Source organism: Notechis scutatus, chromosome 2, assembly GCF_049901735.1.
Source record: "Notechis scutatus isolate UNSWTSFEM ecotype Mainland chromosome 2, rNotScu1.2, whole genome shotgun sequence".
In the NCBI taxonomy this organism is placed as follows: Eukaryota; Metazoa; Chordata; class Lepidosauria; order Squamata; family Elapidae; genus Notechis; species Notechis scutatus.
The window spans coordinates 251,869,723-251,941,811 of NC_142010.1; the positions used below are offsets into that span (position 1 = coordinate 251,869,723).

General features: G+C 40.5%; 1 protein-coding gene and 1 long non-coding RNA gene across 2 annotated transcripts; one reads left to right on the top strand and one right to left on the bottom strand.

Annotated features, from left to right (window-relative positions):
* The first annotated feature begins 983 nt into the window (after window positions 1-983).
* Window positions 984-3,456, top strand: LOC148132602 (uncharacterized). The gene is made up of 2 exons (XR_015748271.1): window positions 984-2,926; window positions 2,969-3,456. It is a non-coding gene; the product is annotated as an uncharacterized LOC148132602 (long non-coding RNA).
* ST8SIA3 (ST8 alpha-N-acetyl-neuraminide alpha-2,8-sialyltransferase 3) lies at window positions 2,925-31,130 on the bottom strand. Its single transcript, XM_087958588.1, has 4 exons — window positions 30,842-31,130; window positions 26,751-26,873; window positions 8,362-8,919; window positions 2,925-6,078 (listed from the first exon to the last, which is right to left on the bottom strand). Exons 1-4 carry the CDS (start codon window positions 31,018-31,020, stop codon window positions 5,796-5,798), a joined length of 1,143 nt encoding a protein of 380 aa, XP_087814714.1. The 5' UTR covers window positions 31,021-31,130; the 3' UTR covers window positions 2,925-5,795.
* Window positions 31,131-72,089: the final 40,959 nt, after the last annotated feature.

Genomic DNA, 72,089 nt, shown 5'->3' on the forward strand with positions numbered 1-72,089 from the left:
ACCACGACCTGGATGACTGAGAATCTCAACAGACATTTACCCAGCTAGGTAACATCTTCAGTATAGCCTGAAGTGTAGCATCTTCTTCATAGCGTGCTAGTAGTGCTGAAGATCCAACCTAATTGGGCAATGAAATGTCTGCAAGAAAACAACCAAGCTCAGAAAGTACCAAAGTCTCCACTGTTCAGCCCTGAGCTACAAATATTCTTTTCTATTGGTACTTTTAATTCCATCAGAGAAGCATCTGTAGCATATTCAGTGAAGCAGTGATATGGCATCTGGATACTTAGGGTTGATGTAATGACCAGGGGATGTGCACCAAGTCTTACTAGTTCATTATTTCTTAGAAAATAATTCTTCAATAGGAACAATGATAAAAATGATAAAGCATCAAGGAGCAAAAGGGCTACCAGATATAGGCTGCAGAAAACAAGACAGTCACTAGATGGCAGAAGAGTAATGCAGAACTACTGCTTCTCTGCTGCCATCTAGAGTCATCTGAATTTTTTGCAGCTTAAATTTGACAGCCCTATTCAATTTCAGCAGTCACTTTATCTTAATGGAAAATTGCAGAAGTGCCCAACGTCTCACTGTAAGATAAAGCAAAATTCTGAAATATGGAGCATAATGGACATCTTGAAAATCACCCAAGTGGCTTAGGGATTGGATCATCACTTCTTTGTAATTCACACTCATGGCCTCATCCATTGAAGAAATGGAAGGGGTTTGTCCCAGGAAGTTTTTCCCCCCTTCTTTGTAAACAGTGTTTGAGGAAAGACCAGATTACCCCAACTTCTACCTTGCTATGTACAGAGAACCATAGAGATGGCCTTGGATAAGGAATTTAACAACGTTAAACAAAGATGAATTAAACTCAGGAAAAGAAAAATGCTTTAGAAAGAACTTTAAAATGACTCTGCCTTGACACTGTTTAGTATAAGGAAGGAAGGAAAATACTGTTAGGCTTTTAAGGATCTTCCAAGCTTTTTGAGGTATGCCAGGACAGAAAACAGATTTAACAGGAACTACTACTAGAACTGCACATAGATACAATTTGGGAGCAGGCAACCACTAATCACCACTACCACCACCATCATCGTAGTTAAACATCTGACTAACTGTCCTAGAGCTGCTTTTTCAAAAAGCAAATGGGCTTTCTTGGTTTTCCTTGAAGACATTTCGCTTCTCATCCCAGAAGCTTCTTCAGTTCTGAACTTCAGAACTCAAGAAGCTTCTTGGATGAGAAGCGAAATGTCTTTAAGGAAAACTAAGAAAGTCCAGTTGCCTTTTGGAAAAAAACAGCTATGGGACATCTATGACTTGGTTGACTGAGAATCTCCATAGACATCTGACAGTGTGTGTCCAACAATAATAATGCCACCTGATTGAGAACTGTCACCTAGAGACAAGGAAGATCAAGGAAGCACTGGAAATAATAAAGCAGCAAATAAGCAAGAAGGTCAGTAAATATGAAGCTTGAATTGCACATTATAGGCAGAATTTCCAATTTCAGTTGAATCAGAAGCACTTCTATCAATCCATCAATGGAGAAAGCGAGCAATGAACCAATGAAGACCTGACAAAGAAGAAACAGTGCAATTCTGGGTGCAAATACGGCCCACCCAAAGAAATCCAAGAATAATGTAGCTTCAATAAAGGACAAGAAGAAAAAAGAAGCTAAAATGAATTAACTTGCAATAAAAACAGAAACAGTGGACAAAAGGTCAAGGAAGATCAAGGATTGGTCAGCACCAGGTGAAGATGAACAGCATGGTTTTTGGTTGAAACATCTGGCTGGTCTACACCTACTCATTGGCAAGCAGTTTAACAATTAACTACAGCAAGGTAAAATTGAAGCTTGGTTAACACCTGGCAAAAACTATCTGATAAGATCTAGCAAATGAGGCATCACAGGCAATTACAGGCCAATTACCTGCTTACCAACAACTTTCAGGTTGCTAACGGATGTGGTAGTGAATGCAATCCAACACTGTTTAGTTGAAAACCAGCTCTTTCCACCTGAGCAAAAAAGAAACTGTTCAAACAGCAGAGGAACAAAAGATCAGTTCCTAAATTATAAGACGATTCTGGGAAATTGCATGAGAAGGAAGACCAACCTGGATGTAGCTTGGATTGCAAGAAGGCATTAGACTCCCTGCGACATGATTCAATAATCAAATGCCTAGAAATAACATGAGACAATAGAAAACATCAGCAGCTTTGGGCAAAGATCAATGGAACAATGGAAGCCAATGTTGCTGATCAATGGTGATAGATTGGAAGAGGTTAATATCAAGAGAGGAATCTTTTAAGGAGACTCACTCTCACCAGTAAAGTTTGTCATTTTCATTTGATTGATTCCTCTGTCAACAATACTGAACCAGTCAGACTATGACTATCAAACATCTGTCAAGTTATTTTACTTCTTTACATGGATGGTCTGAAGCTGTATGGAAAAAATGCCATCTGAAATAGAATCACTGTCTAACCCAAGCTATATTGTAAATATTGTCCAATAGAGTTTGGACTGGACAAATATGCCACCCTTACTATCAACAGGGAAAAAAATAGTGACAACTGAAGATATCAAGATACCCTATAGAAATAACATCAAGAGTGAGGATGAAGTAGATCACTACCAATACCTGGGCATCCTTCACACTGTCAATATCAAGCACACTGAAGTTAAGAAGGAAGTAATGAATCCATCAGAAGAGTGAAGAAGATCTTAAAGACCAAACTCAGATGCAGAAATGCTATGAAAGCGATTAATATCTGGGCAATTCCAATCATTAGATACACAACTGGAATAGTGGAGTGGATGCAAACTGAGCTAGAAACTTGGGTAGGGAGACCTGAAAAATAATGGCAATGAATCTCGCCTTCATTTACATAAGGATGATGACACACTCGATTTACCAAGTAGGTGCATACATAAGGATGATGACACACTCGATTTACCAAGTAGGTGCATATGAAATGTTGCAAGGTCACAAGGTAGCTGAAAAAGAAAACAGGGCATTGGAAGAAAGAAAGAAAGTTTTAAAAAGATGCACTGAAGCTAATATACCACGGAGGCTTACTGAATCTCAAAGAAATCAAATTAGCCTATTAAGAATGAGCCAACAAAGAACAGAATAGAAACATGAGGAGGCAAATTAATATATTGCCAGTGCATAAAAAAACTTAACAAGTCAAGCAGATAACAATAAGACGTTATAATAACTAAGAACAGGAAAGTTGAAAAAAGCATCAGAGGGGCTAAATCTGGCTGCACAAAACCACATCTTAAGAATGATTGCATATAAAACCAGAACTGAAAAGACAGCAATAGACACCAACCCTTCCTCTGCAAAGAATCTGAAGAAACAGTGGATTACTTGGTTACTTGCTGCAAGAGGATCGAACAGTCAGACTACAAACAACAGCCTGACAATTAGCAACAATGGGGCATTGGGATAGCTGCAAGAGATATCACTTGCCTGCAAACAGGAACTGTTGGAACCACAAAATAGACAAAATAATAGAAAACCAAGAAGCTAATGTGCTCTGGGAAATTGTCTAAAATTCAAATAGACAAGCATGCCCCAGGTTTAATAGTTGTGGATAAGAAAAACAAAAGAAAGTCTGGTTAGTGGACAGGAAGAGCAGCCGAATAAGAGAAACAACTGGAAAGAAGCACAAACTACAAAGACCTGCAAATAGAAGTAGAACAACTGTGGCAAAAGAAAGCAACAGTAGTACCCATAGTAATAAGCCCCTTGGGTCCAATTCTAAAACATCTGGAGCATCAACACCATCGGCATTGACAAAATCACCACCAGTCAATTCCAGAGGGCAACTTTACACTTTACATCCATGACAATATCTTAAATTATTAAACAACTGCCTATTCCAGGTCCTTGGGAAGGACTCGTTGTTGTTAGTTGCGAAGTCGTGTCCGACCCATTGCGACCCCATGGACAATGTTCCTCCAGGCCTTCCTGTCCTCTACCATCCCCCAGAGTCCATTTAAACTCACACCGACTGCTTCAGTGACTCCATCCAGCCACCTCATTCTCTGCCGTCCCCTTTGTTAGGAATGAAAGTAACCTAACAGGTATTTGGGTTAGAAATATATAAACCAGGATATACATTTTAATACTGTCTCTTTAAGAGCATGCTAAAAACTGCAATTGGGTGTGGTTACTTAAACGGCCATAAGATGGAGCCAGAAACCTGGGTTGTTTTAGTCTTAGTCTTAATCTCTGAAGAGAGTGTGCCTCAGTCTCTGTTTCCTTCTGTTGGAAAGTATTGCTGTTCCTCCATTTCTTCTAATTGACTGATATTCCTGGATTTAATGTAAGTCTGATACTGAACTGTTTTTGACACTGGACTTTGATATTTGGATTATCCCTGGATTGAAAACTGACTGATTTAACTTGTGAATGACTTTGGATTGCTTGTTTGGACTTTGCTTAACGTTTCTAGAAGTAAAAACCTACATTTACTGTACAGTGTATCTGTGTGCTCTGTGTGTATTATTCCTACACTACTCTCTATACGTCTCCCTGTATGCGCTCATTCTCCTAACGGGGAATTACCTCAACACCCTTCTTCTTCTTTTGTCCTCAATTGTTCCCAGCACTCAAGGATTCATTAGGTGGACAAAAATGCCAAATCCAGTCTAAACATCTGGCTGACTGTGCAAGCCATCACAATAATACCATAATCGATTCATGTTTTGCTAAATGCTGCCATGTTCTTTCTCCAAGACCATCTCTGTAGTTCTCTACCTATGGAATCATGCAAGGGAAAGGGATGTTTGTTTGTTTTTAATTTGCAAGAGATAATTGGCAGATCAGAAACATGCTGTTTTTATTTAAGCAAACACACGGTGTGCAAAACGATGGTCTTCTTGCACAGATACCACGTGCACAGAATTATTTTTATACCGATAGTGCCACAGAACCACATTAGCTGTTTAGTCTGAATTGCACTGATAGTAGCTTCAGCAAACACTTTCAACAGGAGATCTAAAAAGAAGAAACGGCTTTGAAAATTGGGTCAAGGCCAGGCCAAATTGCCATTTGGGTATTCTGCCAATCATCCCTGCCATATATAGATGCTTAAATGCATGGAAAATATCCTCCCCTTTTCCTTGATTTTGACCTCCAAAGAGAAAAAAGTAGACTTTGGGAACAGTTCAATAGTCTCTTCATCAGGAGATGTTCTTGCTGATCTAAATAGGCCTACTGCCTATTCACACTGCCCTAAACCATCATTCAGTCCAAACAGTCAGGAAAATTTTTTCTCAGGCTGATCATGACTAAACACAGGCATATTCATCCACTATGAATAGTGATAGCATAAATTGACCCCAAAGAAATCCAGAAACAACAATAAGCTAGTCTGAATAAGCAAACACCGAAGTTCTAACCATTGATAATGTCCACCCCTTTTTTTTTCCTTTCGCAGAATGTGAAAAATATATGACTATGAAAATACTTTAATATTCTTGGCAGCATAGCTAAGACATTCAAAACTTTTCTGCTATGAACAGCCTTGGATTTTCCTACTTCAGGAAGATAAGAAATACTTCTGTCTTGCAAAACTGGCAAAGCCGCCCTCCCCCCGGGCTTTGAAAATTGGTAATTATAAACACGAGCCCAGAATTAAACATTTCCCCACCTTATTCCCACCTTTCCCTTTTTTGAATTCTGCTTCGAAGAATTTGCAAATTCGGTGGGGGCACTTCCCCCTCCCTTTTAAAAAAATGACAGCAACAATCTTTTGGCACTTCAAGTATGAAATCCTTAGGCACAGTGGGATAAAGTCAGTTTTGCAAGTCCTTCGCCATGCATTCGAAAGAGCTGCTGGAATTCGGCGGGCAGCTGGTGGGATTCTTGCCATTTCGTGGTAAACTTGGTTCCTTTCTTGTCAAAATAGTGGTAGGGAAGATCCTCTCTATTGTTTGGGTTGAAGCCAAAGGGCCAGAACCCATACAGGTGGATTTCATCACAAATAGCGGACGCAAGGGTGTACATCAAGATACCTGTGCTGAGACGCTTGGGGGCCAAATGCTTGTTTTTCCAGTACCTGTAAAATAAGAATCAATACAGTATCATTATTTTGGGGGAAATACTATTTCACATTCATATTATTATTTTTTTAGATTCTTGGATGCTTTGGCGGAGCAGGGCCTTTTTGGTGGTGGCAATTCTCAAAGTTCCTCCACAGAAATATCCACCTATCTCCTAGCTTGTAGTTATTTATTAAATTTATATGCTGCCTGTATCACTATCCCAAGTGACTGGGTAGCTTACAGTAGTATAAAAGATATAAAAACATTAAATATAGATATAAAAACATTAAAAGTGTTAACATTAACAACAAATTATTATTTAATAATAATATTAATTAATATTTAATTAGTATCCTAGTATGGTTTATGTTGATGGCTTATTTAGTATTCATGACTATCACTAAGTGTTGTATCTAATGTTTTATGATGAGTGTATTTTTACAATGACTATGATAATGACCTATCACTATTATTGTATGTACACCGAGAGCTTATGCACCGGAGACAAATTCCTTGTCCAATCACACTTGACCAAACAAAGATATTGTATTGTGTTGTGTTGTCTTCTGTTGTGTTCTGTTCTGTTCTGTTCTGTTCTCTTCCGTTCCACTCCACTCCACTCCACTCCACTCCACTCTGTTCTACCCTACCCTACCCTACCCTACCCTACCCTACTCTATTATGAATATAACATATTTTCAATTACTGGTATGTTGTCAAGATAGTCATGGTGGAAATATGTATGCTGTTATCAACCATTTTTATAGTTTGTCTATTTTGACTGTTTTACTTGATCTTGTTAGACATCGTATTGTGTTGTGTTGTGTTGTATTGTATTGTGTTGTGTTGTGTTGTGTTGTGTTCTGTTCCGTTCTACTCTACTCTATCTACTCTACTCTACTCTACCTTACCCTACCCTACCCTACTCTATTATGAATATAACATATTTTCAATTACCAGTATGTTGTCAAGATAGTCATGGTGGAAATATGTATGCTGTTATCAACCATTTTTATAGTTTGTCTATTTTGACTGTTTTACTTGATCTTGTTAGACATCGTTATGTACTTCTTGTTTTCAATTGTAAAAGTAAATATTAGAATCAGTTCAGTGATTGTTGAACTGAAGAAGTTTCTTGGATGAGAAGCGAAATGCTTTCAAAGGAAAACCCAAGAAAGTCCAGTTGCTGTTTGGCAAAAAGCACCTTTGGGATTATAGTGGTCATCTTTGTTGATCAACATGGATGATCATGGATGATGATCATAACACAGTGGATTCCTCCTTAGTTATTAGCCGATAAGCTATCTGAACAAATCAAAAATTTTCACCTCCGTACTGCACTGGGATGAGCTTTGGGAATTTCATTGCTTCCTAGTCTTTTCAATTTGGAAAGCAGATGTATCAAATTAGTCGATTTTTTCCAATGCTTCTTCATGGTATTCTTTATTGTTGGATGTATTAAAAATGAAGCATTTAATTTTTTAAATTAGTTCCTTCTTGTGTGACACTTTCTATGAGTTGCCTCAGAGGCCCTTTTTCATATGAAGAAGCACAGAATCAATCCAATAAACATAACAAGGCAGAAAGTCAGATGCCATTGGCTTTTTCTGCATTTTTTAAAAAAATTACACACCTACCCTACTTTTTTGGGGCTTATTTACGATGGTTGTTTCTTCTCCAATCTGTTCAGATCCTTCGTAGCTATTTCAGGTAGCCAATGTAAGCCAGAAGCTGTCTTCTACCTGAGTTCACAAACTTCCCACCCTCCCTCTTACAATTGCCATAATTTGAATATCCTTTAGTTACACCAAAAACAATCTAAGCCAGATCAGCACGTAATTTTCTATGGGCTGGCTTGGGGGGAAGGGAGGGGGGAAACAGAATGGATGCCTCGTGTAGCACTCTTCTGGCCAAAACAGGGCATGGGGGGGCCATGTGTGCCCCCCTGTGCCCTATTTTCAGCCTGGACACTTTGCCTACAGCACTTTGCCACACAAAACGGGGCACGGGGGGCTGTGCACGGTCCCCCCGTCCCCGTTTTGGTTGGCAAAGTGCTGCAGAGGGCCATCCAGGCCAAAGAGGGGGAACAGGGGAGCCAGACGCGATCCTCCCTGCGTGGCCCTCCCATGCTCCATTTTGGCTGCCAGAGGCATGGTCCTTTGCTATTTCCAGGCTGGCCCTGTGGGCCAGATTTAAGCACCTCGCGGGCTGGATCTGGCCCGTGGGCATTGAGTTTGACACTCCTGATCTAAGCAAACAGCACCAAAAAGTGAATGATGCACAACAGCAAATCGCACCTGTTAACATGTTGCATTATATTTCCTGGCCAAGCCAGCTGGACTTTTAATTGTCCTCGATGCTCAATAAAGAAATCTACCAAAGTTCTGGTAATAGTGGCTGACGTATGGAAGAAAAAAGCTGGAATCCAGAGAATAGCTCCATCCAGCTTCTTCAAGCTTAGAAAAAAGTTATTGCGATCTTGAATGGTCAACAGGTTGTTGTAATACTTCTCCAGAATGCTCGGGTTAAAAGTGGTGATGTTGGTTTTCCTTCCCACGTCTTTCTGGAATGCTTCGGTGGGTGCAAAATTGCAACGAAAAACAAAATCGTACTTGTCTATTTCCTGCCCACACTGGCTGCCAAGAAGAATCCCGCTGTTGCCCACGACAGCGCAAATGTTGTAGTGCTTGTTCTGAATCGGAGAGACATCCGGAAGCAAAAAACGGAAGCTATTGCTAATGGAAAAGACGTACTTATGGCTGGAATAGTCGTAATGCATCAGCTGTCCAATCCGTACCATGTTCTTTGTCAAAGAAAAGTTTCTGATCACGTCAACATGCTGAAGGATTTCTCGTCTAAAAATAATAACAGAGAAACAATGACAATGAATGGTCTCAAACATCCGGTTGTTGGCCTTGTTTTAATTTTAAAAAAAGACACAGGGATCTCAAACCTTTCATATACAGGCAGTCCTTGGCTTAGACCACAACTGAGCCCAAAATTTCTGTTGCTAAGGGAGACAGTTTTTAAGTGAATTTTGCCCCATTTTATGACCTTTCTTGCCACAGTTGTTAAGTGAATCACTGCAGTTGTTAAATTAATTACATAATTGTTAAGTGCATCTGTGATGCCCCAAAGGGGCATGGCACAAAGGCAACACAATCAGATAATCAGTAGGAATCCCTTTATTAGCTCCAACTTTGCCCCCAGTGTCCTGGTTACCTTCTGGCTGGAGAAAAACTCTCCCTTTGGCTGCAGAGAATCAAGTCCAAAATGTGGTCAACAAAAACTGTAACTATAAGTCCAATCAAGGCAAGATGAGATAATTAGTCTGGCAAGGCAGGAGAAGAAATTCCAGACGTGAAGGCACGGAAATAACTCAACACGGTTGGGAGGATGCCAGGAACGCAGATGAGCAAAGTCAGTACAAGATAAACTCACGTTTGTTCCCAGCAGACGCTGCACTCAGCATGCATTTCTTTTAAACTCTGTTCCCAGTTGTGGCTAATGAAAGGAATCAGGGCCCTTTCCTCCCCCATTAACCACACAACCCACATTGCTCCCTTCTCCGTTTCTCCCTGTGTGCCCTAGGATGAAGACGGGGTGAGCCTGCATCTTCCTCTGAACTCCCTCTCCATTGTTCTACCTCTTCCCTGCTCTACCCAGGCAGACTTTGCCCTTCCCCAGCCTCCTCCATAGCCAACGGAGCCACACTCCCACTCCCTGTCAGTTGTTCGTCTTCCTCCTCGGATTCAGACTCCAACAGGGGCATGACAGAATCTGGCTTCCCCATTGACTTTTGCTTGTCTAAAGATTGAAAAAGGAGATCACATGACCCCAGAACATTGCAATTGTCATAAATATGAGTCAATTACCATGCACCTGAATTTTGATCATGTGACCATGGGGATACTTCAATGGTTGTAAGTGTGAAAAATGGTCATGTCACTTTTTCAGTGCTGTTGTAAGTTTGAACTGTCACTAAACAAACTTTTGTAAATCAAGGATTACTTGCATTACATCCAATGGATGGGTGGATGTGGTTGTTCTTTTTGAAAATGCATAAACTTTTAACATAACGTGTATTTGTATTTTTTTAATACATGAATCAATCATTGATAGGAAGGACTCAAAGTTGGGGACCTTGGTTTTGTGTTTAATTACATTTCAGCTTGATTCTAATTATTCCATTTTATTCTCTCCTGATGAAACAAATAAAACCTGTTCATTCAACTTGGGGTATCCATTCTAATTCCTTGAATAGAGGGCCAGACCCCCCAAACCCTCACCCCTCTCTCTGTATATGTGTGTGTGTGTGTGTGTGTGTATTGTGTCCGTCTGGACAAATCAATGTATCAATATATATTCATAGATTTCATAGGCTTTGCTCACACAAGATGAAGCCAAAAGCACTAGCCTGAAGATGGTGTGGGACCTCGTCGAAACATGTGTGTGTGTGTCAACAACTGTACAGTCAATCCAAATTCCTACAGCAAATCTGAAAATGTCATTTATTTAGTATTGCTTGTATAATTTCAATTAAAAATTAAAAATAAATATTATTGATACAAATGCACATTTAAAGACATTGAGAAAAATTAGCAAGGAGGACTCCTCCCCACCAAGAAGCTATCAAGAAGCTACGCAGATGGATAACTAACAAGTCTAAAATAACCAGCAGATCTAAAATCTAAAATGGTGAATATATTTTAATATATCTAGAGCGGCACAATGGCAAAGTGGTTAGAATGCAGTACTACAGGCTACTTCTGCTGATTGCCAGCTGCCTGCAATTTGGCAGTTTGAATTTCACCAGGCTCAAGATTGTCTCAGCTTTCCCTCCTTCCGAGGTGGGTAAAAAGAGGAGCCAGATTGTTGGGGGCAATAGGCTGACTCTGTAAACTGCTTAGAGAGGGCTGTAAAGTCTAAGGTTATTGCTATTGCTATATATTAAATAAATAAATTATAGAATCCAAATTTGAGAAGTATTATAGCACATTTCCGGTTCTGACCTAGGCTTCACAAAATCACAAAGCAGACTCCTGGTTCCGACAAAAACCTCTTTTATTTAGGCTAATGTGAATTCCTCTCATTCACATCCAGCAAAGTCCTGGCAAACAGTCTTTCAAGAGTGATTTACAATCACAGACCTTATCAGGCTTGGAGAGTTGCCAGGCCGATAGCTTCCAAGCACAAGCGAAAATATTTGGCAAGGAGTCAGGAACAAATCTAAATGAATGAACTAATTGTCTCCTGCAAAAACCACTCCCCTTTTGCTCCTCTTTATTCCCTATGGGAGGGGGGCCATTCATTGTCCACCTGTGCCTTTACTCCTGAGTCGACCCTTGTTCCTCAACTGCTCCCTTCTTCTGGCATCTCTGCACATGCGCACATTGGAAACAGGCTCCAGCTGTTCTTCTGCCCCACTGATCTCTGCCTCTAAAAACAGCTGACAACTGTCAGACGGCCCTGGGCCCATCTCTGCCTCTGACACAGAGCACTTGTCAGAGCCTTCCCCAAACTCCAGGACTGGCCCATGTTCCTCCCCAACCTCCTCACTGTCCAAGTCTGCCACCAGCTCTATTGGCGGGCCACAACATTTCCATGCATAAAATCATAGCACAGAAATGGTTTCCAAATAAGACTGAATAGTAACCTTTTAGATATCAAGTTATTCTAGGCATTGAAATATATCCAATAGTTTAATTACCATTCTATACAGGGGATTAGATATTTTTTTCCAGTGAAAAGTGTATAAAATCCTTGCAGTTATCTTATACAATGCAGTTATCTTATACAATACTTTTTTGGGGAGGGAGGGAACCGATCACATAATTCATTCATTTTTCTGAAAAAGAGTGACATAGATTGGATCTATGTTTTTAATCTTCTTTTATTCTCCCCAAAGTAAGCATAGATCTGGATAAGGAAATGACCATAATATTAGGGATGAACCTATTGATTTCCTAAAAGAGGCTTTATTGGGTTTACCTCAAAGTGGACTCAAAGGGTGCAATCTGGTATCAAGAGACTCAGTTGTTCTGACCTTGTTGGACTCAAGTCCAAAGCCAACACAGTAAAATCTAATTGAGTCCAATTCTTTATTTGCTTATACCTAACAGACTGGCTCTTGCCAGGCTAAAGTTATAACCATCTAACCTGCGTTCTTAGTTTTTGAATTTCTTCTTCTTTTTCATTATACAATTGCTTCCAACTTTAAAAAAATACTGCCACAGATGTTCCTCATTGTCTTTCATTCATTTGCATTCCTATTCAAATTAATGGTATGCTTAATTAAATAAGTGTATCAGGTTAAATTGCAAAATACCTTTAGTTATCGGCACATGATTTGTCTTCTAAATATTGCCTAATTGCACATCACTTAACAACGATGCAGCAATTTAAATATCACATCCTGATTTATAACCCAATATAAGTTCTGTGTTACCATGAAAGAAGATCTAACTTTGGCTATTTATTGAGATGCTGTATCTTGAGGAATGATTATTCTATCTATGGATATCATTTAATTTATCAGACTGTTATCTTGGTTTAGAACAGCTCTTATTTTACTTTTCATTCAAAAGTGCACATCTCATTTCTCAAAAGTGCTCATCTTGGAGGCACTAGTTAAAGACAGTTTTATATGTTATAACTGTGGATTTTAGAGCTGTGTACAAGGTGAGAAGACAGGACTTCCAATCATCCATGGTTGGATAGGGCTGGTTCTAAGATTATGAAGGCTCTTAGTCATGGTAATTTAAGTTCCTACCCACAAGATGAAAAAAAGAATAGAAGGAATTAGAAAAGTGAAGTTTATCTTAGACTCTATGACAGGGGTCCCAAAAGTTGGCAACTTTAAGACTTGTGGACTTAGCTGGCTGGAGAATTCTGGGAATTGAAGTCCACAAGTCTTAAAGTTGCCAAGTTTGGAGACCTCTGCTCTATGATCTTCTTGGACGCTGAAGGCTAGGTGGAAGTGATTCCATTGGCAGGCCAATGAGGTCTGCTGGCCTTTATGCCCAGGCAAATAGACAAGATTTCCACTTTCTGGAGCTGTCTCTGGTGCTGAACGAAGGCCGGAAAGATACATTTATTTCTCAATGTATTTCAGTTCGTAACCAACTGATTTCTAATGACTCTGGGTGATTTACAGGATAAAAGAATACAGCAATAAAAACAGCACAACCATAGAAGAGGTGAAGGAGGCAGAACTAGATGAAATTTTCTTGATTATCCTTTCCCTTTCTCTCCTCACTGACTGTAATGCAGACAGTGAGCTCTTTCACTTCTCTTCCCACAAGTGGTTTAATGCCATCAAATGCAGGGGTGTCAAACTCAAGGCCCGGGGGCCAGATCTGGCCCACCGGCCCACCCTGAAAACAGTTAAGGACTGGCCCGTGGTGTCTATGCCTGGGAAAAGAGAGCTCAGGAGGGCCTCAAGCAGCCCTCCCGGGCTCTGTTTTGGACTGTGATGACCTCCTGCAACCCTCTGCCACGCAGCCTCCCTGAGCTCCATTTTCACATAGGGTTGCAGGATGTGGTCAGGGTGTATGTGGCCAGGGTGGGCATGGCCAGCTCGATGTCACTCATTGAGGATCTGTTTTCGGCCACGACAGCCCTCCTGGGCTCCATTTTCAGCCATGACAGCCTCTTGCTGCCTTCTGCCAGTAAAAATGGGGCTCGGGGAGGCTGCATTGAGGAGAGTTGTAGGAGGCTGTTGCAGCCCAAATCAGAGCCCAGAAGGGCTGTCATGGCTGAAAACAAAGCCTCAATGAGTGACATTGAGCTGGCCATGCCCACTCTGGCCACACTCACCCTGGCCACATCCACCCGCCCCCCCCGAGGTCAAACACAACCCTGATGCGGCCCTCAATGAAATCAAGTTTGATACCCCTGATCTAATAGGGACGTCGAGCACCATAGTTCCTTGATGCCTGAGTTGTGCTATACAATTCCAACAGGCGGACACCAGTGCCTTGATGTCAGTCTGCCTCTGGGAACTTCCAGTGAAATCACTGAACTGCTTGGCATTGCCATCTTGCCAATTTGTAATTAATCCAAAGAAGAAAAAGATTACTTTTAGGACCTCTGCAATGCCCTGATTCAACCAAGAATATAAAGTATGTATGTGCAGGACTGGAAACTTCTATCAGCTCTATTTCTGCCATTGCTTAGGCATGGCTAGGTGGGCATGGCCATGTGATTGGGTAGGTGTGACTTTTTTGCAGCACCACCCCTACCCCATTTTGGGGCCTTCCTGGCCTCAGGGAAGCCTCCTGGGTGAAGCAGTAAGAAGCGAGGGGAATTTGTGAGGTAAAAAAAATACCTTAAGAAGTGAATGGGCGGGTGAGCATGGGGCAGATGGGGTGAATGAGCATCGGGCATCGGGTGGGCGGGACAACCGAGTGAGTGGCAACTGGGCAACCAGGTAACCAGGTTGGGGGCGTCGCCAGCCAGAAGTTACTATCGGTTCGGGGACTCACGCCAAATCCTTGCTACCGGTTCGGCTGAACCAGTGCAAACCGGCTGAATACCACCACTGGTTAAGTCCAATAGAATTGGATTTACCTGATATAATGCAATTATAATATTGGAATTGTCCTGCAAATTGAGAATTTTAGATCCTGGAGCTTTTTCTGTTTCTGGGAGAAGGATAGTTTTCAACTCCAAAAAAGAAAAAAGAAAAACAATTTATGTTTGTGTGTGTATTTACTGATATATTTTTTTAAGAGTGTAGTCCCTGGCTGCAAAAAAGGTTACTCACCTTTGCATTAAGTAAACGACAGTTGCTTGTCAAGTTTACTGGGGGAACATTTTGACTGAGAAGTAAGTAAATCTAGATTTGTTCCAGTTAAAACCTAACATTTTGTCCTTGCCATTACTAAGGCATTCTCTTTTTGGCTGTAACCCCATTGTAGAAAATTGTTTCACATGAATGTTAATATTATGATTCTTTACGTTTAAGGTAATTCTCACATTAGAAAGACAATATTATATGGAATTGATAATAGGAAATGCTTCAAACATTTCCATTTTAGCCTAATAATTTAACTGTCTAGCCTTATTTTGTAGATACATATTTCCTCTTTCAGTAACAATAGCAGTAGCAGTTAGATTTATATACCACTTCATAGTGCTTTACAGCCTTCTCTAAGCAGTTTCCAGAATCAGTATATTGCCTCCAACAATCTGGGCCCTCATATTACTATCCTCAGAAGGATGGAAGGCTGAGTCAACCTTGAGATGATAAGGAATCGAACTATTGAACTGCTGGCAGCTGGCAGTCTACAGAAGTAGCCTGCAGTATTGCATTCTAACCACTGCACCATCATGGCTCTATCTTCAGCTTCCCTGGTGCTCACAACTTAACAATAGCAATAGCATTTAGATGTATATACTGGCCCATAGTGCTTTAGAGTTCTCCCTGGGCAATTTACAATGTCATTATTTGCATATTGATCCCAACAATCTGGCTCCTCATTTTACCAACCTTGGGAAGATTGGAAAACCGAGTCAACCTTGAGTCCCATCAGGATCAAACTCCAAGCTGTCGGCAGAATTTGCCTGCAATACTGCACTTAATCTATTGTGCCACCAGTGCTCACTTTGCTAAAGTAGAACTGATCCAGAATGAATTAAAGTCTTCTTCATTCTGATGCTTGAAGAAGTGGTGGACTGGAGATGAACAGAAGCTGGAAACCAATAAGCTGCATTGCCCCAGGATGAAAAAAAAGTTGTTTTTAAGGACAACTGGTAGACTGCACATGGCACAGAGTTCCTGTCTGATGAACATTCAGTACAAGCAGGCTGATGTGCTTGTATTGATTTTTGATTTGCATGTACAACATAATAACTCAATTGGAATACAGGAACCAGTGTTATCCTAGGTCAGTATTGTTTTACACTGACTAAAGTGGTTTTTTTCAGTTTTTCAGGAAGGATTCCGCCCTGCCCTCCTTCCTGGACCTGTCAAGAGTTCATATTCACATATTTTACCATTAAACTACATCAGTCCCCCATCTCAATGTTTCAGTTTTCAGATCCTCACAATACTACCTGGATTAATGAAAAGAAGTCATGATAACTACGGTTACTGTAACAATGCTTTTATAATCTATATATATATAAGCGAAATACCACTCACACATCATCACACAATCTCCAGAACCGTAAAGCCTACAAACTTGAAATTTGGCACGTATGTTCCTCTTGACTTCTAGGTGCTCACTAAGAAAGGAATGTTTGAAATGATCATCAGACTATCAGAGTATTTCCTATTATTATTATTATTATTGTTGTTGTTATTATTGTTGTTGTTGTTGTTATCACACTCTGATGCTAAGGAGTTCTACTCCCCCTCCTCACCTGAAAATAAATCTCTTCCAAATGCAAAATACAAGCAGAGCAGAGGAGTTTCAGTTTCAGTTTCACATCAGCAAGCAGCTCTAGTACAGAACAGTTGAGCTAAGCCATGCTCAGGCTCCTTGCTGTCTCCTTGCTCACACAGCAAATACCGTTTCAGTTTCCAAACATCCCTAAACTCTCTCACACACTGACAGGACGCTAGCCAGATGAATACCAATAGATGCTGGTAGGCAGAGGCAGAAATTTTTTCCCTTATTTTCCTCCCCCAAAACTAAACCTGACCACATAGTTCCTGACCACATAGCTAGTTAATTTATAATTATAAAAGCGGTATATTAGTCTAAGTGCTATTGCTATAATTAATTTAACTAGTGCTTTCTTTACTTCATTCTCCTCTGCTTTTTTCATTATTGATGTTTAATCAAACTTTTACTTCTGATATAGAACAACTAAATAAGTATAGCAGGGGTCCCCAACTCCTGGACCACGGACCAGCACTGGGCTGAAGCCAGCCAGAAACTGGCTGTGCACACGAGTGAAGCCCCATATGCTCACATATGGGATCCAGACAGCACATGAAACCATGTCCCCCCCAGTCTGTGGAAAAAACAGCCCTCTGTGGAACCAGTCCCTGGTGCTCAAAACTTTGGGGGTCCGCTGAAGTAGAGTATTTCTCTATATCAATAATATTAAGACATGTCATAGCAAAAATAACGTAGCTTGTGTGGGAAAGTCCCAAAGGTGCTGTCATGCCCTTGGTAGAGTCAGACTCTGAGGGAGAGGAGGAACAGCTGACAGGGAGTGGAGGTGTGGTTCCGGGGGTTGTGGAGGAGGCTGGAAAAGGGCAGAGGCCAGCTGGGCAGTCAGAGGAAGAACCAGGCCCATTCCCTCTGCATCCTAGGACACGCAGGGAGGAACGGAGAAGGCAACAACTTGGCTTATGAGAGAGAAAATGGCCATGATCCTCCTCATTGGTTGCAGCTGGGGAGACTAGTATATAAGAGAGACTAGTGTATAAGAGTTGCCAGAAGCAATGCGTGTCTTATTTTGGGCTGAAGTTATCTTGGTTGGCATCCTTCCAACAGGAAGGATGCCTTGTTATCTCCTTGAATTTGGTAATTACTTATCCTGGTCCATTGTGGAAATTTCATCATTGTAGTTTGTTTGGTTTTTTAATTCACCTCTATCTGTTCATTAAGTTTGGACTGTATTGCTTTCTTTTGAAGACTATTTTTGAGTACGTTTTATCTCCAACTGAGTATTGGAGACATTAAAGGACATTTATTTATGTTTTGAATTTTGTTACGTTTGTGTTACACTCCAGGTTATCCCAGGTGCTTTTTCAAGAGGCAGTCCAGTTGTCTCTTGAAAAAGCACCTTTGGGACAACCATGACCTGGATGACTGAGAATCTCCAAAGACACTGTGTGGTAAAGGATTCCTTAAATATGATATCTGGTTTCATTGGAGGTTTTTAAGAAGAGATGGGAGAGCAATTTCTGTGGAATTTCTGTGAAATGGGGTGGAGGGGCAACGCAGCATCCTCCCCTGCACCTCATTTTTTGCCTTCTGGGATCAGGGAAGCCTCCTGGGTGAAGCAATACAACAGTGAGGTAGGGGATCAGCTGTGCCACGCGATTTAGATTAGCTAGAAAGCAAGAAATCCGGCGATTTCCTGCTTTCTAGCTAATCTAAATTGTGTGGCACAGCTGATCTTCAAAAAACAATTGATCAGTGGGGGAGAAAAAGGAAATACCTTGATCTTCAGAGAGAACCAGTTCACTCCCCACTGATCTGCGGAGCTACTGGTTCGCCCGAACTGGGACGAACTGGTAGAATCCCACCCCTGTTCCCAACCCTCAGAAGCAGAGTGTCAGCTTTCAAGACTCCTTTCCTTTCTCTTGCATCTTTCAGCTGCCATAGTAATGAGGGGAGGGGAAATAATTGGGCTTTGTGGGTGTGGGAAATGCGGTGGAGGTTTTGAAGAATGAACTGTATAACTTGGGGAAAAAACTTTATTATTTATGCTTATTTGCTTGCTTACTGTGCAACTGCGAGTTTTTATCAAAATAGGCCAAGGTCAACGGCCCAGATGTCTGCATCACTACCTGAAGATGCCCCACACGACATTATACACATCTTCGATTGGATGGACTGTTTGAGCTATTGTGGGTGGGAACGTTGCCATCACTTTGTATATGTGTTTTTCACGCGTAATTCCTCAGATCTAGAATTACTTTGATGCTACCACTTGATTTCCAGTAAAAGTCCCTTTTCTCTATGACAATGGAGTCTAAGAGTGTCTTTCTTGGATTTTGAATGGAGCACCACCTGACACAGAGTCAATGGGACAACCTCTATTCGCTTCATGACCAAATGATTCATTTAACAACTGCAGAGATTGACTGAACAATTGTGGCAAGAAAGGTTGTAAAACAGAGCAAAACTCATTGAATAATGGTCTTGCTTAGCAATAGAAGTTTTGGGATCAAGTTGTGGTCCAAAGTTGAAGGTTACCTGTATTTTAACATTGCTCCTTTAAAGGCAATTGAACATGTTGTTGTTTCTTTATAATTGTTTAAAGATTGGCTTTTAATGAATTGTTACATGCATGTTTTATGAAAAAAGGACTAGGGCTGATACAATAGCAGTGTTCCAATATCTAAGGGGCTGCCACAAAGAAGAGAGGGTTCAAGCTATTCTCCAAAGTACCTGAAGGCAGGACAAGAAACAATGGATGAAAACTAATCAAAGAGAGAAACAACCTAGAATTAAGGAGAAACTTCCTGACAGTAAGGACAATTAACCAGCTTTCCTCTAGAAGTTGTGAGTGCTTCATAAGGTTTTAAAGAAGAGATTGGACAGTCACTTGCTAAAATAGTATAGGGTCTCCCGCTTGAGCCAGTGGGGTTGGACTAGAAGACCTCCAAGGTCCCTTTCAACTCTATTCTGATTGATTGATTGATTGAATCCAATCATGTTTGCTTACACACAGAACTACAAAGTTGTATCAACCTGAATAAATTGAATTGATTTCACTAGACTGAATCCAGATACAGATAATTATTTGAAAGATGCTCTGTTCTGTAAGTCACAGAAAGATGGAATACTGTAGATATCCTACTTATATATAAGGATACAAGAATGGATAATTCACCTGTTCCAAGTATTTTCTGGATTGCAAAGATGGATTATTGAAGTCCAGACTTGCAAACAATTGATTGGAGGGGATGAATTATGGAATGTGGCCCAAGTTAGATTAAAAGTACTGTTTCCACAATTTCTTTTACAATAACATTTTAGCTAAGATGTTATAGTATTTTCTTTAAGAAACACTTTTCTTCATGCCTAGCATACCGCAAGACCACTTTACCTTGTAATCAAGAAGCCAATGTAATTTTCAAACTCTGCTGGACGGTGAATGAAATGTAGTTTTGATTGGAACTGCAATTTGATTGCTACACAATTTTGAGGAAACCTTTTCAATAAAATAATAACATCTTCTGTTCAGGAGGCAAGAAAGAACTTGGAAAAAGGAATTCCTCCTGGCTTTTGCAGTCCCCTCGGCCTTAAACGGCTTGAAGAATAATGGAGCTGAAGTCCTGAAGTGAGTCTTTCCAGTATCATAACTTGGCCTCTTGAGCAATATTTGTGTGTTTATCTTTTGCAGACACTGAACTCTTTAATATTCTATTTGGGGAACATTGAGAATATTAAATTTTTCCCTAAAGTAAACAAGGTTAATAAAAATGCCATTCGAGTTTGCATTTGCTCATCGTAAGTAAACAACCTGGTTTTGATATAATTACTTATTTCATCTTCCTTTTGGTACTGAAGTGTACAACTTGTTCCTACCCTAAAATTCTGCGATCTGGCTCGAGAGCCTTTCTAAAAGTTGAGACCACATTGCTTTTAAATGAGATAGAGGGGTAAACATTTTTAGAAGAACTGAAGTGGTAGTGCTACAGTGTAGTGCGATACTACAATATATATATACTGGTAGTTCTTCATTGAAAAGTAAAAGAAGCACTTAGATCTAGTAGCACAATAGCTGTATTATTGTGTTTAATGAACCCAAGTTGAATTTAGTGTATTGTTGTGGTTGAGCTTCAATCTCAACAATACACAAGCACACAATAGACTGTCTTTAACTTTTAACTTTAGACTTTAACCTTAGACTGTCTACTATTGACCTCACTGCTTTCCTAAGAGGTCTGTGGGGGGCGTGCATAAGCGCACCAATGTGCCTACCATCCCTGTCCTATTGTTTCTTTTTATTTTTCTTATATGTATCCATTTCATGTATTCATAACTATGTTTATACTTATACCTGTTATCTTATAATCACTTGACAACATAAAATAAATAAATAAAATAAATAAAATAAAATAGATACAAACTCAGGGTAAACCGCACAAAACTTAATTGCAGAAAATATGACTTCAGCAACAGAGTGATCAATGCCTAGAATGCTCTACCTGATTCTGTGGTTTCTTCCACTAATCCCAAACACTTTAACCTCAGACTGTCTACTGTTGACCTCACCCCATTCCTAAGAGGTCTGTAAAGGGCGTGCATAACTGTCCCTGTCTTAATGTTCCCTTTTATTCGTATCTATTTCATGTATTAATGATCATGTTTATACTTAGATATATTATGAAATGCATGTTTGACAAAATAAATAAATAAAAATAAATAGTGTAAGCATTGAAATATGTAGTTTGTTTTTTTCCCTATATAGGAATATTGAATTGAAATAGGAAATATCTCCTTATTTCTAGGTTGGATCAAAGAGAGAACTAATCTAGAATTAAGGAGAAATGACCTATTTGTGAGAACAATTAATCAGTGGAATGGTTTGCTTCCTGAAATTGGACTAACATTTGTCTGGAGTGGTATATGGTCTCCTGATTTCAAGCAAGGGGTTGGACTAGAAGATCTCAAAGGTCCCTCCCAACTCTGTTGTTCTTTATTTCTGTCTGCTTTCATTCATATCTTGGTCTTATCTCACTTTCAGTGGATGCTCTAACAGTTATCAAAAATCAAGTGTATCTGTTGGTCCATTAAAAGTTGTACAGATCTTAAAGAGTATAGAAATGTAGCTGTGAGATGGAAAAATATATGCTAAATCTGACATCAACATTACTCTTAAAATCTGTATTAGCATAGATTCTTCAATTTCTCCTCTAACACCCAAGCCATCTTCCCTCGTGTCTTGAGATGCCTTTTGTGCATGTGTGGGAGGTAAGAGTTGCCCATGTTTTGAGTTGTCTTCCACCACAGCATGGAGTATGGCAGAACAACATATGTAATATGATGGTCCAACAAAAGACTGTTACAAAAAGTTATCCCCATTTTTTAAAAAGGAAATCTATATGAGATATTAAAAATGTATCATTTTAAAACAATTTTGGAGGTTGTGCACAAGATGTAGGACTTTTATTTTTATTTTTGCTGGATGCTGAATATTGATATCACACAGTTTTTCCCAGGGTGGGGGAAATAAATATGGGTGGGAAAATATTTGGCTGGGGTGGAATGAAGAAATATCAAGAATCCCTGTTCTTGCACCTCTTCCCAATTACCAGTTCAAGACTATCTTACATTATAGATCAGGGGTGTCAAACTCAAGGCCTGTGGGCTGAATCTGGCCCACGGGCAGTGGTGGGATTCAAATATATTTACTACTGGTTTTGTGGGTGTGGCTTTGTGGGTGTGGCATAGCTTTGTGGGCGTGGCAGGGGAAGGGTCCTGTAAAATCTCCATTCCTTCCCCACTCCAGGGGGAAAGATACTGCAAAATTCCCATTCCCTCTGCACCCCACTAACCTGCTTTCCAGCTCCATTCTCCTGTGCAGGACCACAAAAGAAGACCCAGCCGATCAGCTGGGACTTGGGAGGCAGAGAATAGATGGGGACGGGGCCAGTATTTGCTGGTTCTCCAAACTACCAGTTCTCCAGAACTGGTCAGAACCTGCTGAACACCACCTCTGCCTATGGGGTGCTTAGATCTGGCCCATGGGGCTACCCTGGAAACAGCAAAGGGCCAGCCCGGTTCCTCTGCCAGTGAAAATGGAGCTTGCAAGGGCCAAAGGTGGGCCACAGAGGATCTTGTGAGGGCCATGGAACTCGTGAGCCCATTTTGCTGGCAGAAAACTGAGGTCACCACAGGGGCCCCTGACACGAGTGATGTCAAACTGGCCATGCCCACCCCAGTCCCCTGAGGTCAAACGCAACCTTGATGCAGCCCTCAATGGAATTGAGTTTGACAGCCCTGTTATAGATATAGTTCCAGATACAAATCCATGGCTCAGAAATAATTATAATCTTATTCTCTCTCCCTCTCCCTCTTTCTCTCTCTCCCTCCCTCCCCCTCTCTGTCTTCTCTCTCTCTCTCATATTTTTGGAGACTCCCAAGGGAAATTCCTTGCCTTTTCTAGGCAAGGTTTTTCTAAAGTGATTTGTCATTGCCTCCTTCCTACACTTCTCTTTTAGAAAATTAGCTTCGTCTAGTGGCTAAGGCACTAGGCTAGAAACCAGGAGACTGTAAGTTCTAGTCCTGCCTTAGCCACAAAACCACCTGGGTTGCCCCCTCTCTCTCTCTCTCTCTCCTCTTGGGTTAGGGTTAGGGTTAGGGTTAGGGTCAGCCCTTGGAAAGAGACAATAGCCAACCACTTCTGAAAAAACTTTGCCAAGAAAACTGCAGGGACATTTCCAGGCAGTCTCCATGAATCGGACACAACTGACTGAACAGCATAAATAAATGCTGTAGTTTATGGGATGGCATGCACTCAGTTTGGTCTATCAACATTTCAGAGCTAACAAATTCAGGAGTTAAATCTGTCTTTCCCTCCTCCCATAAAATTAGCAATTTTTCAGTTGGAATCTAGAGTTTGGTGCTTTTGTAGTTTTAGGTATACGTTAAAAACCTGACTTAAAAATTCCCAGGAAAATTTGAAATGCCATATGGAATTCTTCCTGGGACGAATGAAGGCAAATATATATGACCCTGATAATTGGATTGGATAATTGGATCTTGATAATGTTGCAGGATCCAAACTGGGTTGGCCACTAGGACCAGAGGTTTAGTTCTTTGAGCTTTCAGGCTTGTACTGATGTCCATCCTCAGGTAACTTCTCTGTCAGAATATGTGCTTTTGGGTTATTCTATGTGTAGTATTTATGTGATATCTGGTTGTGTGTGGTTGTTTTTTTCTTTGTTGATGGCCAGCTATTAACTTGTTTGGTTTTTTCTCCCTCAATGGACATACTTTCAATTTTGTAGCTGCTGAGATTGTTGGCTGAGCAGGTACAAAAATAGCCAGGGAAATGATGGAAGCCTAGGAATGAGCCCCTTGTCAGGTGGTTGGACAGATGACCTACAAGGTTCCTTCCAACTCTGATTATTTGTTAAACACGTTAAACAGGATTTCTGATTAGCATCAGATTATCAGGTACTTAGGAACCTCGGACCTAGCAGCAAATTTCTGGAAGAGAATTCTGAAAATCATTCAGAACACAGAACTATGATTTATTTTTATTTATTTATTTATTAGATATTTATTCCATCCTTATTACTTTATAAGTAGGTCAAGGTGATTAACATATCTATTATTCCTTCCTCCTCCTTTTTCCTCCCCCCCCCACAACATCCCTGTAAGGTCAGTTGGGCTGAGGGAGAGGGACTGGCCCAAACTTACTCAGCTGGCTTTCATACTCAGAGGACGAGAATTCATAGTCTTTGGCCAACATTTTAACCGCTACACCAAACTATGTTGACATATACTATGTTAATAGTACATGTTACATATTATTACATATTACAAATTATATATTACACACACACACACACACACACACATTAAATATGATCATATACCAAATGTACTGAATTTGATATAACCAAGTTTTTTATTTGAAAGTCAACCTTTCATCTTTATCTGTAAAAGTAAAAAGACAGTCCAATCTTACTTCAAAATAAATTAGTTTTAAAATGGAAAGTTTTAATAGCACAGTAACCAAGGAAGATTGTTTTTTTCTGCTTAATATTCATTTAGGAGTGGGTTATTTTAAGTACAGTTATCTTCCTTAGAGGTAATTATGAGGGGAAAAAATCATGAAGGATTTATTTTAAGAGTAATATAATATAAACTGCATTGTTACTCACACAGAACAAAACTTAAATTATTCATAACGAAATTAATATTTTTGATAGGAAGTAATATTTCGTCTTCTTTTAAAAAATCTGTTCTGGATGTAACAATATAAAGAAAGTTGCGGTACAGTTCCCTGGAAATAATATGGCCTTGTGACCTTCTTGATGGAGAAATTCTATAATGAAATTGAAGCTGAATGGACTGTTGCTTCTTTAATGAAATTTTATATTGTGTTTGTATCTGTCCTATAAAGAATATTAGAATGGAAGCTGAGTTGGTAACATGCCTCACCCAAATTCCATTGAACTTGTTTTCCATTCCAATTTTTAAAGCTATGTAATCTACCATCTAGCTTCTCTTCTGTGCAATACCGAATAAAATGTAATCAAATCAACTGCTAACATATCTACTCTTCTTACCCAGAACTGAAGCTATTTCCATCCTATTTTATTTTATTGGATCCTCATCTCCATCACTCCAAAATTGTATTTAAAACAGTGCAATATTGAAACAGCTTGATTTATTTGAACAAAATAGGTAATTTCTGGCTAGGTGGGAATCCATATATTTCACTCAACATGGATCATTGTAATCTTGGCTGTCTGTTAGCTAATGATTAAGCCATTATTACAGAGATTTAAAGAATGAATAGATTGCAAAGTGATGGCTCATATTTCCCATATTTCCTCTCTTCTTTCAAAAAAAAATTCTCCGTATGGTATTGAAAGCTAAAGAATATTTGGGAGCCACTGATTTTATAATGCTTCCATCCTTCCTTCCACCCATCTCCTCCCACTTATGACTGTAACCTTGTTGCTTGTATCCTAATGATTTATATTGACTGTTTCCTAGTGTGATTTGATTGCTTATTGTACCCTATGACTATTATTAAGTGTTGTACCTTATGATTCTTGACTCTTGACGGATATATCTTTTCTTTTATGTACACTGAGAGCATTTAGACCAAGACAAATTCCTTGTGTGTCCAAACACACTTGGCCAATAAAGAATTCTGTATTCAAAGCTAGCAAGGATTTATTATAAGTAGAATCTTTAAATGCTGGCTCAGGAATTCTGGGAGTTGAAGTCCATAAGTCATATAAGACGGCCATCACCACCTCTGCTCTAAACCAGGGGTCTTCAAACTTGACAGCTTTAAGACTTGTGGACTGCAACTCCCAGAATTCCTCCTCCAGTCATGTTAGCTCAGGAATTCTGGGAATTGAAGTCCATAAGTCACAAAAGAGCCATCATTCACCATCCCTGATTTCGAGTCTTGGTACAATCTGACCTATTTTGAATGTACAGGGAGCAAAACTGCTAAAAAAAGAATAACATTAGCCCACTATAACATTTCTTTGTGGTTTCTTTGCGCTGTATCTTGTGCACTCTTGGCAGGAAAAATTACAACCCCATTCCGTATTAGGACACCTTGGCTTAGTTGATATAATTTAAAAGAGCAAGATATCCAATTCAGTGTCCCCAAATGATCTCTTCATCTCTCATCCTCAAATGACTTGAGAAACAATCAAAATACTAGGTGGCAAATGAGAATTTCATACATGCAGACATAGAATGCATCTTAATATTTGGGACATTTATTCCCTAGAACACTGATTGGATATTTGTCAACTCATAAAATATTTCTGTGGTCTTTTTAGAGTTGCCAACAGAAAGGGAGGGGGAAAGGGGTTTGAAAGAGCAGTGTAGCAGCTTGGAAATATAAAGTGCATCCCATACATAGTTTTTCAAAGATAGTAACTAGGTGACTGAAGTTTCTGCTGCACAAAATTCTAACTGGAGAACATGACTGATGACTCTTGCCTATGGATGTGTCTCATTGGAGAATATGAATTACGATACACTCGGGGTGGAGGGAAAACCAGGGTCAAGGGTGATAATGAATTATGTGACTCAGAGTCGGCTACACCCAGGCAGTGTGGGACATGTTAACTGCCAATAAATCCTTTTGAAGTTTTGAAAGTTGGCTCCAAGACTCATGATTTAATTGGGGTAACAGTCGGAATCCTGACAGCTTTTTTGACAATGTTCAAGGGCACCGTTGTCTGTTGCCAAGTGGCTGTGCTTAAAAACTAGCCTTAGGGTGGATTTACCCCAAATCTAATCTTTCTGATCTTAGCCTCACTTTTCAGTTTTTTTCTCACCTTTGTTGTAAGAATGCCGTTCTGTTGAATGTCCACTTGGGTGACTTGTCCTGCACCTCCTGATTCAAGGAATTTGTGTTGGGTACAAAGGAAGGATCGAGGAACTTCAGCGCAAACTGTGACCTGAAACAGTTTGCAGATTTATGCAATCAGTCAAAGTATTTCTGACATTAAGGCCACATTAAGGAGGTTATCATTTCTCCTCACTCTAATCACCATTGTCCATTAGACATTCTCTGACGTATGACTCTCAACATCTCAATATGTTTAGATGGATGGGAATTACTGTTTCGCTTTTCAATTGAGCAGCTTGTTGGAAATGGCATTTTTCCATAGGGAGGAAGGTCTTCATTACCCAGAGGAAAGCACAGGTAGTCCTCAACCTACAAATGAGTCCAGAATTTCTACCGTATTGCTAAATGAGACAGCTGTTAAATGAATTTTGCCCCATTTTACAACCTTCCGTGCCACGGCCAAGTGAATTACTGCAGTTAGATTAAACAGTTAAATTAGAGTTGTTAACGAAGGGGATCATGTGATCCTGGGACACTCAAACATGATAAATATGAGTCGGTGGCCAATCGTCAGAATTTTGATCAGGTGACTGTGGGGATGCTGCAACGATTGTAAGTGTGAAAACTGGTCAAAAGTCACTTTTTGCAGTGCCATTGTAACTTCAGATGGTTACTGAATGAACCACTGTAAGTCAAAGACTACCTGTGTTCCAAATATGATTGCCCTTCTTACAGCCCAGCTGCCAGGAAATATATTACAATTAGGTTGCATTAACTATAAAAATTGTATGCTGTGAGTATTTGAAAATGGAATTAGAATAGTTTAGCAATTCAATTCTGAATTCCTGAAATAACACCATCATAATTTCAGGGGTTGGGGTGTCTTTTTCCCCCTGCAATATGGATACTTCATGATTCTGAGTATTCTGCAGCACTTAACCAAGCTTTATTGATCTCCAAAGAGCCAAGCTGGTTAGTAGTTGGAAGAGAGACAACTATATGAGTCCATGGAGGCAAGACTTTAAAAGTTTATGTCTATCTATCTATCATCTCTCTCTATCATCTATCGCAAATGACTTCTATAGTGCTGCACTTTTAACCTGTTCTTCCTCTTCTCTATGCTCACTTTTTAATCTCTTTTCTCAAAGATCCAATATTTCTTCCATCTAGTTTTCCATGAGTATCTGATTTCTAACTGTATGCTCTCAACTTCCAGGCCCTTTTTTGTTTAATACCTCCTCATTCTGTCTTCCATTTCACTGTCTGGTTTGTTTCCTTCCTTGCAAGGTTCTGTTTCTGAAATTCTCTCTATTATGGAGATTAATCACATCATCAATTCTTTGAATGTTGACTTGTATGCATATAAATTGAAAGTATTCATGTACATTATCATTAGGAAAAGGGGGGGGGGGAAACCCCATCCCACTAAACCAAGAATTGGAGATGTTAAATGATTGTCCAAAGAGGGAAGGGAAGAAATGAAGCTAACAAACAGCTAAGTGGGGAACAGAAACATTCCAAAAAGCAGGATTAAATTCTGTGATATTAAACTACAATTTCCATTATTTTATACCAGAAAATAGAGATTGTGAAAAATATAATCCCCAATTACTGGTACCTTCCAGATTCAGGAACATAGGACTTCTCTGTTATTGGGTGATATTTACACAGCAGTTTCCAAAAATTGGTTCAAGCCTATAAAAATATAACTTCTCTAAAGGTTGTGCAAAATTCTTTGGTTTCAATGGAATGCTTTACTAAAATTTCATGAAATGCAAGCAAAATGACTATTCATAGGCATCACTTGTCTTTATAATATGATAGTAACAACCAGAAAAACAAAGACATGAATAAAAACCTGTCCAAAATGAATTTAACTTATTATGAATCAACAATATATTGAAAATAAAGTTTAGTTCCATAGTTATTTTCCCTAAACATCTAAATGTGATTGGGGTTGGCTTCCAACTGAAAATTATATGAGTGCTTTGGTCAGAAATATGGGATAATATTAGTCCTAATATAAAATAATACACGACAGTCCCACATGCAAATATTTTAGTAAGTCCACACATTTATTCAGTGATCATATCTGATGAGTTATGTGAGAAATTCAAATTTTCCTTTTAAAAAAGGGTGGGCAAAATATAGACTTCCATTTCTTACTGAATCACAACTCCTAGAAGCTTAGACAATGTGCTAAATGTAGTTCAAACATGTGGTGGACCTCATGTTTCCTCCTCTTAATCTAAAACATCCTCTAGTCTGCATATATTTTTCTAATTTATTCATTTATCTGTCATGATTGAATCAATATTCTTTAAAATATCACTTTGCATATATAACTTCTCCATAGCAATGCCACAAGAAGATGGAATAAAATTAGTTTCTCTTGTCTCATGATATGAACCAATGCATTCAAACGGCAACAAACCATATGCTAAATTGCAAGAAGCAGTCTTAATAATTAGGATTTCAGTTAAACCTGAGAATCAACTTCTTCATGTTACCAGCTATATTGGACAGTAAACAAACAGACCTTAATGGTAGTGGGCTGTCATCCACTAAGGAGATGGTTACCTGCCACAATACAACTGACTGGAGAAAGTTGGGAGTTGCTACATATTTGGGAATCACTAGCTTGGAAAGGGATGCTACAATAAGCGATGGTTAATGATGACTATGAAATGGCTTTTAGTCAACATTAAGAGGAGAGAACAGAGAAGCAGCTTCCCAGCAGATTCCATCAAAATATAAGAACCTTATAAGCTTGGTATTGTTTACTTTGATCGGCAGAGTAAGCTTACTAATAGGTGGCATCTTTGATTCCTTGGGATGCTTTGAACCACTGGGAACAATATTCACATGGGATGTTTTAAACCCGGAGCTTTCAAAACGAATGCCAGATCATTAGGAGCAGAGAGCGGAGGCGCGATCAGCACCATGGACAGTGGCCTGTCTACTCAGCCTCCCCTGCGAGAGAGTTGCCTTCTTCTTCTTCTTCCGCTTTTGGCATCTCTGCCTAATTTTAACTCTTCCCAGCCATAAATTACAGGGCGTTGGCGCGGGATGTCAAAGACCACACCCCCCCAACAACCATGGGTGGGTGTCTGTGTCTCACTGGCCGAGAGACCCTCCCAGACTGCCCCAGTCTAGGGGTATATTTGTCATTGGGCTTCCAAAGGAGGCGAAGAATGAAGAAGAGCTTGGATTATTCTCACCACTTCCGGCTCACGCCTTGCCTGGAACCACCCTACCCCCCCGCCCCGCCCCCACAACTCCTAATTTTCTGGCCTTTAGCTCCCCAGGCTTTAAACACGGGGGAAGCCCAGCGAGGAGGAAGGAAAAGTCAAACAAAGGAATCCTCCGTTGTGTCCTGCCCGGTTAGATAGGAGAGCCCACACCGGACCGGGAGTTGCAAGGAAGGCAGATGGGAGAGGAGGAATTGCGAGGGAGATTAGGAGGGAAACACCCCGCCTCCCTTCCCTTCCCTTCCCTTCCCTTCCTCCGCTTTGCTCATTTAAACACTGCGTATCTGCGATTCCCCAGCACCGGGGGTGGGGTGGGGGTGGGGGGGACACACCGGGACCATCTTCCCCCTCCACGGCCGAAGAAACAAGGCGCCTGCGCCATTAGTTCCGTCCTCCGTCCGGAATAAACATGAACCGGCCAAACCGTCAGCTGCCCATCATATTGTATGTCTAACACCCACCCCACCTCGCCCTCGCCCTCCCCCCCTCCCCCACCACACCCCGCTACCCCCGCCGGCCACTGATGCAAAAGCTCGAAGCAGCGCGCCCCGATCGATTTCCACACAAAGCAATTTTAAAGGAGGGGGGGGGTGTTGGTATTGTACGGTTGGCACAAAAGCCAGAAAAAGGGGTAGGGGGATATCCCGGAGCGTGGATTCAATAATAATAATAATAATAATATTCCCCTCTCCCCTCCTCCTCCTCGCTTCTTCCTCAGCTTGCATACCCTCTACCCACCTCTCCAGCATGCCTTTCCTCGGGGAAGGGGGAGGGGGGAAGGGAAGGAAAGGAAAGGCAATCTATGTATGATTTGACAAGCACTCACCTAAATCCGGCATGGAGCATGTACATTCTCGGCACTCCCGTGTTGGCATATTTGGGAGTGGTGAAGATATTGTCTTTTTTCAGGGACACGTAGCTGATCAAGGACAAAATCAAGAGAGCCACGCTGACCATCACTAGCCCCAGAACACTTACCACTCTGACCATCTTGCAGCTTCGCATACCTAGGGTGGGAGGGGGGAGAGAGAAGTGGGGGGAAAGAGAAAGCGAGAGATGCCCTGGGTTGTGAGAGCTACATTGGAGATAACACACCCAGAAAGGAGGGATGGATGGAGCGGATGTGTGTGTGTGTGTGTGTGCTTGAATGTGTGTGTGTGTGTGTGTGTGTGTGTCGATATGGCTAAGAGCTAAGGAGGGGGAGGGAAAAACACATGCAACTGAAGGATTAATGCACAGTGTACTGGCGCACAGATGCACATGAGCTCAGGCGAGTAATAATCATAATGAAATAATGCCGGTTAAGATCAGGAGTGTTCAAGAAAAAAAATGGAAGACTTTTTTTTTAGTAGCTCCAGAACAAGCTCTGCAAACTAATTGTCGGACAGCAAAATTAATCATGTAACAAACAACAGTAAACATTGCCTTTGTAGCAGGGGGAAAAATTACGATTGATCAATGGCTGTAGAAAAATTCCACAAGCTGACTATAAGCCATGTCATGACTGAATTGCTAAAATTATTCAGTGGAAAGTTTGCCAGAGGTTTAGATTTAAATGGATTAAGAACTACCGGAACCAACAAGTTGATAAGATGTTGGCAAAGAGTGGGTTAGGAATTTAGGGGACTTTAATATTCAGACAGTTCTTGTTTATAACATACCTAATATAAAAGTTACTGAAAAGAAGGAAGTCTGGTTCTGATGTTGCTATACCAGGTGATGATGGGATAGAGGTAAAGTAATTCATCGGCATTTTTGCAAAATATGAGGACTTGCAGATCAAAGCTGGAAAAAGAAATCTGTTACATCACCAATTGTGATGGAGTTTTTGGGGACAACACATAAAGGATTCCCTTGATATTTGGAAATTTAGAATTTATTGGACCTGAGCACCCTAATTCTACCAAAAAAACCAAAACAAAACACCTCACCTTTGCTTGGAATTGTCTATATTCTCAGATCCTACTTTAATATGTCTTAAGTTCTTGGCTAGGATTTGAGTAAAGTCTCAACTAGTTTTTGTGAATCTAATTCTAGATATCTAATATTAATTTAATATCATGTCTCCTCAAATGGTTGAGTTGCAACTATTGCCAGATGGTTGCCAAGCTCAGGACTCAAACCAATAGCCTAATTTAATATCAATATTATAATATGTTGCACTACCTGGAAACAGCAGAAAAGAGAAAGAACTGAAGAAAATAACAAAATACAAAAACCTACAAATAGAAATAGATCAACTGTGGCAAAAGAAAGCAAAGGTAGTGCCAATAGTAATAGGTGCCTTGGGTGCAATCCTAAAACATTTGGAGCATCCTTTGAACACTATTGACCAAATCACTATCGGTCAATTGCAAAAGGCAGCTTTGCTTGGAACAAACATCAACATCTGCCTATCCCAGGTCATGGGAAGAATTTAACAGGTGGGCAGAAATGCCAAATCCAGTCTAAACAACTGGCTGACTGTGTGATCAGGCATAATAACAATGCAGTATGGGAATGGCAGCTTTGAAATAGCAGTAGGAGGATTGTTTTAAAATTTAAAAGAAAAAATGGATCCTGAAAGGAAGAGGAGAATGCTGCTTTCTTATGCAGGAAATTCCAGAATCCAGATAGATTGATAATGATGGATGATGGATGATGATGATGATGATGATTGTCCAAAATTGTCCACATGAGATCCTAGAAAACTTCGGAGAGAAAGAAACTTTGGTGTCCCATTTTGACCACGTGACTGTGAGGATAGTGTGATGGTGTAGCCGTCACTTTTTCAGTGTCCTTATACCTTCAAACAGTCGCTAAATGAATGGTTGTAGCCAAATTGTGGCCTACCTGTAGTTTATAGCTATTGATATTTATGACTGATTCTTACACCTAGTGGCTAAAGCAATAAACCTGTCTAACAGTAGTCAGCAGTATTAAGTATCTGGAGGTGCAGATAACTAACAATCTGAACTGGTCTCTCCACACGTCATCCTTAGTGAAGCTTGCAAACCAGTGTCTGCATTTCCTGCATTGGATGAGGAGAGCACATCTTTCTCCTTCTGTCCTGGCCACTTTTTACAGAGGCACAACGGAGAGCATTTTAACAAACCGCATCACTGGTGGCAGCAGTGCCTCAGATAGAAAGTCCATACAGAGAGTGGTAAGGACCGCTGAGAAGATTATAGGAAGCTCGCTTCCTGTTATTCAGGGTACTGCTTATAAGTGCTGTGCATTTAGAGTTCTGAGCATTGTTAAAGACCCCACACATCCACTTGATGGTCTGTTTCTCTTGCTCTCCCCTCTGGGAAGAGGTTTCAAAGCATTTCTAGCAGGACTACCAGATTCTGTAATGGCTTTGTTCCCTATGCCGTCCATTTGGTAAACTTGCAAGATATACATGTGTACATCTGGACTAGACTGTGTTGTTTCTCTGTGTCGTATAATATATGTGGGTACATGCATAATTTTGTATTTACTTATTTATATTTTTGACATGTTTATGTAATGTATATTGTATACCCTATATGCAATGAAATTTCATTTTAATGTTTGATGATCAGTGTACATTCAAATTGACAATAAAGATTCTATCCCCATTCCCATTTCCCATTCCATTCCATTCCATTCCATTCCATCCCATTCTATTCTGTTCTATGACAGCAGAAGCTCTGGTTGATCTCAGAGCTGTGCAAAGTGTCAAAAAGGTGTTTTGCTTCAATGATTCTTCATGTGAAACTCTTCATTGAAGGGCTTCAAGATGCAATATGTTCTACTTCTAAAAAGCAAAGTACATTGTTTTGGTTTGTGTTCTTTTGACAGCCTCCAACAGCATTTCCAGTAGTTAGAAGAAGCTTCTCTTCACTGTAGAAATATCTTGTGGATAATATTAGAGAGAGCCCTTGGCAGTGTCTTGAAATACCTTGAGAAGTCTGAACTTCAAGCAAATGAAGAGCACTTTTGTAGTATGAAGTATTTTACTGAACCAAACTGCTGAGAGAATAAACCCAATTTACCTAAATATATATACATACATAATATATACATAAACCTGGGCTGGAGTCTAATCTGGTTGAGGCAAAACCAAAATAATCAAAATGTTTTCAATGACCTCTGTAGGACAATTTGTTTCCCCAGTGCACTTTCCTGAATAAAGTTGCTAGAGTTCAAGTGAAAGTTATGAATGAATCCAATGTGGCATGTCACAAGTCAAGTAGAAAACACGAGAAGATTTGACACAGTATTTGTGGTCCCACCAAAGTGGCTTTAATTGATCCAACTCATTGCTGCTCTTCCCACACTGCTTGCTCACCTGTAAAAGCCCACGCCTGGCCAGGCTTTCCCCTTCAAATGGAAGATTGGATGAGATAAATCATGGAGGGCGCACCTTTCTTCCTATGTCATGTAATAAAGGAAATAATCTGGGCCTGGCCCAAGCATTTGCAAAACAGTCTGCTCCAAGGCATTCTGGAATGCAAGCAATCATACTGCTGTCATACTTTTTCTGACAACCTGTAAACCAGCTTCCCAAAGTTAATTCACCGTAAGTGGCTTCCCATGTCAGACAAACTGTCTTCTCGCAGAGCTACATAAGAGCAGGACATTTCCAAGATGTTCCAATATGCTGCGCTGGTTTGAACACAGAAGGAAAAACTTTACAAGGTCATATGGACAACTGGCACAAGTTAAGAAAGTTTCCTCAGTAGCTCAGGTCTCTGTTCTCTTTGTCCCCCTTTTTTTTTTGTTCATCCCATTTGAGGAGGGGAAGCCCCAGGACCACAGAGCTGTTGAGTCCTGCATTCCACTGTCTTGAATGCTGTCCTCCTGGGTTCTTTCAGAAACTATTCATGAAGCTTTTTTCCCTTCTGGTTGTAAAATGTGATTGCAGCTACAGTGGGGTATGGACAAGAGCAGCAGAGGTTTTGAAAGGAGAACTTTATAGCGAGTACTTAGAATGTGCCTTTAAAAAAAAGACACATAGGCTCAGCCAATTTGATTGCTTCCCTGCTTAGCTCAGCTGGGGCATAAGAGCCGAATTACCCCTTATTTAGCCACCCCAGGGAAGATGGCTGTGGTGCTAAATTACTTATTTTATTCCATCTCCCTGGTTTCCTTTTCTTTCACCATAATGAAAGAAAGCAGAAATATTTAGGGGGGTGGGTGAAACCCTTCCACACACACAATGGAATGGATCATCCAGATTTAGTCATGCTTTGGACAGGTATAGTAAAGCAATGTTCAGTAACACCAAGGCTTTTAATATGGAAATAACCAGGTAATTCAATCATGTGCATGCATGATCAAACCCCTCTAAGTTAATAAGGGCTCATTTCTTGTATGCAAACATATTGCTATATTAATAGAATGGGGGTGAAAAGTGCCAATTATATCTGATCCAGGCAACATAGAATAGATAGATAGATAGATAGATAGATAGATAGATAGATAGATAGATAGATAGAGATAGAGATATAAATATAGATATAGATATAGATATAGATAGATATATATAGATATAGATATATAGATAGATATAGATAGATATAGATATAGATATAGATAGATATAGATATAGATATAGATATAGATATAGATATACAGATACAGATACAGATACAGATACAGATATAGATGAGAGATCTGGGGAGGTTTTACAGCTAGCACAACATCCATGGCAAAAGTATGAAAGGTGCCAAATGTGTTGTGGACTCACAAAGAGGCCCATTATAGAATATAGAATACAATTTTCTTTTGTTTATATCAATGTACTCTAAACAAAATTAGGGTGGGGCCAACTCATTTAAAACCGGTGACTTGAGGAAGAGCACTGGGGCTTAAATCTTTGTAATTGAATTGCAAGCAAAAAAGGCAAATGGTTGAAACCACAAAAGAAAAGCCTTTTTAAAAAATGGTATATAAAGAAACAGTGATTTGTGAATGGCACAAAAGTAGAAGTGTTTAGTTCTCAAGCCATTGTAGGTTTTGAAAAGTCCATGATGACTTTCAGAGGTTGTTTTTTTTTTTTTTCTTAAGCCAGAACATCCATCTGATCAGGATGTATATCTACTAAATGGGCTGGAATTTAATCTTAGATTAAAGCTTTGATTAACCATTTGATACCTTTTGACCATGCAGAACTTCATCTTGCCAAAATGTAACAAAAATGGCTTTTAGCAGTTTAACTATATTGTAAATCATCTGCAAAAGCACAGATGCTTTGGATGTTGACTCTCATTGCCCTAATAAGCATAGTTTATGGCAGGAGATTCTGAGAGGAGTAGGAAAATATATATATATATATCTGGAAGGTTTTAGGCTACCTATTCCCCACTTTAACTATTGAATATATTTACTGAGGTTAGAGAAATAAGCAGGCGATGTCCTAATCTCATAACCTGAGATCCCAGTTCTTGGATGAGGTCACAGAGAACTTCCAGCATTGCTATTAAATTGTAGTTTTAAATGTGATATAAGAGGAAAATGATTTGGATTTCTTTAGAATTTGCAATGCATGGGTTGGATCTAGCAAAAGGACTCAGGCTAAGACTGACTCAGGACAGGGGTGTCAAACTCACATTGTCATGTGAGTGACTTTTTCTCTCTTCGCTAATCGGGCATGGGCGTGGCCAGTGCATGATGCATCTGGCCCATGGGCCGTGAGTTTGACAGCCCCGGTCTAGAAGTTGTTCAATCTAAATGCCGAGAAGGTGTGTGTGTAGCTGGATTCAAGAGATGGCTCATGTTCAAGGAGAGAAGCAACTTAGAACTAAGGAGAAATTTCCTGACAGTTAGAACAATTAATCAGTGGAACAACTTGCCTCCAGAAGTTGTGAATGCTCCGACACTGGAAGTTTTTAAAGAAGAGATTGGACAACCATTTGCCTGAAACGGTGTAGGGTTTCCTGTTTCAGCAGGGGGTTGGATTAGAAGACCTCCAAGGTCCCTTCCAATGCTGTTATATTTAAGGGAGAGAATAATACCCTCTGCCTTCAAAGAGGTAATAAAACCTTCAGCTGATCAGGCCAGAATTGAGTAGAGGCGATCTCTGAAGTAACCCAGTCAGTCCCACACAGGGCTTTATAGGACTGCGCCAGCACTTTGAATTGAACCTGGAAGCAAATTAATAATCTGTGCTGTTCATGAAGCAAAGATGTAACATGTTCAGATCAGAGGTGGTATTTAGCCAGTTCTGACCAGTTCTGGAGAACCAGTAGCAGAAATTTTGAGTAGTTCAGAGAAGTGGAAAATACCACCTCTGACTGGCCCCACTGCCATCTATTCTCTGCCTCCTGAGTCCCAGCTGATTGGCTGGATCTTCTTTGGTTGCCCTGCACAGGAGAACGGACCTGGAAAGCAGGTTAGTGGGTGGGGAGGGAATGGGGATTCTGCAGTATCCTTCCCCTGGAGTGGGGAGGGAATGGAGATTTTCCTTCCCCTGCCATGCCCACCAAGCCATGCCCACCAAGCCACGCCCACAGAACCGGTAGTGAAAAATGTTTGAATCCCACCACTGGTTCAGATCTAGGTGAGCATGTAACAGCCTGCACCATAACTGGAGCTTCTGAATGCTCTTCAAGGGCCATCCCATGTACAGCGCATTGCAAGGAGTCTTTGACTTACAACCATTTGTTTAGTGACCATTTAAAGTTACAACAGCATTGAAAGAGTGACTTGTTTTTCGCACAACAGTTGCAAAATCTTCATGGGATCACCCTGTGCAACCTTCTGACAATCAAAATCAATGGGGAAACCAGATTCACTTAACAACCCTGTTCCTAACTTAACAACTGCAGTGTTTAACTTAACAACTGTGGCAAGGAAGGTGATAAAATGAGAAAAACTCACTTAACTGTCTCCTTTAGCAACTGATTTTGGGCCCAATTGTGGTTGTAAGTCTATACCAGTGGTGGTTAACCTTTTTGGGCTCCTGTGCCAAAAATTGTGCATGCACTAGCATGCATGCACTAGCATGCCAGCACCCAGAATGCAATGCGCCCCCCCACATCACCTGTGCATGTGTGTGCAATCCCCCCTCCATGCCACCCCCTTACCTGCATTGCACCTCACGGCTGGTTTGAGGCCTTTTCAGCCTCCCAGAGGCTTGGAAAAAGCCTCTGCAAGGCTTTTCAGCTGAAGAATAGGCCCGTTTGTCACTTCCGGTATAACAGGAAGTGACAAAATGGGCCTATTATTCATCCTGAAAAGCCTTGCAGAGGCTTTTTCCAAGCCTCTGGGAGGCTGAAAAAGGTCTCAAACCAGCTGAAAAATCAGGTGTGTCCATGCGCAGTGAGGTAAGTTTGCCTGCTTGTGTGCCAGCACAAATGGCTCTGCATGCCACTTGTGGCATGCATGCCATAGGTTCGCCATCACGGGTCTATACAGTAATCCATATAGGAAGTGATCAGGGCTAGGAATAGTTCTAAATACTTACAGGATATTTCCCCCCCCCCTCTTACAACCAGTAAGTTATCTTGATGAATCTCTAGAAAACTAAGTACATGCTGATTATAGCACTTGTAGCAGTGGTGGGATTCAAAAAGTTTTTACTACTGGTTCTGTGGGAGTGGCAGGGGAAGGGTACTGTAAAAGGATACTGCAAAATCCCCATTCCCTCCTCCCACCTGGGGGAAGGATACTGTAAAATCCCCATTCCCTCCCCACCCCACTAATCTGCTTTCCAGCTCCGTTCTCCTGTGCAGGGCAACCAAAGAAGACCCAGCCAATCAGCTGGGACTCGGGAGGCAGAGAATAGATGGGGGCAGGGCCAGTCAGAGGTGGTATTTGCTGGTTCTCTGAACTACTCAAAATTTCCACTACGGTTCTCCAGAACTGGTCAGAACCTGCTGAATACCACCTCTGACTTTTAGAGACACCTGTAGGTAATCCTAGGGCTGTGGGTGATATTGAGAAGCTGAAATACATCCTGGAGAAAGGCCGTGACAGACTTCTTCCAGGGCTATGGTTAAGAAAACTACATGGAGAGGTAGAAATCAAACTTAAATCTTCAATTTCCATCGAATGAATACACACTCATTCATCATATTTAAGAACCACCCATCTCCTTCAAAGGGGGACTCTGGGCAATGTAAAATACAATATTGCTTCAATTTTAATAAATGCATAGTATTCAAGTATACCTATAGTTGTGTTTTACCCTGGGTTTGGTGACCTTTTGCAAAAATTCTGAAATGTCCCACAAGAGCCACTTGCCACCCTGGGAGGGGAGGGCAAGGAAAGTGGGGGACTCAACAATATGATAAGCCACAAACACAAAGTAAAGCACAACACAAAGGTCTACAGAGATGCTTTGTCATCCAGGTCATGGTTGTCCCGAAGGTGGTTTTTCAAGAGGCAACTGGAGAGCTGAAGAAGCTTCTTGGATGAGAAGTGAAACATCTTCAAAGCAAAAGCAGATAATAGATAATCAGAGTTGGAAGGGACCTTGTAGTCATCTAGTCCAGTGGTCACCAACCAGTGGGCCGGGGACCACTGGTGGTCTGTGAGAAAATTTGGGTGGTCCACAGAGAAATGTTCCTCCCAAAGCATCTCCCCCCCCCAAAGCAATTAATCCAGGCTGTGTGGGAACACAAGGCTGCACCGCCCACATGGCCTGCGGGAACACAAAGCTTGCGTCGCTTGCATTGCGAACAACATGAGATAGTGAGGGGAGAGGGGAGAGGGGAAATGGCGGAGGAGGGGAACTTGCCCCACTTGCCCCATGTGCCTCGCCTGGCTACCGGGCTGCTTCTTTCCACTTCTTTCTTCTGCTTTTGGCTGCATGCAAGGACAGCAGCAAAAGTCTTTCTTTTTCTCCCCCAAACTCTGCCAGAAATGAGTCTTTGGGACCTTGCAAGGTGTCCTGCTCCATGCGGCTGCGCCATTCTGGCAGAGTTTGGGGGAGAGAAAGAAAGACTCCTGCTGCTTCTGCTGCTTTCCTTGCATGAAGTCAAAAGTCTCTCCCCCACCTCCCGTCTGAGAATGGAGCTGGATACAGTATCCTGTGATCCCAAATAAAGAACGATTGATTGGTAGGAAAACGGGGTGTGGAATTTTCCTGCAGACTTTTTTTGGGATTTTCTCAAGGATTCTGGTCCGAGGGATTTAAAATTATGAGTTTGGTGGTTCCTGAGGTCCAAAAGGTTGGCAATCCCTGATCTAGTCCAACTCCCTGCCCAAGCAGGAGAGTCTACACCATTTTTGACAGATCCAATCTCTTTTTCAAAGTCTCAAGTGATGACAAAGTCCAGTTGCCTCTTGAAAAAGCATTTTTAGGACTTGGAAATTAAAGCTAATCATGTTAATGTTGTGAGATTTTTAGCTGACCTGATTATACATGCGGGGCAAATGCAAAGCACTTTCATTTCCTACTGAGTGTTGTTGTGAAATCCTCTTCAGTGTTAGTTTGAGCCGGATTGCTCTGTACACATGATGGGTATTGGTGGACTCATTGGGATGCATCCAACAGAAAAATTGGAGAAAATCAGATTTGCACACATGATGTGCAAATGGGCCCCTTGTCAGTCAACTGATTTACCAGCAGTTTATCAGGTACTTGGGAATCCAGAGTGCAGCAGCAGAAGGAAACAACAATCAACAACTTAATAGCCAGCCAACAACACCCTGATTAGCAACTAAAAGTTGCACACAACCAGACACCATACAAATACAATGCATAGAACAGTTCTCTGCACATATTCTGGAGAGAGAGAGTACTTCCCTTATAATGGGCTCCAGCACGAACCCAAAAGCTTTGAAGAACAAACCTTTGGTCCCAGTGACTGATTCAGTTTGGATCCTGCACAGAAATATTCCTTGAGACGGGAGAGATTTCTTTGGAACAACACCTGTTGTGATGCAGGACAGTATCTTTTATAAACATATAGGCATTCACATATTTTGTACTGTTTCAAAGGTATGGAAGCATGACGAAGAGACTTTTGGAGAGACTTTACTCTCTTGTGCCAGACTGAATTAGGAACACCTTCTAATTGGATCTTCTAGGAAATGACCAGGCTAAGCCCAAGAGTGGGGTCATCAGTTTATGCCCTTTAAGAGATCTAAGTTCACCCCCACCCCTCAAAACTCCATTGACTCTTATCTGGCACCAATTTGCCTTGATGGTTAGTAGATCAGATTTTTGTGTATAGGTAAAGTTATAGTACTTTAGAACTCTACCCTTGCACCTGACAGATCTAGGGTCTCTACAAAAATAATACGGCATTGCAAAAGCATTTCTGATGATTTTTCAGCAAACACATTTAAAGGTTTTTTTAAATTTTAAATTTAGAGGTTATTTGTGGGACTGCCTCTCCCTGTGAGTATATGCCTGTCCTATCAGATTGAACAGATCCTTTCCCTAAAATCTTGCCAGCTGATGAGTCAATGGAAGTGGACAATTTCCATGGTTGTCCTCCTTTATGGAACAAATTCCCCCTGGTGCTTTGGCAGGACCCCACTCTTTTAGCCTTTCAGGAGGCCATCAAGACCTGACTTTTTACCTGGATAGAGTGGGGATGATTGGAGTTGGGTGGGTGGCAGCCTGAGGGAATTAATACTGAGTCACTGAGTTTTATTTTGGTTTTGTGGCTTTGTGTCTTTAAAAAAAGAGTTTTGGGTTTTATTTGCTGAGCCAGTCTCATCTGGCACCCTCCAAGTTCCATCGATTAAACAATGCCACCAGTTGGGACCCCAGCACTGTGCTTTCTCCGTACAACACCACACAAGTTCTCCAGAAGATTTTAAAGGCTCCCACTCTACTGTATTTTGAAGAGCCCCAGAGACCTGGCTCTTCCCCCAGGCCTTTGGTGAGCTTGATTAAAACTTCTTATTTCTTCTATTTCTTTGTTCTCCACTGGGCTAGTTATCCTGGCCATCTTTGCTTTTTTCCAGTCTTTGGCAGATAGTATATAAGTTTAATACATTGTTGTTGTTTCTTGTTGTTATTGTTGTTGCTGTTAATCACTGCACAGCCAGCCAGATGTTCAGATTGGGTTTGGCATTTTTGTCTACCTATCGAGTTCTTACCAAGGACATGGGATAAGCAGATGTGGATTGTTGTTTACTATAGTTGTTGTTGTTATTTTGCCACTGTTATTTTTAAAGATGGATAGTCATACAAATCAAATAAATATTTTTAAAGCTAATACTTCTATTAAGTGAAAAACAAGTTTCAAAATGCGGCTATCAAAAATTGGCTGCAAAAATCCAGGCAGCCACTAGATGGCACTTGGGGTTTCCCATAGACCTTTGCTGCCCTCTGGTGGTCACCTGGACTTTGGAGAAGTGATATTTTAAGCTCACGCTTTCTGCAATGGAAATAGTCGCTTTAAAGTAATATTTAAAATCTGGCAGGAACAGTTAAATAACCCCAGCACGGAAGGTGTTCCACTGTAATAAATTCACCCGAATGTCTGTTGTGTTGGAATATTTTCCAGGAGAAAACAAAGGGCTGGGAAGGGTTTTTTTTTTTTTTTGAACTTCACATTTTTAGAGATGGTAGGATGTCAGTAGTCCCCAAGAGGGAGTGAAAGTAAATGAATCATTGCAAGAAATTGAGGGATATCATCCGTTCTGAATGGCAAAAAGAAGTCCAGAATAGTATCTTCATTGATTTTTCTATAATTGACACAGAAGCTGCGTTTGCCTTAGGGCCTCCAAATGAAAGAGGTGGTTAGGCCTATGTACAGGAAGCCACTTTCTGTTACAACTGGTGCAAAATTGCTCCTCAATTAGTTGTGTTTTTCAAAAGGGCAATAATGCTACAGACAAGAGTCTGGGTTGATTAGTCTGCATTTTCCATGGTTCATTCAGGGAAATTAAGCCGTTTTCATGACATGGCATGGCTGGGGGAAGAAAAAAAAAGCATAGGCAATGAAGGGACCTGACATACTTATTACAGGTCTATGCCTTCATTGGGAAAGATATTAATATAAAATACAAGGGCTGACAGCTCCTGCTTTCCGACACTGTTGTGTGCAAGATTTTTTCCTAATTGGGTACCAATGAAATATAATATCCTGTGGATTCCCTCCATAGAATAGAATAGAATAGAATAGAATAGAATAGAATAGAATAGAATAGAATTTTTTATTGGCCAAGTGTGATTGGACACACACGGAATTTGTCTTTGGTGCATAAGCTCTTTGTGTACATAAAAGAAAAAATAAAATACATTTATCAAGAATCACAAGATACAACACTTAGTGATAGTCATAGGTTACTAATAAGCAATCAAATCATACCAGGGTCATAGGTTACTAAAAAGCAATCAAACCATACCAAGGAACAATAAAACAATATAAATCATAAAGATACAAGCAACATGGTTATAGTCATAAGTTGGAAGAGAGGTAATAGAAAGGATGAGAATAATAATAATAATAATAGTAATACAGTCTTACTAAATAGTTTGACAGTGCTTTGGGAATTAGTTGTTTAGTAGACTGATCACAATAGGGAAAAAACTGTCCTGGTTGTTTTGGTGTGCAGTGCTCTATAGCGTCATTTTGAGGGTAGAAGTTGAAACAATTTATGTCCAAGATGTGTGGGGTCTGTAGATATTTGAGGTATAGATATACTTAGGGTATAGATATAAATAGGGTGAGATGTGTGCCTGACAGAATTTTCTGGAATGCACTTCCAAAATAGGGAGTTACCCAAATCTATGTTTCATGATGTGATATGCCATTTAAAATATTGAGTCGGTATCTAATTGTATTTTCTGTAGTTACGCTTGCTATTTCCAAGCTGATTTTCTTATTGCTTCTAGTTCCTCCCCGCCTTGTCTCAGTGGTTTGGCAAAATTATTCTGCTTTATGCATATATAACCAAACGATGATTGACTTTAAAACCAGATGATTATTCCCAGCTCAACTAAATAATTGCCAGTGTGGTTTTTTTTTTTTTTAATGGGATTGGCAAACTAAAGCTGCCTTTAGTTTTTCTGGTAGTAACTCCATACATTGTTCATATTATTTATTGATTTTATAATAAAGTTCATGTCCATTGTACGATTCTGTGAAGAGTGTGGAGAGCAGCCTTGGGCAACCTGTGACCTTACCACAATGGGCAGCTTTTGGCCTAATTACATGCCTAAATTCAAAGTCCTTCTACATCTCATCAATTCTGTCCTCTGGAGAAAGTAAAAGATGTCCCTTATCTTGACAATCTGGTAAGTGGGAAAGGGAGAGAGAGAGAGAGAGAGAGAAGGAGAGGGGGGGGGAGAGAATTAGTCTATAACTCCTTCCCTCAAAATGATGCTATAGAGCACTGCACACCAGAACAACTAGACACAAGGACAGTTTTCCCCCGAATGCCATCACTCTGCTAAACAAATAATTCGCTCAACACTGTCCAACTATTTGCTAAATCTGCATTACTATTACAATCAATCCTCTCATCATTCCTATCACCCATCCCCTCCCACTCATGACTGTATGACTGTAACTTTGTTACTTGTATCCTTATGATTTATATTGACTGTTTCCTAGTATGATTTGATTGCTTATTGTACCCTTTGACCATTATTGAGTATTGTATCTTATGATTTTTGATGAATATATCTTTTCTTTTATGAGAAAAGAGCATTTGCACAAAGACAAATTCCTTGTGTATCCAATCCCACCTGGCCAATAAAGAATTCTACTCTACTCTACTCTACTCTACTCTACTCTACTCTACTCTACTCTACTCTACTCTACTCCATTCCACTCCACTCCACTCCACTCCACTCCACTCCACTCCACTCCACTCCACTCCATTCTATGTAGTTCCAACTGGAAGAAAAACTTTAGTGTATGCATATTTGTGTGCTAGTGGGACACACCATCCTTTAACAAAAATTGCTTGGATTGATGTAATTTCCTAGGGTAGTATTAATTTTCAATCTGTTGATCTCCAGAAGCACAGGTAGTCCTCAACGTATGACCACAATGGAGCCCAAAATTTATGTTGCTAAGTGAGAAATCTGTGAAGTGAATTCCCCCTCCCCCATTTTACAGCTTTTCTTGCCACCATTTTTAAATGAATCCCTGCAGTTGTTAAATTAGTAACCCCGGTTCTGGCTTTCCCCATTGACTTTGCTTGACTGGAGATAGCAAAAAGGGAGTCACATGACCCCAGGACACTGCAACATGTCACAAATGTGAATCAGTTGTCAAGCACCCAAATGTAAATCACGTGACCCTGGGGGTGGGGGATGCTGCTGCAATGGTCGTAAGTGTGAAAAATGGTTTGATTGGGAGTAACATTGCAATGATATGCAAGAATCCCAGCAAGTATCGTTGTCTTCCGATGCTGAAACCCTTTACAGGCAATTTGGTCCTGTTGGATTCTGGCTTTCTTCCTGTTGGAAGAAATATCCTTCTGGGTTCAGTTCCAAGTGGGGAAGAAAGACCCTGGAAACATGGTGACTGCTTGGAATGATGGTTTAATGGTGGACAGGACCACATGGCTTGGAGCCCCAAAATGAAATGGACAATCACATGCTTCAAGATGTTGGGTGAAGGAAAAGAAGGGGCAAGATCAGAGGTGATATTCAGCAGGTTCTGACCAACTCTGGAGAACCAGTAGCGGAAATGTTGAGTAGTTCGGAACAAATACCACCTCTGACTGGCTCCGCCCCCCCTCTATTCTTTGCCTCCCGAGTCCCAGCTGATCGGCTGGTCTTCTTTGGTTGCCCTGCACAGGAGAACAAAGTTGGAAAGCAGGTTAGTGGGGTGGGGAGGGAATGGAGATTTTACAGTATCCTTCCCCTGCCATGCTCATCAAGCCACACCTACAGAACCGGTATAAAAAGATTTGAATCCCACCACTGGGCAAGATGCTGAGAGATCCTTATATACCCTCTGTTGGGTCCCACTGTAGTGTTTCCTGTTCCTGTGTAAGAAATGTATCCCATTGGCTGTCAGACTCCCAGGGGCAGAGGGTCTTAATTAACTTTGTAGGTTTTGTCTGGACCACATGGCTTCACCCGAGTGCTGGCTGATGCAATCTTCCCAGATGCCATGTGGTGAGATGGGTAATCCTATCATGTCCTGAGGGCCAATGTCTTAATCCCATCATCCTGGAGCTGAAGGGTGGGGCCAGGGAGCTGCAGGAAGCTGCTTTGTCTTTAAAACACGTTTCTCCTTTTCTCATCCAGGGAAATATAATATTCTGCCTTTTTAATATTTCCTAGAATGTTTCACCCTTCTAGGAGAGAGGTGGGTGCTAACTTTCTACACTACAAGACTACAAAGTTGCACACATCAGTTCAAAGTGGGGAAAAAGACTGGAAGTTCATGGAAGTTGCTTGGAAAGAAGGTTTAATGGTGGACAGGACCACATGCCTTGGAGCTCCTGAGGGAAAAGGGCAGAGATGCTGAGGATCCCTTGGTTTCATACCCTCTGTTGGGCCCCACCGTAGCGTTTCCTGTTCCTGTGTAAGAAATGTATCCCATTGGCTGTCAGACTCCCAGGGGCGGGGGTCTTAGCTAACTTTGTTTTGTCTGGACCACATGGCTTCACCTGAATGCTGGGTGATGTAATCTTCCCAGGCCAGGTGGTGAGATGGGTAGAGGGCTTTGTTATGTAGAATACTCTGGCCCAGGCCTTAACGGCCCGCCCATTAAAAAAAGGTAGGGGTGAGCTTCTGCTTCTGAGTTTCTACTTCTCTTTTTAGGGGAAATATTCGGCCTTTTTAATCTATCCTAAAGTATTTCATTTTTCTAGGAGAGGGGTGGGTTATAGCTTCCAACATTCCTTTCACACTTCTGGTGTAACAGAGAGGGTACCAATCTCTTCTGAGAAGGTGAACGTAGCCTTGTCTCATAGCTCAGGAAGCTGTTAGCTCTTCCACCGAAGACAAATGCTTTGGGGGAGGTAATGGTGCTCCGTGGTCTACCGATACTTGGGGTGGACAAAGGTCATGCTAAAGTGGAAATGGAACCGTCCCCCAAAGACACCAGCTAGCATATGTTAATGAACAAGTTGCAATACCAGCTGTAACTCTAACTGAAATGGAGTAATAATTCACTCTGTAGTATGGAAGACCATAACCTGATGACCTTTAGAGCCACCCGTTCTCTTGTCCAAGTGCTGGACACAAACTCTACTCTTTTTTTTTTATAGTTCTTTGTTTTCGAACCGAACCTGGAGCAAAATGCAACATCAGATGAACAAAATGCCACTTCAACAATGGGATCTTATTGTCTTCCCGCCCTTCCAAGATTCTCAACATTCCCTTTGGAGGAGCCTACAAGTCATTGGAAAAGACGGTTGAAAGGAGCTCATCAACAATTGCCTTGTGCCTTGAATGGAGGAACTAATTCTATTTTATAGGTAATCCTCCCCTTATGACCACAATTGAGTCCAATGCTTCTGTTGCTAAGTGAGACAGTTGTTAAGTGAATTTTCCCCCAATTTATGACCTCTCGTGCCACAGTTGTTGAGTGAATCATTACTGTCTTTTAAGTTAGTAACATGGAGGTTAAGTGTATCTGGCTTCAGCATTGACTTGGCTTGACCAAAGTTCACAAAAAGTGATCACATGACCCTGGGACATTGCAACCATCTTAAATATGAATCAGTTGCCAAGTGTCTGAGTTTTGATCACATGATCCCTGGGGATGCTGCAATGGTCATGTGGAAAGTAGTTTAGAATAGAGTAGAATTGAACAAAAACTCTGTTTTGTGGTATGGGACACTCCTAAGTCTGATGGAGTGTTGCCAGTTAAAAATGATCTCAAGGATACTCAGTCAGGTATTATAAAAGGGGAAGTTTCTTTCTTTCTTTCTTTCTTTCTTTCTTTCTTTCTTTCTTTTCTTTCTTTCTTTCTTTCTTTCTTTCTTTCTTTCTTTCTTTCTTTTTCTTTTTCTTCTTTCTTTCTTTCTTTCTTTCTTTCTTTCTTTCTTTCTTTCTTTCTTTCTTTCTTCCCTTCCCTTCCCTTCCCTTCCCTTCCCTTCTTTATTTCCTTCCCTCCTTCCCTCCCTTCCTTTCCTTCCTTCCTACCTCCCTTCCTTCCTTTCCTTCCTTCCTCCCTTTCCTTCCCTTCTTCTTCTTCCTTCCTTCTCTCACTTCCTTTCCTCCCTCCCTCCCTCCCTCCCTCCTCCCTCCCTCCCTCCTTCCTTCCTTCCTTCCTTCCTTCCTTCCTTCCTTCCTTCCTTCCTTCCACTCTTTTTCTTTTCTGCAGTTTATTTATCAAATTTCTATGCCATCCAGGTCATCCAAGTGACTCTGGGCAATTTACAAACAAGATAAATAAAATATAAAACATGACAAAGAGTACAGTAACCAAAATTAGAAAACAAGATTTAAGTGAAAGGTGAAAATCAAAATAAAAAAGGTCACAAAGCTAAAAGGTTCATAAAGTGCAGGGAGTGCCCTCAAGCTACCAGCCACCCCCAGGGTTGCTTAAACTCTTAGAGTCCCTTGCTAATTGGCAGAGACCACTCAATTCCTATTTTTATTTCTATATCTATTTCACTTTATTTGTATTTTTTATTTCACTTTATTTCTTTTTCTATATTTTCCTTTTATTCTTTTATTTTTAAAGTATGTATTAGTGTTTTTCTTTTTTTCCCATTATAATGCTCCATAACATTACTATTTTTTCTTTAAAAAAGGATATCCAGTTAGGTCTCCTGATCTGAAATCAAGAAAGGTAAGTTAAAGGGATGTCTAACTTTGTACCCGACAAGATTTATTTTACAGGGATCAAGGCTTCAGTCTCATAGGGGAATTAATGATATTTCTTCTCATTAAGAAATCACATAATTACTGCAGCAAGGTTGGCATATGCACAGAATTGGAAAAATAAAGATATCCCAAATTAATTGGAAATATTAAAGAAAATTATAATGTGCAGAGAAATGGATAAATTAACAAAAGAACTTAAAGAACTTAAAAATAAGGAAGATTCGGATTATTATAAAACATGGGAGAAATTTTATGGTTGGCTAGAGATGAGGAAGATCAAGGAGAATAAGGAATGATTATATGTGTATTTAAAGTGTATATATGAAAATTATGTATTGGATTTAGCGATGTAATGACAATGATTGATGTTAGGGAAACTGTACCACATTCAACGTTTTTATTGTAAGATTTGTGTGTCTTTGTGTTTGTTTAATAAAGAAAAAAATTATATATATAAAAAGAAAGAAATCAGGTACATGGTGCAAAAGAAGTCATTACCACTTTGAAACTGACTAGAATTTTAAAATAAAATAAAACAAAATCCATTGATGGAGTGATCACTTAAGAAAAGTTCTCATGTTGTTATGTATTCATTAAGGAAGGTGGGGGGGAGAAGAAGTAGGCAACCATTTTAAGTTCTCAATAAAATTCTGCTTTGAACATTTGCACCTTTCAAAGCGAAATCCTTTGATGTTCATGAAATATAGACTTAAAGCCGCAGTGCTTGAAAACTGGATTCCGTGTGCGTGTTTTAATCTTTTAAAAAGAGATGCTTGTTAGCCTTTGCTGGGGCATGTGAAGTTCTATGAGTTCATTATCAGATGCAGGTTTATTAATCCTCTGACATGCAGGCTTGGGACTTACCAGCTTGCTTGCTTTTGTACATTCAGCAAACAGAGTTCCCCTTGAGAAATGCACAAGGCAGAAGCAGCTTGTATACCAATAATTGTCTTCCCTTAAGAATCTTCCCATCATTTGGTCTTACAAAGTCAGCTGCTTTGTAACTGCAGAGGTAGACTGTGAGAAGTACATTAAAAATGAATCAACAGACTTTTGATAATCTGATCCCTAGGATGCTTTATTAGGGAAAATACTGCAATATGGACTCCTTTACTCCAAAACCATGTTTAGGAGAAAAGGAGACATTTCCATTTAGTGAATACAGCTTATATAGGCTTATCAAATCACATGGTTACATAACACTTCCTATTTTCCATATAAGGAAATTATACAACGTTTTCATAAGAAAGTTCCAACCTTCCATGGACAACTCCCAACATTCTCATTATAGTCAGATTTCCTGTTATTCAAATTCCAGAAGATTATAAGAAAACATTAATATCTCTTAATGTGACGTCTAATGTCAGAGCGCCCCAGCACATACCTCTAACTTATGCCAAGTACATAGTTTTGCAATCTTGTATAATTTCTAGCAGAAAACACATTACATAAATGTTCTGAGCTTCAAAAGTTCAGACTGCGAACACAAAATGGCTTCAGTTTGGCTCTTTATATTCTCAGGTGTAATAACCAAATTATCAACTATAACATAGACACTCTCCCAAGGACGCTCCGTTATGTTCAAGGACGCTTTTCTTCCTAGGAAAAGTACTGAAGGTTTCCACTAATCCACAACAGGGGTGGAACTCATCTCCGGGCAGGACGGGGGGATGAGTCTGCCTACTGAGATGAGGTGGACTGGTTGCTTTTGTGGTATGGAGACAACAACTTGGTCCTCAACACCAATAAGACGAAGGAGCTTATAGTGGATTATAGAAGGAACAGATCAAACATCCAGCCCTTGCTTATCAATGGAGACTGAGTGGAGCAAGTGGCCAGTTTTAAGTTTCTGGGTGTTACCCTAAAAGAGGACCCGACCTGGGGTGCTCACATTGCAGCACTGGTCAAAAGGGCCCAGCAGAGATTATATTACCTGAGGCTTCTCAGGAAACAACAACTGAATGAAAAACTGATGGTGACCTTCTACTGCTGCACCATAGAGAGTATCTTAACTTACTGCACCTCTGTATGGTTTGCCAATTGCACAGTGGCAGGTAGGAAAGCACTCCAGAGGATTAACGTCATTGCCCAGAAGATCATTGGTTGCCCTCTCCCCTCTTTGGAAGAGCTTTATAGCTCCTGCTGCCTTAAGAAAGTTCAAAACATCCTGAAAGATCCATCTCATCCTGGGAACCCCTTTTTTGAACTATTACCATCTGGCAGATGGTACAGGATAATAAAACAAGGACAAATAGCCTGAAAAACAGTTTCTATCCAAGGGCAGTAACTCTATTGAATTCTACCGTATAGTGCAGTGTTGGTCAGTGTCGGGGGTTTTCAATTGAGTGTCTGAATACACACACACACACACAAACTCACTCTCTCTCTCTCTCTCTCTCACACACACACACACACACACACTCAGAGAGAGAGAGAGAGAGACAGAGAGAGGGAGGGAGAGAGAGAGAGAGATTGGTAAAGTAGTTAACAATGCTAATTTCTTTTAATATAAGTTTCCATTCCTTTAGATCAGGGGTGTCAAACTCAAGGCCTGGGGGCTGGATCTGGCCTATGGGGTGCTTAGATCTGGATTGTGGGGCCGCCCTGGAAACAGTGAAGGACTGGCCTGTGGTGCCTCTGCCAGAGAAAACGGAGCATAGGAGGGCCACACAGAGCTCCATTTTTGTTGGCAGAGGGCTGCTGGAGGCCGTCACGGCTGAAAGTTTCCATTCCTTTAGATCTGAAGGCTGTCATGGCTGAAAACAGATTGGGAGCCCATTTTCGCTGGCAGAGTGCCTGGGCCACCACAGGCGGCCCCGACATGAGTGACATCAAGCTGGCCATGCCCACCCTGACCACGCCCATCCCAGCCTTCGAGATAAAACACAACTCTGATGCAGCCCTCAATGAAATAGAGTTTGACACACCTGCTTTAGTTCAAACTAAAAATATAATTGATATGACTGCTCCTTCTTATTTTATCATTTCCCTGTTCTTTTACATTTTAAAGCAGTACAGTTTGGTGGCAGATATCTATAGAGGTTCTCAGTCATCCAGGTTATGGTTGTACCAAAGGTGCTTTTTCAGGAGGCAACTGGATTTTCTTGTTTTTTTCTTTTGAAGACATTTCGCTTCTCATCCAAGAAGCTTCTTCAGCTCTGACTGGATAGTGGGGAATGGAAGGATTTATATTCCTTGCAGACAGCTGGTGATTTGCATCCCTTTTTTCGGATGAACACCCTTCAAATGGTGTGGGAGGAGGAATGGATTTCCGGAGGAAAAAGTGCAGACTACGGGAACCAGGAGCATGACTCTGGTGACCCTGAAGACCCAGATAAACCTCCAAGTGCTTCAATGACCCTAAAAAGGGATACAAATGACCAGCTGTCTGCAAGGAATATAAATCCTTCCATCCCCCACTATCCTGTCAGAGCTGAAGAAGTTTCTGGGATGAGAAATGAAACATCTTCACAAGAAAAAAACGAAGTCCAGTTGCCTCCTGGAAAAGCACCTTTGGGACAGTTTGGTGGCAGGTTAGGGGGGAATTTTAAGGACCACAGCTCCATCACTAGAGGTTTCCGAGAAGAGAGTGGACAGCCATTTATCTAAAACGGTTCAGGGGGTTGGACTAGAAGATCTCCAACTCTCCTATCCTGTTATTCAAGCTATAGGTTCTACTTTTGACATGATTGGCAAGAGGGGTTGAAGAACATTTGAAGTTTTGAAAAGTTGGCTTGCATGTAGTAAATGCATAGTGTTCAGTAGTCATAATGGTGGTTGTAGATTTTGCACTAGGTTTGTGGAAAACAATAACAACCCTTCTCTACCAATGGTAGCAAAACACGAGTGGGAGGCTTTGCGGGACAGAGTAAAGGATCTTCGGTCTCTTTCTTCCCGCAAAGTATCAAAGATAGACATGGATTGTCTATATTGAATTGTCTCATTCAAGAGACTTGTTTAGAACAGATTCAACTGTGCACTTTTGGGACCTTATGAGGGCATTTCCATCAGAAAAACCATTACCCTCAAAGATTAGAGAAGGTGCAGAAAATGGGAAGGGATTATATAGCAATATATTTATGAACAAAAAAAATGAAGTATTGGCCCTCTTTGCTAAAGGGACAAGAAAGTGAATATTTCTGCTGATTCCATCTGTGGTGATTTTTTTGGCTGAAGTGGTTGCCACTGTTTTTGTCAGGGATATTTGTCAACTCTTGATTCTAGTCTACAGTTCTGATATTTTCTAGTGCAGTGTTTCTCAACCTTGGCAACTTTAAGTTATACGGACTTCGTCTCCCAGAATCCCCCAGCCAGCTGACTGAAGAACTCTGGGAGTTGAAGTTCACACTTCATAAAGTCTTGAGAAATATTGCTCTGGTGGTTTCCAATTCAATTACTAAGGAGGTGTTTGAATTCTGAATCCAGATAGCGTCAGCCAATGGGACATCTATGCCACACTCCAGTCCAGAAACGAGCAACTTAAACAATTTACCATGTTTAGATACTATGGGTTTACTCAAGCATTATTTTGATCGCATTGTGGCTGTCCCAAAGGTGCTTTTTTAGGAGGCGTGGACTTCCTTGTTTTTCTTTTGAAGACATTTTGCTTCTCATCCAAGAAGCTTCTTCAGCTCTGACAGGATAGTGGGAGATGGAAGGATTTATATTCCTTGCAGACAGCTGGTCATTTGCATTCTTTTAGAGCAGGGGTTGCCAACTTTTTGGACCTCAAGAACCACCAACTCATAATTTTAAATCCCACGGACTAGAGACCCTGGGAAAATCCCCCCAAAAAGTCTGCAGGAAAATTCCCTACCGCGTTTTCCTACCGATCAATCGTTCTTTATTTGGGATCGCAGATACCGTTTCCAGCTCTGTTCTCGGGGGGCCGGGGGGAAGAGACACCTTTGGCTTCATGCAAGGAAAGCAGCAGAAGCAGCAGAAGTCTTTCTTTCTCTCCCTCAAACTCTGCCAGAATGGTGCAGCCTCTTGGAGCAGGATGCCTTGCAGGGTCCCAAAGACTCATTTCTGGCAGAGTTTGGGGGAGAGAAAGACATTTGCTGCTTTCCCTGTGTGCAGCCAAAAGCAGAAGAAGAAAGAAGTGGAAAGAAGCAGCCCAGTGGCCAGGCCAGGCAAGTGGGGCAAGTTCCCCCCACTGCCCTTTCCCCCTTCCGCTCACTACCTTGTGTTGTTCGCAATACAAGTGGCGCAAGCCTTGTGTTCCCACGGGCCATGGGAGCCTCGATTAATTACTTTGAGGGGTGCTTTGGAGGTGACGTTTCTCTGAGGACCACCCAAATTTTCTCATGGACCACCAGTGGTCCCTGGCCCACTGATTGGCGACCACTGTTTTAGAGGGTGGTTGAAGCACTTGGAGGTTTATCTGTGTCCTCAGAGTCACCTGAGTAGTGTTCCTGGTTCCTGTAGTCTGCCATTTTTTTCCTCTGGAAATCCATTCCTGCTCCCACATCATTCCAAGGGTGTTCATCCCAAATTGTATAACTAAAAGTTTGTAGAGCTTTTCAGTCATCCAGGTCATGGTTGTCCCAAAGGTGCTTTTTCAAAAGCTGAAGAAGCTTCTTGGATGAGAAGCGATATGTCTTCAAAAGAAAAAAACAAGAAAGTCCAGTTGCCTCCTGAAAAAAACACCTTTGGGACAACCATGACCTGAACCTCTACAGACTTTTCGCATTGTGGCTGTTGACCATCAGGTGGCAATTCTATCCTGTCCATTCAGGGGAGAGCAGAAGTTGGAAAGAGTTTAGAAAATTTAAATGCCAACAATAAAAGATCAACAAGCAATGTTTTTGCAGCCTGCGAGCAGGCTTATTGTCGTTGCTGTAAACAAGCAAATTACAAATATGCAAAAAAAAAAAAAAAGTATTACAATGATGTGTTTTGCAGTTGTGCTCTGATTTTATGACATTTTATAAAATCGGTAGACAAATGCAAAACACATATAGTGGTAATACTTTTTTTTTTTTGCACCCTTGTAATGACATTTTTATAAAATCAGTACACAAGTTTCTCTCTGGCAATAGGATGCATTAAACCTTGAATGTTTGGAAAATGGCTGTTCATGGACTCGGCTACGTGGCTATGGCAGCATTTCTCTGAAAATGTTCATTCGCATTTAGGTTTGAATTGCTGTCTCCTGCGAACCATACGCATATTTGGTTATGGATTTATGTACAAAAGGCTGAGGCTGAAAATGGTGCTGGGGAGATTTAGAGATTTAGTTTATCCAACCTCCCACTGATTATTTGTCTTAAACCCTAATCCTTTCCATTCAACTCCCCAAATCTCTTCATTTTTTTTAATAGAGCAATTATCACAGACAGTAGGATAATTGTGCAAAAATTAATCTCTGGGGAATAAGATCAATTTGGGCAGTAGAGGAGCTATAAGACAAAGGATTTGGCCCTCTCAGAGCCATGCTGTTATTCAAGCCTTCGCCTCTTTGCCCTTGTAGGCATTGTCCTGCTGCTGGAACGAACTGCTTCTACTTAAGCACAATGTCCAAAATCTTGGGTTTTTTTTGGCTGGATAAGGGATAGAGGTGGGAGCAGAGAGAAACAGAAAACCATCCCTTCTATATGATTCCAACCCAGCAGGACAGACACAGACTTCGATAATTAGGATTGCAGAGAAAACAATTATTTATTTATTTATTTGATTTGTCAGTTGCTTACAAGATAATAGGTATAAGTAAAAACATAATTATGAATACATGGATACATATAAGAAAAATAAAAGAAACAATAGGACAGGGATGGTAGGCATGTTGGTGTGCTTATGCATGCCCCCTACAGACCTCTTAGGAAAGGGGTGGGGTCAATAGTAGACAGTCTAAGGTTAAAGTTTTTTGGGGTTTGGGGAAGAAACCACAGAGTCAGGTAGAGTATTCCAGACATTGACCACTCTGTTGCTGAAGTCGTATTTCCTGCAATCAAGTTTGGTGCTGTTTACCTTGAGTTTGTATCTATTGTGTGCTCTTGTGTTGTTATGGTTGAAGCTGAAGTATTCATTGACAGGTAAGTCATTGCAATGTTTGATTTTATATACCATACTTAGATCAGAGCAAAGACGGTGTAATTCAAGGTTTTCTAGGTCTAGAATTTCAAGTCTGGTGGCATAAGGTATTCTACAATGAACAGAGGAGTGGAGAACTCTTCTTGTAAAATATTTCTGGACTTTCTCAACTGTGCTAATATCAGATACGTAATGTGGGTTCCAGACTGATGAGCTGTATTCGAGTATTGGTCTAGCAAATGTTTTGTATGCTCTAGTTAGTAGTGTGATATTACCAGAGAAAAGCTACGTAGGATTAGGTTAACAACTCTTAATGCCTTTTTGGCTATGTAATTACAGTGGGCTCTAGCACTTAGATCACTAGAGATGAGTATTCCAAGGTCCTTTACGGAACTTGGATCATCAACAAGGTCTTGACTATTCAGCTTGTATTTTATTTTCTGATTTTTTTGCCAATATGTAGGACAGAGCATTTATTTGTTAAGATTTGCAGTTGCCATTTGTTTGACCATTCTGATACATAGTCAAGATCTTTTTGAAGGGTAGCAGTATTGTCTGTGGTATTGAACAGCTTTACATCGTCAGCGAAGAGAACGCAGTTGCTCTTAATATGATCACAGAGGTCATTTATGTAGAGTATGAAGAGAGTTGGTCCTAGAACACTGCCTTGGGGGACACCACTATTGACAGGTACAGAATTTGATAGTGGTGTCCCCCAAGGCAGTGTTACTGCCAACCTGCCTTCCATTGAGGACCTGTATACTGCATGAGTCAAAACGAGGGCTGGGAAAATATTTACAGACCCCTCACATCCTGGACATAAACTGTTTCAACTCCTACCCTCAAAATGATGCTAGAGCACTGCACATAGAACAACTAGACACAAGGACAGTTGTCCCCCGAACACCATCACTCTGCTAAACAAATAATTCCCTCAACATCATCCAAATATTTACTAAATCTGCATTACTATTACAATCGTCTCATCGTTCCTATCACCCCTCCCCTCCCACGTATGACTGTATGAACGTAACTTTGTTGCTTGTATCCTTACAATTTATATTGACTAGTATGATTTGATTGCTTATTATACCCTATGACTATTATTAAGTATTGTATCTTATGATTCTTGATGAATGTATCTTTTCCTTTTATGTACACTAAGAGATTTGCACCAAGACAAATTCCTTGTGTGTCCAATCACACTTGGCCAATAAAGAATTCTTTTTTGTTCTATTCTATTCTATTCTATTCTATTCTATTCTATTCTATTCTATTCTACTCTATTCTACTCTACTCTACTCTATGTAGTGGGACCCCCCCCATCCTTCAACAAAAACTGCTTGTATTTATGTAATTTTCTAGGGTAGTATTGATTTTCAATCTGTTGATCTCCAGAAGCATAGGTAGTCCTCAACGTATGACCACAATTGCAAATGTTCAAAGCAATAAAAAATTCATTCATTCATTCAAACAAGAGTCCTCAGTTAAATTGGGACAGGCTGGAAGAAGTAGCATCTGGTGACAATCTACAAAGTGATGAAGAAAGTAGATCTAAGTCAGTCATTGTTACAATATTGGTTTACCACATATGGCACAGGTAGTCCTTGACTTATGGCCGCAACTGAGCCCCAAATGTATGTTGCTAAGTGAAACAATTGTTAAGTGAATTTTGCTCCCTTTCATGACCTTTCTTGCCACATTTGTTGAGTGAATTACTGCGGCTGTTAAGTTAGTAACATAGTTGTTAAGTGAATCTGGCTTCCCCATTGACTTTGCTTGTCAGAAGGTCACAAAAGGTGATGATGTCATCCTGGAACACTTCAACCATCATAAATAGGAGCCAGTTGCCAAGCATCCAAATGTTGATCACATGACCATGGGGATGCTGCAACGGTCATAAAGATCCCCTTTTTCAGTGATGTTGTCATTCAAACAGTCACTAAATGAACTGTTGTAAGTTGAAGACTCCCTGTACATAATTTTATCTATCTTCCCCATTGCACTCTAGGCACAACAAGGGGAATTTACAGCCAGGAACCTCTTATTCAAGTATTGACCTTCTTCTTCTTCTTCTTTTTTTTCAGCGTTTGTCTCGCGCTCTGGCGAGGTCCGCTAATACTTATTCAAGTATTGACCAATTGCATAATATATAACTCCACCCAGACCCTGAAATGCTTTCTTTATAAAGAACCTCTCATTTATTTTAAGAGGCTTAATCTCAAGAAGCTGTCTGTCTGTCTTGTACTGCCGATGGACTTAGGCACAATTGCAGGCACAATTCTTACTCGGTCCCCGATACCCACCTGCAACCTTGACTCACTTTTCCCTGGTTCTTTCGGTTTTCTAAAACTCTGGAAAACTGCCCACTAGTGGTGCAGTGGAAAAATGGTGGACTAGAACTGGGAAACTTAGATATAAGACCAGCCATGAAAGTTCCCTGCTGTGGTGAACACAGGATGTGGTCAAAAAGACAAGGGAGCAGTTGTAATGGTGTAATGGAAGATCTGATCATTTTTAGTTGGGTCAACATAAAAAAGGTGGTTCTCACTGTTATGGCTGCCAATTTGATTTTTGGAGTCTCTTGGCCCTCTAGGTGACATTATTCAGCCCAATTAGGGTGGTTGGTTGTGTGGAAAATTACAAGGCAGGTGTACAACCCCTTGAGCTCCTAGAGGAAAAGTGGGATTAAATTGAACCTGTAAGTCTTTGAAAATATGGCTAAAGGCAAAGAAAGTGGGTGCCAAACACAATTCCTAAAAGACAACACTCCAGATATGGGATGGAAGAGAGGAATAATTGCTTTTCTACGTGCCTGAGAAATGGATCTCTAATAGCAAAGGGAGTATTTTTAGAACAGCATGATTTAATATGCAAACAAATTCTTTTACAAATCTCAAAATCCAAGCATGTTCTCCTACAGTTTTTAACTTCTAAAGAGGTTTTCCTGCAGGGTTTAGTATCTGCACAGATTCTTTGGCATATATTTATGTCTGGATTGGTCAATTATGAATTCCGTAGTCATGGTTCCTATACCAGGCGAGGTACTTATGTACAAGTTCAGAACCAGTGTCAGGCTTGCACAATAATATAATGTTGGCTAGTTTTGAGACATGTATTTTTAAAGTTCTGCTGGTGATTATTTAAAATCAAAGGAAAGGTGGCATTTTCTTAGCTACTGCATGGCTCTTCTGCTCTTGTCGGCAGCTAATTTCATAGGAATTCCTGTTTCACCCTGGGTTTTGGCTTCAGTTACTCTAACAGGTCTTCCAATGGGAAAGGTGCCTTGACAGCTTAGCAGCTCCATGTCAGATGAATTTGTGTGTGGTGGGAAAAAGAGAATGTAGGTGCAAATGATTAGATAAATACATATTCTATGAAATAAGGAGAAGGGTTGGGAGGGAGAGGCAATGTCTTGTTAACTTCCTGATAACACGGAGCAGGAATATGGGAATGTGTGTTCAACAAATTAGGAAGACACAATAGACACAACAGATAGAATCCTCCAACCCTCAAAAATAACAACAGCCCACAAACCCACAGCCACACTCTGCCAGGAATTATCCAGAACCAAAGACAAAATACAGACAGATGAAAGAAACAATGTCACCTACAAAATCAACTGTAACCAGTGCAACCAATTCTATGTGGGACAAACATCACATCAATTAAACCAGGATTCACAAACACCAGACTAGAAATTTTAGACCTAGACAACCTAGAACTACTCTGCCTTTGGTCTGATCTAAGTATAGTATATAAAATTATACATTGCAATGTCCTACATGTCAATGAATACTTCAGCTTCAACCATAACAATACAAGAGCACACAATAGATACAAACCCAAGGTAAACCGCACCAAACTTGATTGCAAGGAATACGACTTCAGCAACAGAGTGGTCAATGTCTGGAATACCCTACCTGACTCTGTAGTTTCTTCCCCAAACCCCAAAAACTTTAACCTTAGACTTTCTACTATTGACCTCACCCCTTTCCTAAGAGGTCTGTAGGGGGCGTGCGTAAGCGCACCAACGTGCCTACCGTCCCTGTCCTATTGTTTCTTTTTATTTTTCTTATATGTATCCATTTCATGTATTCATAACTATGTTTATACTTATACCTGTTATCTTATAATCGCTTGACTAAATAAACAAACAAACAGACAGACAGACAGACAGACAGACAGACAGACAGACAGACAGACAGACAGACAGACAGACAAACCATCTGGCAGTCAAATGCCATGATCCCAAATCCTTAATTTCTACCCATACCGACACCAAGCAGCCCCAGTTTGATTGGGGCAACACAAAAATCAACAGCCATTTCTAGCACCTGCCCTGCTTGTGAGTTCATCAAAGACTAGCACTCCACAAGAAATTCCATCAACAGACACATTGACCTACAACCAGCCTATGAACCCCTCTGAATCCAAATCAACCGCACAGCCAACCAGAGACAGCACTGACCCTCAACCAACTCATGCAATTCCCCCCCCACACACACACCAGCAGTTCATCTCCCAATGACCCTCACGTGAGATAATCTCCTTATCACAAGACCCATCACAAGACTCACTGATGACTCACAGCTGACTCATCATAAGACCTGTCACAAGATCCTTACTCGACACACCCACACCGCGATGTAAAAAAGATGTTGAGACTCTAGAAAGAGTGCAGAGAAGAGCAACAAAGATGATTAGAGGACTGGAGGCTAAAATACATGAAAGAATGGTTGCAGGGTATGTCTAGTCTAATCAAAAGAAGGACTAGGAGAGACATGATAGCAGTCTTCCAATATCTCAGGGACTCCAACAAAGAAGAGGGAGTCAAGCTATTCTCCAAAGCACCTGAGGGCAGGACAAGAAGCAATGGATGGAAACTAATCAAGGAGAGAAGCAATCTAGAGCTAAGGAGAAATGTCCTGACAGTTGGAACAATTAATTGGAGGAACAACTTGCCTCCAGAAATTGTAAATGAAAGTTTTTAACACTGAAAGTTTTAAAGAAGAGATTGGATAACCATTTGTCTGAAATGGTGTAGGGTTTCCTGCCTAGGCAGGGGGTTGGACTAAAAGACCTCCAAGGTCCCTTCCAACTCGGTTATTCTAAGATTGGTCTTTCCAACCTTCTCAGCTGGCTTCCAACAAGCAAAGTCAATGAGAGAAGCTGGATTCAATTAATGACCATGTGATTTATTTAACAACGATAGTGATTTGCTTAACAACCCTGGTCATAGGAACTGGGTGCATTGCATTTAACAATGCAATGGGTGCCTTGCTTAGCAATGGAAATCCTGGTCTCAATTGTAGTCATAAGTCGAGGACTACTTCTCTCTATATATATATATTGTAATAAACTAAACTGAAAGAAAAGATTGCAATTCTATGTTGTTTGTTCTCATCGTTGTGGAGTGAATGGCAATGGAGACAAATGCAGATTGTTTTCAGATTGCTTCTTGGGGTTTGGGAAGTGACAACAGATACAAAGTGGAAACAGGTTCACAATTGTTGGGAACTGTGTTTCCTTGGCATGTGATTTGCTTTTCGAGAGGGCCCCAAAGTGCCCACCTTATGAAGCATTTAATGGCCTAGTGCATGGCATCAGGAAATAAATTCAATGTCTTTCACCAGCTACAGCTCAGTCAATTTCAACCACCAGGTCTCTAATTGGGCTAGGAGCGATTTTGCCTTCATTCTCTTTGCCAATAAAATCATGTTCTTTTATGGCAGGGAGTAGATAAACTAGGAAGATACAGGATTACCTCTGTGGTTGCATATTATCAGCGGGGCCTCTTTTGCAAGGAGAAATTATTCCCATTCTCCTCCTACTCCATGATAATTATCATGGGGCCCAACACAAAACTTCTGTGGGCATCGCGAATTCGGAAGCCAAACTTGAACAGCTTGCTGGGGAAGGAGAGAAGGGGGAAAGATGTGAAGCTTAGAACAAAGCCAAGTCCCCATTCTTGCATTGTGCTAAACGCCGGGTATAATAATGCCTTATTAAAAGTGCTCCTTCTGAGATTTCATTCTTTTTTTTCCTCCCACACAAAAGAGCTCCATCGTAGGAAGAAGGAAAGAGAAGGAAGGAGAGTGAAAGAGGTACAAAAGAAAAGCCCAAAGGATTTAAAACATCAGTCACTCCACTGAGGAGCACTCTCACATTCATGCTGTGGATATTTACCGGATATAAATATTCTGGTAGATATTTAGGGAAGGAGGGAGGAAGAGAGGGAAGGAAGGAGGGAGGGAGGGAGGAATCAGCAGCTAGAAAGATAGAGCCCTATGGCAGGAGAGGACAACTCAGGCAGTTGCTTAGCAACAAGTCAGCTGAAGAGTTATCTTTACTCCCTTTTTATTTGTCTCTTGTTTTCACCCAGCTCTAATAGATGATCAATTCTCTTCTGCCCCTCCTCCTGTCTTCACCCCAAATGTTTGCTTCGCTCTGATAACAAAATGAAAAGTAGGGTTGGTTGGTTGGCTTGGCAACTTTCAGCTGCCTCTGCAGCCGACTTGCTACCAGAACTTCTAACATGGTGTCCCCATCCATCCTCCCTGCGTGGGAATCCCAAAGGACTGAGCAAAAAATATTCCTATGATTGCAAAGATATTAATGACAATGTTGTCTGCAAGGACCTTTCTTTTTCTTTTTTTCCAGCCCTGGCAAGAAAATAAAGTGGTTTTGGATTTCCAGGGAAAAGGGGCAGCGGAAAGGCTAAAGAGAGCATGGGCCAGTGGTGGGATTCAAATTTTTTTACTACCGGTTCTGTGAGCATGGCTTGGTGGGCATGGATTGGTTGGCATGGCAGGGGAAGGATACTGCAAAATCTCCATTCCCTCCCCACCCCACTAACCTGCTTTCCAGCTCTGTTTTTCACGTCACTAACCTGCTTTGCAGCTGGGTCTTCTTTTGTTGCAGGGCAACAAAAGAAGACCCAGACAATCAGCTGGGACTCGGGAGGCAGAGAATAGATGGGGCGGTGCCAGTCAGAGGTGGTATTTGCTGGTTCTCCAAACTACTAAAAATTTCCACTACCGGTTCTCCAGAACTGGTCAGAACCTGCTGAATACCTCCTCTGGCATGGGCGTCTGACAGAGGTGGTATTCAGCAGGTGGTATTCTGACCAGTTCTGGAGAACCAGTAGTAGAAATTTTGAGTAGTTCAGAGAACTGGCAAATACCACCTCTGACTGGCCCCGCTCTCATCTCTTCTCTGCCTCCCGAGTCCCACCTGATCGGCTGGGTCTTCTTTGGTTGCCCTGCACAGGAGAACGGATCTGGAAAGTAGGTTAGTGGGGTGGGGAGGGAATGGGGATTTTGCAGTAACCTTCCCCTGCCATGCCCACCAAGCCACGCCCACAGAACTGGTAGTTTTTGAATCCCACCACTGGCGTCTGTGGACATGGGTAAGTGATGTCACTTGCATCAAAGCGACATAATTTATGTCCTTAGCATAATGATATCATGACAACAGATGCCTCTGAAAGAATCTTTAAAAGCTAAGTCCATGCTTATTGTCTTTTGTTCTATTTCATGTACAATGTTACATACATTTATAGGAGAGCATCACGGAATGTCAAAAGCAAATATTACATCTGGATGAAAAGAAAGCAGGCAGTCTTGCTGTTTAAAGGTACATGCATTTTTCTTTACAGCAGAAAGACCAATGAGAGCATGGGCCAGTGGTGGGATTCAATTTTTTTTACTACTGGTTCTGTGGTCCTCCACAAGTAGTCCTCGACTTACACTAGTTTGTTTAGTGACTGCTCAAAGTTACAAGGGCACTGAAAAAGGTGAGGTATGACCATTTTTCACCTGACTGCTGCAGCATCCCCATGGTCATGTGATCAAAATTAAATAAATAACAGATAATCAGAGATGGAAGGGACCTTGTAGGTCATCTAGTCCAACCCCCTGCCCAAGCAGGAGAATCTATGGCATGCATGCCACAGGTGGCACGCAGAGCCATTTGTGCGGGCACACAAGCCCCAGGCAAAATTACCTCACTGAGCATGTCTCCCAGCTGATTTGAGGCCTTTTTCGACCTCCCAGAGGCTTGAGGAAAGCCTCTGCAGCCTTTGGAGGCCGAAAAAAAGGCCTGTTTAGTCACTTCCTTCATTTCCAGGAATACTGGAAGTGACTAAACGGGCCCATTTTTCGGCCTACAAAGGCTGCAGAGGCTTCCCTCGAGCCTCTGGGAGGCCAAAAATCAGCTGGGAGGTACAGTACAGGTAAGGGGGGGCAGGGGGGTAATTTTACGCACATGCAGAGGGGGTATGGGGGCGCTGCGCTCATTGCTTTCTGGGTGCTGGCACACGAGCGTGAGCGCACACGCAATTTTGCCACAGGAGCCCAAAAAGGTTAGTCACCACTGCCCTACACCATTTCTGACAGATGGGAGTCCAATCTCTTCTTGAAAGCCTCCAGTGATGGCGCTCCCACAACTTCTGAGGGCAACTTCTGTTGGTTGGTTGTTCTCACTGTCAGAAAGTTTCTCCTTATTTCCAGGTTGAATCTCTCCTTGGTCAGTTTCCATCCATTATTCCTTGTCTGGCCTTTGGGTGCCTTGGAAAATAGCTTGACCCCCTCCTCTTTCAGATGCATGGCAACCAAGTCATTTTTACGAGAGTTGCAGTGATCATGTGATCCCCTTTTGTGACCTTTTCACAAGCAAAGTCAACAGGGGAAGCCAACATTCACTTAACAATCATGTTACTAACTTAACAAACTGCAGTGATTCACTTAGCATCTGTGGCAAGAAAGGTCATAAAATGGAGCAAAGCCCACTTATCTGTTTCACTCAGCAACAGAAAGTTAGTGCTCAATTGTGGCTGTAAGTGAAGGACCACCTGTCCTCCAACATCTCTGGAAGATGCTATCTGTTTATGGGCAATTTAGCTGATAAGCAGGAGGGAGAATTGGAAAAAAAAAAACACCAGGCAGCTGGAGGAGGCATAAATAAGGCTGGTTGTGAATGAGATTGAGTGATTAAGGCAGGAGCCCTCAAACTGTGGGGTCAACCCCCCCCCCCTGGGGGAGTTGCAAGAAAATTAGAGGAATCTCATTTTTTAAAATATCTGAGTCTTGTGAAAATTCATCCTGGGCTTTTTTTTTCTTGCTTTGCCTGCTCATATCTGCAGTGGATGGTTGTGGTACTGCAAAGTTTGAGAACTCCTTGACAGATAATTTTTAAAATTTAATGATTAAAAGGAAGCAATATACTGTATTTCTTCCTCATCGCTAGCCCAGTGAAACCATTTTATTCAGGGGGACAGATTCATTTATCAGATATAGCTCATAGTTTGAAAACCTCAACAGAGGCATAAAAAACCCATGTTCAACCACTGCATGACTTTGAGCTGGTCACTGGTCAACGAAATTCATAGAATTGTTTTCTTTTCCCTAAAAAAATAATAATGTTATAACCTTAGGGAAAAGATATAAAGGCGTCATACTCCAATCAGTAACTACAGGAGAAATTTTGTTTAATGAGAAAAGATAATTGAAACAGGACAGACAAAAAATATAAATACAATGATTTGAATTGAGATGAGATAATTAAAATAAAGTTGAGAAAATTAAAAGAGGGGAGAAGCTATGCAGAAAATGTAAAATAGTAATAAGATATGGAATAGAATATAAAAATGAGCATGAACCTGAATTTGTGTCTGTACGAAGAAATGAAACCCGGGATTACGCTACTTTCAAAAAACATGTTTTATTTGTATTTTTTTTCTCTTTGTGAAAACTCAAATAAAATTTACAAAAAAAAAGAAAAGAAAGAAATTCATAGAATTGTTTCTAGGATGGGATGATGGAGAGAGCCTATGGCCTTTGCCTTAAACTCTTTAGTGGCAAAGTAGGACTAGAATATAAATAAATTACACTAAACAATTAAACAAAAAAAAAAAAAAACAGTGACAATTGCTAAAAGAACACAATAAAACTTTAGGTGGCAACTATAAAACATTTGAGGGTACGTAGCCCTTGCAAAATGGATTTGTTAATTTCATCTGTTAACCCAAAGTTTATTTTGAGGTGTAAATGCAGCTCCTCCCAAATTACATTTTGAAACTTTAGTCTGAGAAATCATGTCCTAAAAAAAACAGATTGTGTAATCTTTCTATCTGAAGAATGTGTTGTTTCTAAAAGAGAACAAAGTGTTGTTTTTCTATGATAAAAGGGAAATTGAGGAGTTTGTCAAAAGTACAAAAAACAAAACAAAAAAACCCACCATTGCCTTAATAGCCAGGACATGCATATCTACAATCAAAATAGAGTTAATGCTACTAGCATAAAAATTACAGCACCCTATTTCAAATTAGTATTACGACTAGTTTTTTTTTTTTTTATTGTACCAGTTAGCGCTATGATGGGATTAAAGAATTAATGGCAACAAGTCAAAGCAAACATCACTGTTCAAGGAACTTTGGAACTAAAATCTCCGTATTGTTTCAACTGTCATTTGTTTTGGAGTAATTATTATAAATGTCTTTTATATGTAATCTATTATGGGCACAGCCTGGGTATTTGCAAAGCCCACACGAAAAGAAAGCTACCTTTCTCCCACAAGTCTTGATAATGTTCGAGATTCCTATCCAAGATTAGAGATAAAGCAGTTATCACTTTACAAGTCTGATAAAAATTTACAACTTTATTAATGTGTCTTCGGGTTGGGTAGGAACATGAACATTTTCACCCGGTGTAATTTAACGGAGTTGGGGGATACACCCAGCTTTCTAGCTTTCACATAAAAAAAAAAAGGTGGTGGGAGAAAGTAAGTAAGTCCTGGTCATGTTGTAAAATGTAAGGTGCCTGTCCTCCTAGGAGGCCTACTCTCATAACATCATGGCATTGGAAGGGGCCACTTTTGTCACTTAATCCAACTCTCCATTTAGTGAAGGAATCCATATTCAAATATCAGAGGGTGAACTTTGCTTCAGCAAATCTAGTCAAGGAGATTCCCATCATCTTCCTAGGGAATTTATTTATCAAGCTATTCTTAGTGTTACAAAAGGTTTTGCCTTTCAGTAATTCGATGCCATCCTTCATCTGGGAGCAATGCTTATGTCTTTCTCTAAGGTACCCCTTTAGATACTTGAAGAGTGAATTCATATCCCCTCTTCTCTTTAGGGGAATGTCCAGTGAACCCGGTTTAAAGAAATAAAACCATCAGAAAGAAAAGGATGCGAGTTTTTTTTTGGTCACTGTTCTCATGGTGAAATATGACACATGTTTATCTTTTAGAGATTAGGTTCCCAAATCTGCATTCATACCGATAAATTAGTGCACACAAACTTTATGCAGATTTATACCCCATTTTGCTGGTCACCTGTATGTAGTTAAATGTCATGTATAAATGTATGTAATTGTATATAAATGTAGGTAAATGTAAATAGAAATAATACACAGCTAGCACCATACTAATAACATAAGGGAAAAAGGAAATTACGTTACGTGTACCTCTATACTATAGTTTGTAAGGCCAAAATGGTGGCCAAGAAAGTCGCACTGTGTTCAATTGTTTTTAATGTTTATTCAATAAAATTTATAAAATATTTAATAATAATAAAAACGTTATGTTTTCCGTTTTCTGGATATTATTCTGCCCGCCCCCCCCATTTCACGTGCTCAGGAGCATGACCAAGAAAGCTCTTTTTTCTTCCATGTTCTAGGAAGCAGAAGTTGGAAGGGACCACTGGTGGGCTGCCACCGGTTTAACAACCAGTTCTATAAACACTCAATAAACACCCATTTGAACCTCTCCAGTTCGCCTTCTAGCCTTCCTCAGTAAGTAGAACAGCTGAGGTGTGATAATCTATTTTGCCGTGTGAATCAGCTGAGCTGCAAAAGAAGGAAATGTAAGACAGGATAGGGTGGGTGGGCCGAAAGTGTGGCATGCCTGCACCCATAACGCAATGCATGCATGACCCCCCTCTGCGCATGCACACGTGACCCCCTGCGCTCCCCCGTCCCCTTGCGCATGTGTATGCATCTCCCACATGCACCCTGCCCACTGCGCATGCATGGCAGATACTCAAAAATGAGCTGGCTGGCAGGAGGCATGTGTACATACGCAGTGGAACTGAGCTGGGGTGATGGCTCATGTGCTGGCAGAGATGGCTCTGTGTGCCACTTCCGGCATGCATGCCATAGGTTCGCCATCACAGTCCTAGCCTTCCCCGGTAAGTAGAACAGCTGAGGTGTGATAATCCACTTTGCCATGCAAATTAGCTGAGCTGCACAAGAAGGAAATGTAAGACAGGATAGGGTGGGTGGGCAAGGTTAGCTGATTGTTGTTCGTACCAGTTCATTAGAACTGGTCTGAACCGGCAGCAGCCCACCAGCGGAAGGGACCTTGGAAGTCTTCTAGTCCAACCTCCTGCTCAAGCAGGAGACCCTATACCACTGATGGCTAACCTTTTTGTCTTCACTTGCCAAAAGTGTGCATGCGTGTACAAGTGTGCATGTAAGGCATCCAGAAAGTATCCATGATATCAATCACTCCGAGACATTTTTTTCTCCAATTGATTTATTTAGAAACAGTAAATAATAAAAAAAAAAAAAAAAAAAAAAAAAAAAAAAAAAAAAAAAAAAAAAAAAAAAAAAAAAAAAAAAAAAAAAAAAAAAAAAAAAAAAAAAAACATCTGGTATGTCTAAGGCAATTTCCCAAAGTGAAGTATTTTCGCGCATTACACAGAATCCACCTTCTCTCCTCCCACTTCTACACTTCATAAATCATGAGAACCAATTAACTGCAACTAGAATTTCTTAATACGACATACAGAATAACCTTGAACTTTTCAACTCCTCCACTCCCCTTCCAATTAAATGTGGCAGCTAAATTTCAAAGCTGACAGGACACATATCTGCACCCATAATGCAATGCATGCATGACCCCCCCCCTGCGCATGTGCGTGCGACCCCCCTGTGCTACCCGTCCCCCATGCATGCATGCATGACCCCCTGTGGTCCCCCCACCCCTTTGTGCATGCTCACGCATCTCCCGCATGCACCCTGCCCACTGCGCATGCACGGCAGATACTCGAAAATCAGCTAGCTGGAAGGAGGTGTGTGCACATATGCAGTGGAACTGAGCTGGGGTGACGGCTCGCGTGCTGGCAGAGATGACTCTGCATGCCACTTCCAGCATGCGTGCCATAGGTTTGCCCTCACAGCCCTATACCAATTTCAGATAATTGGCTGTCCAATCTCTTCTTAAAAAATGAAGCCAGCAGCAACAACTTATGGAAGCAAGCTGTTCCACAGATTAATTTCTTCTTTATCTCATCTTCAACTCATGCCTGGGGCAGCTTAAGCTGCCCTTTAAGATGTTCTACTCACATCTCAATACCTTTTTGCCACTAAATGTGTATCCAACCTTCTGGTTATGACATGATCAGGATCAGCTCCACTTCCATTGGCCAACTTAAACTGTCATGGGCACTATACCTTTCGCATCAGATATAATAGAAAAGGTATGTTATGGATTCTGTTGTCTAGGGAGCTACTATAGTGATGTCCATTGGAGCAAAAATATGCAGAAAAAATATCCCCTACCACTTCTGATTCAGTCTGGTAAAAGAATCTGTTTTAAAAATTTCTTGCAAAGGAGAAGAGACTTTCAGTGACATTTTCTGAGGTGGCAGGAAAGTATTTGAGTATTTTCCTGCCTTTCAGTGTACAGTCAAATTATCACTGCTCTGCAGCTTCCTGACCTCCCAAAGTTCATTAAATCGTCCCCAAAGATATCATCTGAAACTTCTACTATGTGGCTTTTGTAGAGGTACAGGCAACCAGAAAGAGAGAGGAACAGATACAGAACAGAAAACAGCTTTGACACTTTCCACTGCCTGCAAAAATGAAGTAAGTTCAAAACCAGTATGAGAAATTGAAAAGGAATTCTTAAGCCTACTGAGAATTTTTTTTTAATTTTTTTATTTGTTTGTTTATTTGTTTATTTTTTAAATTTATATTGCCGCCTATTCGCCCATGGCGACTCGAGGCGGCTTACACAATGTAAAACCATATTTAAAACAAAAAAATAAAAATAATAAATAATAAAAACTAACAAAAAGGATCAAAAAAATTAGTAAAGTACAATAGAACAAAATTTGGGGAAAAAATAAAGAATAAAGAACCAAAGCCGGAAAAGAGAACTTTATTGCATAGGATGTGTGTGTGTGTGTGTGTGTGTGTGTGTGTGTGTGTGTGTCTGTGTATACTTCACAAAAAGCACAAATAATTGTGGATGCAGAATCAACCAAACCATGTGAAATACAGAAAGGAACAAGGCAGGGATGTCTATTTTCTCTGTTGTTATTCATCCTGGTTTTGACATTTTGAATAGTGACATAAGAGAAGAATTGCTGGAGTGAAAGTTTTTTTAAAAAGTTTATAACTAAGGACATTCAGTGATGATTTGGATTTAATTCTGGAGAACCCTTTAAGAGGGATTGAGGTATTAATGGAAAAACGAAAAGAATTTGGTCCATTGGCTGGATTTAAAATTAATGAAGAAAAAACAAAGATATTGACAAAGAACATGAAGACGGAAGACCAAAAAGAATTGTGGTTTTCATATTGAGAAAAAAAGTGAACTATTTGGATATCATTTTAAATAATGTGATTTGTATATCATGTTAAAATATCTATGCTAAAGTATGGAATGAAATTATAAAACTACCATTGTCATGGATGGCAAAAAATTCTGTTCTGTGAAAATGAATATGTTACCTAGAATGTTCATATTTTAGACAAAACTTGTTTTGAGAACTGATGCACCATTTTAAACAATGGCCAAAAGACATATTTAGATTTGTATGGCATGGGAAATAACCAAGGGTTAAGTTAAGATCTTCCAAGGTGGAAAAACACCTATTTTAAATTGTATTTTGCTGCCTGGTTTGGAAGGAGTGGCTATTGTTTAGAAATAAGAGAATTTTAGATTTAGAAGATCATGGTCTGAGATGGCATGGTGTCTTATGGTATAAACACACTGAAGTAAATTTAGATTTTAAAAATAATTACATTGTTTTACTATGAATATGGAATAAATACAATCCCAGGCTACGCGTAAAAATACTTGGTTGGCATCAGCTGAAAAAGTGTTTTATAGAAAAGAAGCATCAGGAAAAGATCAATGGTTAATATATAAAGGCTTGCTTGTGAAACGGGGAGCTGAAAATGAAATAAGAGAACAATTGACTAGAGCAGTTTTCAGTGGTTTACATATGCAAAATTAGGAGAAAGATTTAATATAAAAAAGTACCAGGAATAGAATGTGGTAAAATAGATTTTGAAAACAAATTATGTACAAATGTTAGTATGCAATTGTGAGAATGTATAAACTTTTGTTGGGACTTTAAATCGAGGAAGAACAAGTTAATGAATGCATAATAAAATGGGCTAAGAAATTTGGGTATAATATTCAAAAGGATCAGTCATGTGATTAAAAAGTCTGACATTCACATTGTGGTACAGTTTGAAAGGAAACTATTTTTAAATGAAGTACCATTGGTATACGACACCAGAATAATTGCATAAGATGTATAAGAGTACTCCTGATCACTGTCAGAAATGTGAAAAACATTTTCTTTTCATTTCATTTTATCATGTTATTTTTTATATGCAGATATTTTATCATGCCTGATAGACTTGTGAAAAAAAGTAAGAAGATATTGGGTACAAATACCTAACATGCTGAAGATAGGGAATGACTTCTTCAGTGATCTTTCTTTTTTTCTTTCTCTTTTTGCTAGTCTTCACTTTTATAATCTTTTTCCTTTTCTATTTCTTTCCCCCTGTTTCTGTGGTTCTTTTAAAAAAAAGGTTTGTCAAATTTTCATTTAATAAAAATTAATTAAAAAATAAAGCAGAAAAACAAACTCATTTCCCTCTCCCTCCCCCCCTCCCCTCCCACCTCCCTCTCTCCCCCCTCTCCCTCCCTCCCTCCCTCCCTCCTCTCCTCCCCTCCCTCTCCTCTCTCTCTCTTTCTCTCTCTCTCTCTGAAATTATCTCATCTGGTAGAAAACCAAAGACTGAAAAAAAAGTGAGAAAGTGATTGAGGCATATAAATTTGATAAGTAAATAAATAAACAAATAAATAAAAGACACGACCCATAGAAGGGAATGTTTTTATACAGTATATACAAAATTACAAGACAGATTTCAGAACAAATAATATCAATTATTTCCTAGACCTTGTGGGCAATTTACAGGCATATCCAGCACATTCAATACAGATCTCCAATTATATTAATTGAACTCAACATTTTAAAGAAGCCTTTAATTGATGGAGAAGGGGTGCATTGCTGTAACTATTGTTCAACCACTGACAGAAAAAAAAATGCTTTATTAAACTCCTGCTAACTGTCCAG

Bases quoted from the DNA above. Each gene is read 5' to 3' on its own strand.
- ST8SIA3 (XM_087958588.1), bottom strand. From the start codon at position 31,020: ATGCGAAGCTGCAAGATGGTCAGAGTGGTAAGTGTTCTGGGGCTAGTG. The intron at 8,920-26,750 runs GTGAGAAAAAAA...TATTATTTTTAG, and splicing joins ACGGCATTCTTACAACAAAG to ACGAGAAATCCTTCAGCATG. The intron at 6,079-8,361 runs GTGCGATTTGCT...CTTATTTTACAG, and splicing joins ATAATGCAACATGTTAACAG to GTACTGGAAAAACAAGCATT.